A 64,156-nucleotide genomic window follows, 5' to 3' on the forward strand; every position below is an offset into this window, starting at 1 on the left:
AAATTTTAGAAAGAAATTTAATATCATATGGAATCCAAATAATGTCAGAAAAGTAAATAAAAGTTAAGGATTGAAATTGAAAATTTTAATGTGAGATTCATTGTTCGTATCTGTTAATGAATCGGAGTAAAAGATGTTACAAAAACACTATTGCAAGTTGCATGAATGAGATGAAAAACATACAAAGCCAAGGTAAAAATACAAAAGATCTTTGTGCTGTAGCAATTCTGTTTGATAATTAAAGGTGTTTATGGGTCGGTTCGGGCTGGGTCTAAGCATGATATTAATATATTTTATGCTTATTCATGTTTGGTCCGGCCTGAAATCTGAGACTAAAATTTTACTAAAACCTGCTCATATTTGCAAAAGGCTAACTGAAGCCCATTTTAAGCCTGGCCATATTGTTTTTGAAATATTTATTTTATTTATTTATTATTTTTACCTAAACTCTTTCAAAATTCGAACAAGTCTTCAAGTCTGGATGGGTAACTTGACCTATGAATTGGTCCATCAATAATAGCTTAATATTTATTATAATAAAATATAATAAAATGTATACATTCACTCATTGTGCAGAGCTTACAAGTAAATTTCATTGTCCAAATGGATTTGGGCCTTATTTGGGCCAAACTTTTTTTCAAAAAATAATAAAACTAAAGGACAGTAATAAATAAATAAATAAAATTATATAATGTTAATTCAGCCATTTGAAAAAAATTAGTATAATGATAATTAAGAAATAGTAACATAAAGGGCTTTAAAAATTAATGGTTTATTTTACATCAATAAAAATATTATCAAGTTTCTATACTAGAAATCGGATTATATTTTATTTTTTTATTCAAGAAATGGATAAATTATTCATTGTATGTTATATTAAAGAGTAAATTGATTTTTTTGTTAAAAATTCTATCCATCTTTACTGTTAAATACTGATATGGTTGATGGAGCAACCAGACAGTAACACTTAGTGTGCCAAGTGTTTAGGGACAAGCCAAAATTTTACATTAAGGGATCATAGTTGAATTATAAAATTTTATCATTATACTAAGAAATTTTCTAAATTTTAAAGGGTCTAAATAAAAATTTTACCATTTAGAGAGACCAAGGCCATTGCTTTCGCCATGGAAGGACAAATTCAAGCAAAATGGATGAAATTTTTGACGTGGAGAGACTAATTTAAGCAGTCAGATAATAATACGTCATCACTTAAAAGTAGAAATAAATAAAAATTTTAATAAATAAACTAATTTACTCTTTAATTTAATGTATATAATATAATTTATAAATTTATAAATATAATATAATATAATTTAATATAGAAGTATCGGTCATCCTCTTAGCTCTTACCTCTTACATCGTATGTGTTAGAATCTGATGCAAAGATGCCCCATGTGATGGTAATGGTTCCCTCGGGGTCCAAAGAGTCATGCCCATCTGCAAAAACAAGAAAAAGATATCTGACCCATTAAAAAATTGACACCCAAAACATGAAATAGACATGGAAGCTATGCATGACACTAACAACAATGGCAAGTTCAAAGCCAAATGGTTCAAATCCATTACATTTCTTCTTTTTCATATCAATCTTTCAATTATAGGGATTTTTTAATAATTTTATTGTAATTTTTGATCATATCTGTTATTTTTTACACAATATTTAGAATTATCCCAAGCTCCTCTCCAACCCATAAATAGGAGGATAATACGTTTCAGTGTACTCAAATCCACGTCCTCTTACATTGATAACAATACTCATACCAATCGAGCTAAAACTCAATCGACAATTATAGGATTCTTAAATCTTAACCAAAATCGCGAAAAAGAAACAATGTAGTTTCTATATTTGGTTCAAAGAAAGAATCTCAGCTAATCCAACCCACTTAAAAAAGATTAAACTAGTAAGCCCAAAGTTGTAATTAATTGCATTAGGGTTTTCTTATGATAAACTAGTAAGTGTATGTGTTAGTCATTCACTTTAAAAAGTTACAAAATAGATATTGAAGTTATTGAATTATTCGAAAATTTTTATCTAAGTCATTGCGCAGTTTTTTTTAAGTCCGGCTAGTGAGCTCCAAGTGACGATTCGACGATCAGTATGATGGATTAGTTCCCATTGACGAGTAGAAGAACATACCTTAGATCCAAATTGATATAATGATCAATGTCGAAGATTAGAGAAAAAAGTTGTTTAGATTTTAGTTCGCAGATTCTTGATGTTTAAAATTGTTTCATGAAGAAAAAAAAACTGAATTGTAAAAGAGAAATGAAAAAAAAAACTTTTAATTGATGCAGGCGATAGAGAAGGCTGTACAACAGCAAATTTAACAATCAGTAACTTAAATAAAATTTTTTGAATAATTAAATGACTAAAATGTAAATTTATTAACAATTTAGTGACATTCGTATAATTTAACTTTTTTTTTTTTCAATAAGAGGAGGTGGTTGTGTTGTTGAAATTTGAATATTGAATTTAATTTCCATTGATACTTTAAATAAACTAGACTTTCTGTCACTCAACCAATTAGTATTTAACTAATTGTTTAAAAATCATTTACGATTTAATAAAGTTAATTATATAAAAAAATTATGGTTTTGTAAATAAAATCTTTTGTTTAAAATTAGACGTAATTGAAGAAATTTCTAGAAATTTTAATCTTGTAAATATTAACTCATTTACAATTTAAACTTATTTGATTCTTTTTATAATATAGAGACTAAATTGATCTATTTAATAATAGAACTACTTTGACCCAATTCTTATAATGCAGGAACATCAGATTCAAACCAATCGGTTCAGGTAAACTGCCATCATTCTAAGTATTACAAAACTTTCTAAATCTTTATGTAGAATCCAAAGAATTACATCTGGTAGTTCTAGGAAAATACAAATACCCAATTTAAAGTTAAAAGTCATAATCATCATTCGATCCGCTAATCGATTCCCTTCACGAAATATATACTTGAACTCAATTTTCCAATCATAACTTTAACATACTTAATGTTCCACTTCTAACATCTTAAGACCCTTGTCTTCAACGTTTTTGGTAAGGAAAAATGTGACCACCAAAGAAGATAGATGAAAAGTATTGCATGATTCATTTGATGGATTATGACATGAATTTAGCTATAAAAAAAAGCACTTTTTGTCAACAAGAAAAACACACTAATACGTCATTAAGCTAAAATTAAGCATCCAAGTGTCACAGTTGACCATCTAATTTAGAACACACCCACCCTTCCTAACTTTGAAACACAAGTTGAAGATAAAGCAAAATTATGAAACCCCATACCCCATACCCATTTGTCTTTTCTTTGTGTGTGTGTGTCTTGTGTTTTTTTTTTTTCTAAATGTAATGAAATGTCATTTTCACTTACTATTGGCTTGCTGTTAGGTGATGATAATATATGATCCAAAGAGTATGGGTTTTTCTTTTCCTTTTTTGTCCTTTTTTTAAAAATTATAATTTTCTAGGAGTTTTTATTTTAGGATAAATTATTAAAATAGTCACTTTTATTTACCTCAGGTTACATTTTAGTTACTTATGTTTCAAATGTTATGTTTTAGTCACTTACGTTATTGCATTGTAACATTTCAGTCACTGAGCCGTTAATTGTCATTAACAGTGTAACGTGACGTGGCACGTTAAATCATTATTTCAAACAAAAATTTTAGGTTAATTTGTACAATCAGTCCCCTTATTTTTTTTCGTTTTGAGCAATTTTATTTTTTTTCTTTTGTGTTTTTTGAACTTTTCTTTTTCCTTTTCCTTTCTCTTCTGCTTCTCCCTCTGTTTTCCTCCCTTCTCCATTTATTTTAACATGGTTTTTCTATATTTTCCATTTGTTAAAACTAGTCCCTATACTTTTATTTTTTTGAACAATTTAATTTTTTTTGAGTGAGGTGAGCTTGTGGGCTAGTTTTAACAAATAGAAAACATAAAAAACTATGTTAAACGAAATAAATAAAGGAGGAAAAAAAAGGGAGAAACAGAAGAGAATGGAAAAAAGTTAAAAAAATATAAAAGAAAAATAATTAAATGGCTCACAAAATGAAAAAATATAGGGACCAATTCAAGAACTTAACCTAAAATTTTCGTTTGAAATGATGATTTAACGTGCCACGTCAGCTTACTATTACACCGTTAACAGCGATTAACGGCTCAGTAACTAAAATGTTACAACATAATAACATAAGTGACTAAAACGTTACGTTTCAAACTTAAGTGACTAAAATGTAACTTGAGGCAAACAAAAGTGACTATTTAGGTAGTTTACCCCTTTATGTTATCATGTAAAGCTTATTTCAATCTCTCTATTAAAAGTTGCTTTAAATTAGCTTTTGCACATTAAAATTTTATTCAAATCATGACACCGTTACAATTTTACGTCAAACTATTGATAATTTGGACAAAAAAATCAAACCCAACTGATTTACCCATGACCCAACCCGAGCCATAAAAAAACATAAATACATGGATTCTTTTCGGGATGGTTGGGTTAAGTTATAAGTAAATCAGTTGGGTATGACATATTTTGTCAAAATTATCAGTAACTTTACAGTAATTATAATGGTGTCATGATTTGAATGAAATTTTAATGTACAAGGTCTAATTTGAAGATTTTTTAGTAGGATTAAAATGAAATTTACATAATAGTATAGGACCTCGTAGTAGAATTTGACCTGTAAAAAATAGATATTTAGGGAATTATGAGTTTAATATATGGAAAATTATAAGCTTTAAGACAAAAGCTTAGGTAGTACCAATTAATGCACTAAAGCATGCTTGGCCATATTTAAGCAATACAAGTGTGTGCACATATATATCAACCAATCTTCATCATTGAAACTTTGATGACTTTTCTTTTTCTTTTGTTAATTTTAGTACTTCGGAATTTTACCTAATTAGTGCCCCCACTATATCTGCTAGTCAAAGCAATGTTTTGAAGATGTTAATTGTTGTTATCTTTGCCAAAAGTTGTGGTTCTAGTCTTTGTACTTTAATTTGATTAGTTTTAATCTTTATACATTTCGAATCGGTCAATATTCTCCAATTACTAGTCTTGTACGATATGCATAGTCGTAGATTTAGTCCATATTCTCCAATTGGATCATTATAAGTCCCTGTACTTTTTCGAATTTTGAGATTTCAGCCTTGACGCAAATGACATGCGTTAATCCATTAACCGCATTTTTAGTGAGTAATATGTGGAAATAGCAAGCTGACATAGCATCACACATATAATAATACATTTTTCGTATCGTATTTTGGAAATAGTATAGCTTAACTTGATGAATTTAACAGTTATTATTTGGTGATGACTGAAATTTTAAAACAAAAAGTAAAAAAAAACTAAAATTAATCAAATTAAAGTATAAAAATTAAATCTTCAACCTTCACAAAATACGAAGATTAATAGTAAAATTTAATTAAAAATCATGATAATGAAAGTGAAATTGAAACATCCTAGTGCACACCTAGTGCCATCATCAAACTTGAAACACAATATATATATATATATATTATAGATAGGATAGAGGAAAAGTGTATGGGTGTGATCATTTGAGATTTATTTGTCAAGATTTCTTGTAAGATCGGGTATATACACAATGATTGCTAAGAAATAAAATTGAAATTCAAATAAAATTGAAATTGATTTTTTTATAATTTTATTATGTTACACAATATTTAGAATTACATATAGTCCCTCCTCAATTCATAAATAGGAGGATAATACGCTTTAATAAACTCGAATTCAGGTCCTCTTGTATTGACAACAATATTCAGAAATATGAAATTTAGTTATGGTATTAGAATTTCAACACTTGTAAGATAAGATATGGGAAAAGGGGAAAAGAAAAGAAAAAGGTCCTCCCATCCTTTTTTGTCTAATTCTCCCCATTGGTCCCTATACTTTAGCCAAATTCAAATTTTGTCGTTGCACTTTAATTGTTAGACATTGAATCCTTGTATTATTTCGATTTGAAAATCATGTTGCAATTTTTAATGGTGAATGTACCTAGCAGGTCCTATTATTTCTAGCATTAAATGGATTGATTTAACATTTACTATTTTAAAAATGACATGAAAAGTATTTTCTTCATTTGCAGTTTAACCCCCAACAGAATATTTTGAAAGCTTTTTATGGTTCTATAAATGAAATATTTTGCTGGGAGTTGAGTTGCAAATAAAAAAATTAATATTTTAATTTTATTTGATTTCTTTTACTAATAAAGGGACTAAATTGATCAATCCCCTATAATTGAGGGACTTCGCAGGGACCTTCACAAATTTTTAATGGTGTCAATTTATCCTCTCAAAGAAACTGAAATGTCAAGGTGAAATATGACGTTATGATGAGTTGTATTAATTTTTCCATGTGGCGTTGAATGATAGATCCATTTGTCCACTTACGACATTTCATTAATTAATATTAATTAATAAAAAATTACACAATTTGAACCTCATGCGTTGGCCTGATAGTTAAAGTGTTCACGCGCCCCTGTTAGGGTTTTACCCTTCTCCTGTAATTTACCAAAAAAATTTATACAATTAATTATTTTCCTCATATTTCAAATTTTAATATTTATAAATTAAAGTATAAGGACTAAATTTTAAATTTAGTTAAATTAGAAGAACCAATAACACAAATAAGATACACATTTTTTTCTAGTCTCTCCAATCAAAAATGAAATATTGTGAATTACACCAACACAAACATTGATTTAAGTGTAAACAAAGGAATCAAATATTTTCAATTAAATAATTTAGTCCCTTAATATATAGTTTAATCAATTTAGTCCCTCCATTGCTTAATCTTTAACAAAAGTTGACATTTCATCTACGCTTTAAAAAAAATTACTTTACTTGTCATCCCCCTCCACCTTATTTTGGATTTAATCCATTAAAATTGTAAAGAAATTTGTAGCATTCAAAATTGTTTCATGAAAAAGAATTAAACTGTAGAAGAAAAGAGGAATGAAAGCTTTCGATTGAAGCATGCGTTGTGAATGAAGAAGACCATACAGTAACGATTTTAACAACATAGTAACTTAAATGAAAGCTTTCGAATAATTTAATAATTATTTAATATTTTTTCGAAATTAAATGACCAAAATAAAAATTTACTAATAATTCAGTGACTTCGTACGTAAATTACTTGGGGTTACATGATATACTTGACAAAATTGAGGTGTTTGGGGGGAAATTTATTAACAACAAAACAAAAAGGAAGAGGAAACACGAAGATCGATGAATGGAAGCTAAATTGGGTGCACGCAAACCATGAATGGCTTATCATAAAAAATGAGTTTTTAAAACTTCAAAGGGACATGGAATGAGTTCAATCTTACACACAAATCAAACTTGGTATTGCCATTTACACCAAGTATTAGATTCTTTGGTTATATATCAAATTCAGGGTCAAAACTGAAAATTTTTTAGGAGTCGAAACTAAATTGTAATTTTTATGATAGTAAAAATGTAATATCACCATTTTAATAGTCTCTATCTCTATAATTTTTAAAGGATTAAATCAATTTTTTATCATTTTTAGGGAGGTCAAAGTGTAATTTTATCTTTACTAATTTAAAATTTTAAAAATTTCAAAGGGCCTAAATGGAAAATTTTCTATTTTAGGGGGGTCGAGGCCCCTGCCAGCCCCCCTGGTTCATATTCGTTCATAAAACTTTGATCTTGATTCAATTGTACATATTTAAAAAAAAAGAATGCATATATTTATTTTCAAATTAGATTAATATAATTGTTTGTGTATGCGATATATCAACGTAAAATGATACTAATTTGATTACGTTGTTAGTGATTTATAAAAATTGAATCAAATCAAAATTGTGTATATAAAATTGTACAAAATCAAAGTTTTCGATTCATTTGATGGAAGCAGATCGATTAATTTTGACTCAAATTTCTCGATTCAATTAATTCAAATCTAAATACAATTCAATCTAAAAAGCTAATAACTCGAACCTACTTAAATCAAGCACAAAACAATCCAAAATTTAAAATAATCAAAATCGAATCAAATGATACGAACCCAAACTTAATCAAAATGACCCAAATAAAAATGACTTTAAATTATTCAAAACACGAATTAAATTGACTCGATCCAAAACCAATCCGGGAATAAGAAACTTTGCTTCAAAGCTCCAATCCAAAATTACCCCCAAAGCTACCCCTAAATGAAAAAATTGAACTACTTAATAAGTAAACACCCCTCATAATCAGAAACGATCCAAAGGCTTTTCCTCATTTTTAGTTCAACGTTTCACCAATTCTTCCTCGTTATCTCTTTGTCTCTCTCTCTCTCTCTGGCATAAACCAAGACCAACATCCCTGGCTCTTTTCAGACAAAACAACAGTGTGCTTTAGACTGAAGGCAAAACTGGGTTGGTGTTGTGTTCTTTTGGGGGGGTTGGATTGAAGTATTTATGTGGAGAGAGAGTAACAGTAAACCTGGGAAAGTCAGGGGAATATTTGTTCGAAGGGATATTGGATTGTATCCATGAAATTACAGCGGCGTTGGCTATGTCCAGGATGAGCGATTCTGCTTATAGAGTTGAAACCACCGCTCGTCTTGCTCAATGGCGGATCGACAACCTTGCTTCTTGTACTTACCGCAAATCCGATCCTTTCAAGATCGGTAAATGGAACTGGTCTGTTTCTTTTCTCCTTCTTTGCATGCATTCAGCTCTGATTCCTTGAAGATGATTTGATGTTATTACAAGTTTTAATTGGCTTATGTCCTGTTATGATGACAAACTAGTTTTGGTTTTTTTGGATTCAACACCATGCATTGAGACAACCCTTTAGGCTAGTTTTTTTTTTTTTTTTTGTTAAAGGGACTAAAACTAAATTAAACCAATTTGTCGCCCTGTTTTAATACCCTGCCAAAGTCCTGGGTGCACAAATCTGATGTTATTACAAAGCTTGTAATGAAGACAAAACAACTTTTGTTTATAAGGTTTTTTTTCTTAAATTTGAAGGCATTTATCAGTGGAGAAAAACAGGGTATTATCTGTTAAATTATACCCAGAGATTTCAAGAGAGAATCCTCCAATTGCTTCCTTCATTATTCGAGTTGTTAGCTCAGTGGGTGATCGAAAGGCTTTGACTCATCCAGGTACCCCAATTTCTTTAAACATTATAATTCATCTTCTTTTTTTTTCAATTTGATCCTTTATGGTTTATATTTGTTTTCTAAATGGATACAAATTTATGTGATTCATGCTGAATTGAGTTCCTGTCTTATAAGTTAAGACAATAATATGTGCTCTCAAAGTAATTTGAGCATTGTTTTTGTGATGCTCAAGATTGAGGTTATTCTTTTCTTTTTGGGTAAATTTCAGTAGAGGTCATCCAATTATGAAATGTTACAAAATGATCTCTTCGTTTTTTTTTTTTATCACCAGCTGGCTAACTAAAAATGGGAACACCCAAAAAAAACTGAATAAGTGACCATTATGTAACTTTTTATAGTTGTGTAATCGGAAAATAAATTTACTAATAGTTGGGTGACCATTTTATAAATTTTCATAATTGGACGACAATATATATATAGTTAGGTGACTACCAATGTAGTTTACCCATTCTTTTTCTATGTTCTTTTTGGGAAAAATTTTGTTGTCTATCCCTGTATTTAAATGAAATTTCAGATTTCAGTCCAAATAAATGTTAAAATCACATAAATCTTGTGACTTTTTTTCTTCTGTCGAAATAAAAAGTCAAGAATTTAAACCCAAACCTAAAATTACTCAAACTTGAAACTTATCTAGATCTGTTCATGGATTGAGTCGGGTCAAGCCAGATCATGTCAAAGTTTTAGGCTTGTTTTCTAGGTTTGAGCCTGGTTCGGCCCAAAGAATGGGCTTAAACTTTTTATATTATTATTTTTATTAAATTAATTGTTTCTTAGAGTTATATAATATCCAAACGATAACAATAAAATAGTAGTAACATATAGTGAAATGATAACAAAATAATGAAAAAATAACAAGAAAATAACAGTTTTTTTTGTCTTTTTGCTAATTCGGGCCAGGCCTTGGTTAAAAAAGTCTTACCCGAGTTTCAGCTTGTTTTTTAAACGAGCCTTATTTTTTTTTTAATTAAGCCTTTCTTCAAGCCTATTTTTTTCCAAACCCTCCCACTTTTCGGACGGCCTTTCAGGCCGGCCCAGAACAGATCTAAACTTGCCAAATTATGAAAATTTAATCATGCTCAAGATTGAAAAAGAAGAAGAAGAAAATTTCACAATTTTATTGCATCTGTTTGCAGAAATAATAGACAAACAGCTGAAGAACAACGACGATTTTGTGTGGCCTATTGAGGTTCCTTTGACAGGGAAATTCATTATTGACGTTGAATTTCTTGATCTAAAGACTGCATCTCCAAACGTAAGTACACATATTCGGATATGGATACAAGTAGACTTTGAAAAATAAAATCCAAATTTACTTATATCTGATAAAAGTATCATGGAGGCCTCTGTAGTAGGATTTAAATCGTATTTTATTTTTTTTACTTAAAAAAAAGAGCAAATTCATCTTTATACGTATCAAAGAGCAAATCAATCTTTTCTGTTAAAAATTTTATCCATTCTACAGCTAAAAACTAACGTAGTTGATGAAATAATGTTAATACAAGGACTAATTTTCTCAGTTTTTGAATAGTGGAGTAAAATGTAATTTGATTTTTAATACAAGGGCCTCCGTGATACTTTTACCACTTATTTCCCTAACATGGATGTACTAACAATTAATGTTTTGTAGGGTGGGGAACCTTCCTCTATTTGGGCTGAAGGTTTCACAACAAAACAATCAAACGAAACAGCATTAGCATGCCTTGGTAGAATGTTAACCGAAGAGATCAACACCGACATCATCATCAACGTTTCCGACGGAAGTATCGGAGCTCACCGAGCCGTCTTAGCTTCGAGATCACCCGTGTTCCACAGCATGTTCTCACATAACCTTCAAGAGAAAGAACTTTCAACCATAAACATATCCGACATGTCGATCGAAGTTTGCCAAGCTTTCTTACGATATATTTACGGGAACATCAAACACGAAGAATTCCTAACTCACCGGTTAGCACTTCTTCGAGCGGCCGATAAATACGATATCTTGGACTTGAAAGAAGCATGCCACGAGAGCTTAACCGAAGATATCGATGCGAAAAACGTGCTCGAGAGGCTCCAAAATGCATATTTATACCAATTGCAAAAGCTGAAAATGAACTGCATGCGGTATTTGGTGAAGTTTGGTAAAATATATGATATTCGAGATGATTTTCATGCATTCTTGCAATGTGCTGATAGGGAGCTTATAGCTGATATATTTCATGAAGTATTAAATACATGGAAAGGGTTTTAAGATCCAAATCCGGATTAGGGTTGATAATTGATGCACCGATATTGTATAATTTTATGTGTTATTAGTAAACCAGATGACGACACCTATTGAAATCTTTTGAAATCTTTATAATTTAAGAGAAAAAAAAAAGCATTATTGATGTTTTCTCGATGATGATTGGGTTTGGATTGGGTTTAGAGATTCAGGGTTCTTGCTAGATAAATGTGAGATGGGACATGAAGAGATATGGTGACAGTGAGTCGACCTGTCTCAAACCCTGTTGTGGAGGAAATTTTGAAGTCACTTGACCATTCCAAATCGGGGTGATTTTACTAGCTTGGACACAAAACATGATAAACCAAATTCAATCAAGACAAACCTGAGGAAGCTCCAGTCCACATTATCATAAGCATTTTGCAGATCAATCTTCAGAATCATCGCTCCTTGAACTCCTCTCATATTCATTATCGCATGTCCCACTTCCTGTGTCGACCAAAATATTATCAGTTGTGCTCCTTCCAGCAAGAAAACTGTTTTGGAAAGGTCCGATGAGACGTTGTGATACTGGACGCAGACGATTGACAATTGTGTTAGATAAAACTTTATAGGAAGTGTTGAAGAGGCCTATAGGCCGGAACAAAGGGATTCTATCTGCTGCTGCTACTTAAGGAATGAAAAGCAAAAGTACCAGTATTCCATGCCCCCTTGACAAATTCAAATAGCGAATCCCAATGCTTTTGATAGAAGACTGGTTGAATACCATCTGGACCCGGAGCTTTCAGTCCTTTCATGGAAAAAAGGCTAATCACAAGGTAACGGAGAGACCTGCTTCTTAGCAAAGAGTTTATCAAAGTAATTTACCACATGTTCCATCATACTTCTTTGATTAGATGCCCAAGAATCATCAATGAATAAACCCAACACCTTATTTCGAGTTCGTCACATCAACATTGTAAGGTGAAATCATCGAGTGTTCCGTTTACCCTTAGAAATCCAGTCTAAACGAGATTTCTGAAGCCACAATAATTCTTCTTGCTTCTAACTGTTGCAAATAAGAAGAAAACATATAACGAGGTGAATTTTGAATACCCTGCAACCTTTTGATCAATGACCATTTCCTCACAAATATATTGCCAAAAGAGGACTTCCACTCCTTAACAGCCCTGGTGGCTACTTCAATGGCCTGTGTAATATTGCTCGAGTTCACCATCCACTCCGTGAAGATTTCCTCAAAAGTCCATACAAGTAAGCCAGGCAGCTTCGAATCTAAAAGCCCGCAAGTCTCTTGGAAGGACACAACGAACCCCAAAGTATTAAGAAGAATTGGATGGTGATCAGAATATAACAGTGGCATAATTCAAAGCTTCAAGATTGAACAAAACTCTGTCCAACCTTTCTTGTAAAGTAATCCTCCCATGCTGACGACGAACCCATGTGAATTTAGATCCTGAGCAACTGATATCCATAAGATGGTCAACCCAACCACTACGTTCTTCTAAAGAAGCAAAGTCATTAAAATCACCGGCCACCGTCCAAGGCATTCTAAGATTCGAACCCCAATCAACAAGATCCCTCCAGAACCGATTTTTGGCTTCTGGGTTCGGTTGTACATACACAAAAGAAGCGTGCCCTTCTTTTACAAAGCAATTAATGGCTTGATCAGTAAAATTTCTGAGATCGATATCAAAGGAAAATCAACCCACCTCGGAATCCCTGGGCTTGAACTTCAAAACTAGCATTCAAGGAGAGTTTTCTTCTCTAAGGTCTTACCCATACCCCACAGCAGCTTTAGTTTCCAGCACACACAAAACATCCGGAATTTCTCGACGAATTCAATCAATACAATTCTTCATGAATAACACATTTCCCACTCCCCTACAATTCCAAATTATTGCCTTCATTATTGGGAGAATTTATTACCTGATCAACAGGCATGGGATTCATTACTCCAACTAGAGCAGCATGTAAACTAGACTCACTGGCAATCGTCTTATCTTCTTCATCCGGTGGATCCTACAGATGTGCTACCCAACGCTGATCAGTCATAATAGCATCATCGGCCTCAGCTTCCAGAATTCGTATCCATTGCAATTCTTTTCTCACTATCAACCTGTCGATTTTGAATCATACTATCTAAACCAGATGACGGGTAGGCCACTGTTTTACCTTTATCTTTCAAACAGGGCTTGACCCAGATACACTACTACACCCAACAGAGTTTTGTGGAGCAATGAAGGCCGATTCTCCAAGTTCAGCTGAGGCCTTCGTTCTCTCCCTCCAAAAGGCCTAACACTTAGCCCATTATTTTCCGGTAGGGCGGAATGCACCAGTACGGTCGGTACCGGTCGAAACTTGCATTGAAACACTAATATTTGTTGTTCCGTAGTGAATTCCGTTCTAGCACCACCCGTGCCGGTCGGAATGCTCCGTTCTGATAGCGAAGCTAAACAACAAACTCTAAATTTTGTTCCGATGCAAATTTCGATCGGTATGGGCCATACTACTAAGGGTGTGCAAAATTCGGGTAAAACCGAAAAACTTTTTTTTCGGTCGGAGGTCGGTTAATTATTTTTTAATTTTTCGGTTAACGGTTAATTCGGTTCGAAACCGGTCGGTTAACCGAATTTTTTCGGTTTAACCGAAAAAATTAATAAATAAAATTATAATATATAAATAGGCTTACTATTCACCGAAACCCAATCCAAACACAAGTATTCAACCCAACCCAATTACCCAACCCAACCCAATCATAAAAATTACAAATAATTTAATAAATAAAAATAAAATTCTAAAACTAAAGTCTAAAAGTCTAAAAATAATTTAATTATGTAGTGATTCAATTTGGTTAATTCGGTTAATTCGGGTAATCCGGTTAATTCGGTTAATTCGGGTAATCCGGTTAATTCGGTTAATTCAGGTAATTCGGTTAATTCGGTTAATTTTTAACCAAAAATAAAAAATATATAATTTTCGGTTAATTCGGTTAACCGACCGAATTAACCGAAAAATTTCGGTTCGGTTAATTTTTTTGAAAAAATTTCGGTTCGGTTAACAGTTAAAAATTTTGAAAGGTCGGTTAATTCGGTTAATGTTATTTCGGGTCGGTTAACCGAATGAACACCCCTACAACTAGGGGTATTATCATATATAGTTTATTCTTTCAATAATCTTATAATAGAATTAATATGGTGAATTAATATCAGATTGAGGCTCAGGTTGTTCTTGAAGGTCTTCAACTAGCTTGGGAGAAAAGTTTCAAGGAAGTGGAGCTTGAAAGTGATGATGTGATGCTGATAAAATCTTTACAGAGCGGCTTGGCAACAGTAAGCAATGTCGAGGAAGTAAGGATGATTCACAGATATTGCTCTAAAAACTGGCAGAAAAATTTCAGGCATATTCAGAGAGGTAATAACAAAGTTGCTGACTGTCTTGCAAAGGCAGTTGAAGGCGATCTGGATCGATTGATGGTCTTGGAGGAACTACCGATTTCTGTTCCGGAATTCCTGGAGGAAGGCATTAATCTTTCTGTCTTGGCAGTGAATTGATCTACGTAGTCTGTTGTCTCCTTAGGCTTGTCCTAAGTTTACTTCACCAAAAAAAAAAGTAAAAATTATGTTAACTATGAAGTTTATGAATCTAACAAGTTCAATTGATCGGTATGAGTCATCAAATTAAATTAGTTAATTCAAGTAATCAATTTATAAATTTACGATATTTCAAATTCATAGTAGAATATTTAATTAGGGAACAAGATAGTTTATTGCATTGATATTTTTAATTTAACGATTATTCTCGTTAATAAAATATGATTAATAGGTTTTCACGTGAAATTTAAACATTTTATTGAAATAATATATTAATTAAGACTATTTTTATTCAATACATTATAATTAAGTTTAAAAATAAAGGCTATTTTGTTAAATAAAGTTAAAAAATCCAACCCCCCAAAAAGGATCAAATTGAACTAAATTATTAAGAACAATTCAAAAATATTCAAAACTCAATCCTAATTTTCAAATAAATTTGTTGGAAAGCTTTAAACAAGTTTTTATGCCCACTCTAATTAAAATTTAATGACTTTTTGACTTTTACTACCCTAATTAAAATTAATTAATTTTCACCTAAACATCATATTAACCTAATCAGTTGCAATTTCATCACTATCTTAAGCTACTTGCACTAAATAGGTAGGACCATATTGTATATATTTTTAAACAATTTCATGATATATTCTCATTATATCTGCTCTTTTTAACACAATATTTAAAATTACTCATAAATACGATGATAATAGGCTCTAGCGCACTCGACCCCACATTCTCATGTATTGACAATAATGCTCATGCCAGTCGAATTAAGACTCAATCGACTCGTATGATATATTATTACTACTACATATTTTTTTTCATATAAGTAAATTATTAATAATGATAATAATAATCTAATTATCATAATAGCTAACTTTAATTATTGCTGTACTAGTCTAGTAGTAGTGGGATTTAACCTCATCACTTATTTCTCAATATATGTTATCTAAATCCTCACTATACAATAAATAATAAACCCCAAAATTTATAATTAAATAAAAACTATTATATTATATTATAACATTATTGGGAGAGATAATTCTGAACTTCAAACATGAACCGTATTATACAAATAAGAAAAAGATTCAAGCTTTTACATGTAACTTTATTTTATTTCAATAATGTAAAACTTTTAGAAATATAAAAATAATGTTGCAACACTTTTAGCTTTTCTACCTTTATTTATAGCCCCAACCCCAACAAAATAAACCTTTTACAATATTTATTTATTTAAGAAATTTTATTAATAAGAAAAAAAGTAGTACTAAATTTTAGGACTCTTTCAAGTTTTGATTTCATCCAATCAAATAATAATTGACCAAATTTGCAAATATTTATGGCATTTTCAAACAGTTTTATTTATATTATCCTCATAAAACTATGTAAATTAAAAAAAGTTAATTTATTTTGTTGTTATGTAATTTTATCGATTAAGTTGATTCGTAACATAAACTCTTAAAATATATTTATAATAAAGATCGTTTCACATACCATATATGATTTGCAGAGAGTATTAAAAGTTGAGGTCTCAAATTTTAAAGGCTCGAATTTGTAATTACAATCAAGGTTTTTAGCGGGAGTATAATTTCATTTTCGAAGAGTCTGAACAATTATCATTTTCAGAGGGTTAGAGTGTAACTTTACCATATATTAATTTTTATATATATATAAGAGAACTGAATTGAAAATTTTCATTTTGTGAGTTTGTTTGTCATTGGATTCGGCTCTGACGAAGATGTGTTCAGTTTGTGCATATCTCTTGAATGGATACAATTTTGTTCGAATTACATAACTAATTTGAATTTTTTTTCTTTAAAATAAAGAAATTAGTTTCTAATTTCCAATTAAATTTGCTGGATTGGGTCCATTAAATATGAGATAATCACCCAAATCAAAACAAATAAATATAATATAATCTCAAAAGATAACTTTTAAAAAAAAAAAATCTTAGCTCTTAAAATCAAAATCCATTCCTAAAAAGTTGCCCTTGCAAAATGGGAGAGAAATCCATTGCTATCCGTTATCAAAGGGAAGAAACATTTTTGTTTCCAAAAACAAAGCTTCAAAAAACAGAGTTTAAAAACAGGGGAAAAAGCAGAGTCCCTTTACAACGACACCACCACCACCTTCTTCTTCTTCTTCTTCTTCTTCTCCTCCTTCACTTCACAAAACACAGAGAGTAGAAGCCATTAAAGGACCAAATCAATGAAGCTTTCAATTCTTTCTCCTTTACTTTTATCAGTCTTTCTTTTCTCTCTTTTGCAGTCATCAACTTTTGCTGTTAGAAAGGCAAGCAGAGCTTAAAAAATTTCATTCAATTTTCACTTTGATTTTTTAGTTTCTTAGTACTAAACACAATTCTGGGTTTTTCTTGTTTTTGTCAAAGTTTCAATCTTTATATGTTCAAAATGTACCTATTTGTTTCTGTTTGTGCAGTCTTATATAGTGTATTTAGGAGGACACAATCATGGTTTAAATCCCACATCGGCTGAACTTCATCGAGTAAAAAATTCTCATTATGAATTACTGGGTTCATTAGTTGGAAGGTATGCAATTTCATATAATTACATTTAAAAAAATCCTCATTTCATTTTCCCTTTTAGATTTTAATCCATTTGTTTTTGTATTTACTTTCCCCCACAGCCCTGAAACAGCAAAAGAGAAAATTTTTTACTCATACACTCGAAACATCAATGGTTTTGCTGCAATCCTTGATGAAGATGAAGCATCACAGGTTTCAAGTAAGAAAATTTCAATTATTTTTCTATTATATTTCATTGAATTTTTTTTTGGGCATAATGTTTGAATGTTCATCATTGATGAATGTAGAGCATCCAAATGTGGTTTCGGTTTTTTTAAACAAAGGAAGAAAGCTTCATACAACACGATCATGGGATTTTCTCAGGTTAGAGAGAAATGGTGTTATACCTTCGGATTCCCTTTGGAAGAAAGCAAAATTTGGTGAAGACACCATTATTGGAAACCTTGATACTGGTAAAGTTTCAATCTTTTTCCTTTTCTTCAATCCATTTTTTTTGCATGAAATTTTGGGGTATTTTTTATTTGATGTTTACACGTTTAAAAACAAATCATTTCTTCAAAATGACACTTGAAAGTTGACTCAGATAATTGGTTTTTGACTCAATAGTTTTCAAATGATCTTAAAAAAAACCAGCTTTTTTCATGTTTTGTGTTAATCTGCAGATAAAATTTGACAGTGGTAGGGTCTCAATAGCTAATGATTTTTGACTATAAATGTCATGCTTTTTTGCTTATAATATGTGTGCCACTGTTTGCTTGTCAATGGCCATCATGTTTTGACATATTTTGGTTAAAAAGCAATGCCTTTTTATTATTTATCTGATATAGGTGTCTGGCCGGAATCGAAGAGCTTTAGCGACGATGGGATAGGACCGATCCCGTCTCGATGGCGAGGATCGTGTCAACGTGGCGTCGATGATCGTTTTCGTTGTAACAGGTTGATTCTACTTCACTAAAATGAGTTATTTCTTTGCTAAAAATGGGAAATCACAAGTGTTTTTTCTACAAAGGAATCTGCATATACAATGTATTTTCAATCAAAGCCATGTTCATGTATATATATATATATGTATGTATATATGTATAAATGCAATAGCAACCTCAATTATGAGGTAAAGTTTTGAAAGAAAAAAGGGCCCATACTTTAAAGTTTTTCTAAAGGTGTGTAACAGACCCTCCTTTTTAGGTTATGCAATGATAGTGGAATTCATATGTGAATCTCACATTCATGGCATTTCTTATAAATTAAAAATTTTGTTTTCAAATTTCTTTTATTATCATTGCAGTTCACAAATCTTTCCAAATGATTCCTTTTTGGTATTAATTATCATTTTCACACCACATGCTTGACCATCAAGTTAAGCTATGATCTTCCAAATACATGAAAAAGTTGAATCCAAATCATTTCCAAGTATTTCTTAGAATAGAATACAAGTGATCTTTGCTGTCTTTTGCATCAATGCACATGGCTTTGATTGTAAGTTGATAAAGCCATGGTTTTTAAGGTTGTATTTGGATTTTATATATTTAAATATATGTATATGAATTTGACCTTCCGTGATTTTTTAAAATACACGAGATGACTTAGAAATTTGTTTTTGAATTATCCGAATCCAACACTTTCGATCCGAGAAACCTATGTTGTCACCAATGTCAATTTTGATAGGCTTTGTATGATGATTAGAAATCCTAAAGTATTTTAATCATTGATTCTTGTAGGGATAAAGTGATGACCCAGAATTTTCTTTTCAATAAATAATTGATAAAAGTAACAATTTAAGAAAAGAAATATATATATATTTTAAAAAAAGCAAAAGGGAATAAGGGCATTTCTTTTCTGACTATGATAAAAAAAAATTCTTTTTATTTTCTACTTGATTCTCTCCCCCATAGAAAGCATAAAGTCAAATGTCTATTGTATTTATTAGTTTCTTTTGTTAAAAGTTATAAATTTAAAGGTAACTTTGGTTAAAAGTTATCATCAATGGAGCTTATGATTTGTTTTTGTCTTATGGCCGCAACTTTCCCATTGTTAAATATTTCAGGAAGTTGATCGGAGCCAAGTATTTCAACCGAGGGTACAAGGCTTACCTCGGCGAAAAGCTCAACGCGACGTTCAAGACTGTTAGGGACCACGAGGGTCATGGTTCTCATACTCTATCAACAGCTGGTGGTAACTTTGTTGATGGGGCTAGTGTTTTCGGTTATGGAAATGGTACTGCGAAAGGAGGATCGCCTAAAGCTCGTGTTGCAGCTTATAAAGTTTGTTGGCCCCCTGTTAATGGTAACCAATGTTTCGATGCGGATATCATGGCTGCTTTTGATGCTGCGATAAGTGACGGTGTTGATGTGCTTTCCGTGTCGTTGGGTGGTGAACCGGCTGAGTTTTTTGAAGACGGTATTGCGATTGGTTCCTTTCATGCTGTTAAGAAAGGGATATCTGTTGTTTTGTCTGGTGGAAACTCGGGACCTGCTCCTGGAACTGTTTCGAACTTGTCGCCGTGGATGTTTACGGTTGGTGCTAGTACACTCGATAGGGAGTTCACTAGTTATGTTGAACTAGGCAATAAAATACGTCTCAAGGGAGCCAGCCTTGCTGCAGCAACATTGAAATCGAAAACTTCTTATCCATTGATCGGTGCTGATTGTGCCAAAGCAGCCAACGCTTCAGCTGTTGATGCGTAAGCTTCATGTTCGACTCCGGATTTGTAATTTCATGTTATTTCGATATCATTCGATGAATCATTTTTCCTTCATGCAGTATCCTGTGTCAACCAGGATCATTGGATCCCACCAAGGTTAAAGGGAAGATATTAGTATGTCTTCGGGGAATCAACGCAAGAACTGATAAGGGAAAGCAGGCTCTTCTTGCTGGTGCGGTTGGGATGATTCTCGCAAACGATGAGAAAAGCGGAAATGAAGTTATAGCTGACCCACATTTGCTCCCGGCTACTCACTTGAATTTCACCGATGGTGTAACAGTATTTGCATACATCAATTCAACCAAGTAACTCTCTTATTTCCATTCTAGTTTGTGCTATAATAATTGTTTATGTTTCACTAATAACTTATGAACATATAGGAAACCTACAGCATATTTAACACCAGTGAAGACACAATTGGATGCAAAGCCCGCACCATTTATGGCTTCTTTTTCTTCTAGGGGACCCAACATGATTGACCCTGCAATCCTTAAGGTAAATTTTCAATGATATAACCGCAGGTATAAGTATATATATTGTTTGATTAGCAAATTTAATGTTTTGGTTTTTGGTTTTCGGTTTTCAGCCGGATATAACCGCACCAGGAGTAAGCATCATTGCAGCATTCTCTGAATCAGTCGGTCCAACAGAAGATGAATCCGACACACGTAGAATACCGTTCACCTCGCAGTCTGGAACTTCCATGTCCTGCCCGCACGTTTCTGGCATCGTCGGTCTTCTCAAGAGTCTCCACCCCGAATGGAGCCCAGCAGCCATAAGATCCGCGATCATGACCACCGCTAGAACGAGAGACAACACTGTCAACCCAATGCTTGATTCAGATGGTAACAAGGCAACCCCGTTCAGTTACGGCGCAGGACATGTGAGACCAAACCGTGCAATGGATCCAGGCCTCATTTACGACTTAACCATCGACGATTACGTGAACTACTTGTGTGCTCGTGGCTACAACCAAACCACAATACAAATGTTTTCGAACAAGCCCTACGTTTGTCCAAAATCATACAACGTTGCGGACTTGAACTACCCTTCCATAACAGTCCCTGAACTCAATGGCACAACCATCATTACGAGGAAAGTTAAGAATGTGGGTACACCAGGGACATATAAAGCTCATGTTCAATCACCGGTCGGAGTTATGGTTACGGTTCATCCATCAACATTGAAATTTACAAAGATCGGTGAAGAGAAGAAATTCGAAGTGAGGTTAAAACCGAGTAGTAAAAAAGTGGATGCGAAGGGAGGTGTAGGGTATGTATTTGGGGTATTGAGATGGTGTGATGGGTATCATTACGTGAGAACTCCATTGGCAGTGAAACGTAAGTAGAAATTTTTTGTTGTAATTTTTAATTGGGGGTTTCATTTTATCGTTATTATTATTAGCATTCCATTCTTTTGGGGGGGGGGGGGATTTAGAAAAGGAAATGCCAAATGTAATAACGTTGCAAATAAGAAATTACATACAAGCATGATTCATATTTCTCTCTTGCAAAATTGTAGGTAATTATAAAATCCATTTTTTGAATTTGGGTTATTTTAAGTTTGATTTTTGGTTCGGGTTATGATATGTTTGTCGCATAAGATTTCGGAAATATCTCAGCTCAATTAATTTAACAATTATCATTCTGATTAGAATTGAAATTTCAAATTTTGATATGTACGAAACAATTTTAGAGAGACTAAATCTTCAACTTAAAAGACTATAGTATTACGAGTAGACCAATAATTCTGACCAATATTACACAAGCTGTCTTGAAAAATTGACATGTGTAATATTTTACTATTTCCCTATAGGGCACTTGTCAACTCCCTAATTTTGCTTATGAAGTCTAGAAACTCCACTGATAGTGTACCATATAATTTTGCTTATTTTAAATGATTGTTAGATTTAGTGCTAAAAATGGATAGATTCTTAGTGGTTCATGGCATGGCGTATGAACGCCAAGTAGAGAATTAGCACAAATTATCAGAAATAAAAGCAGCTTGAGTGTAAGTGTGACAAGTTAGTTGTAATATTTTTAAGTGTTACGATGGAACACTTCAAGTGTTCCATGAATCAAACCCAAGAGAGATCGGACAATAAGATGACTAACAATGATAACTCATGCAACTAAAAAATCTAACTAGCTAATCACTAAGCATTATATTATGGCAAATCATCATCATCAATGTAATTAACTAAATACACTAAAAATATTAAAATAAATGTTTCCCAACAAATGAAAAAATAAAAAAATATACATATACTTAAATAACACTAAAATATATACAACTTAACAAGCAAATATCTCTAAAATAGCAGCAAAATTAATAATAAAATAAAATTTATAAATATCTAAACAATAACAACAAATAATTGCAATATAATAGTGAAATAATAGCAAAACAATGAAAAAATAGTAAAAAAATAAATTTTTTTTTACAAATTCGGGTTGAGCTCGGATAAAAAAAAACTTACTCGAGACCTAACTTGTTTAGAAAATGAACCTTATTTTTTTATTCAAACCTAATTTTTTTATCTATATTTTTACTTAAATTTTCACACTTTAGGCCGACCCGGCCATGGACAAATCTAGTTGTATACTTTGGTTGAAATTATAAGGGTCTCATTGATCCAATAACCCATTTACAATTACAAGCCTGTGGGCTACAATTACAAACTGCTATTTGAGTCCTTTTAATCAAAAGCCCAATCTTGAAAGTACAAAATTCGTATGCCACTCAAAGGGTTTTAGGTTTTTAAGCTTTTTCTCTTCTTTGTTGCCTTGCCTGCGGCTCGTTATCGCCATCTCTGCTTCTTTCCAGGCTCCACTCAACTTCGATCGAGGTCAAAGGAAACTGCTTTGCACTGTAATCCAAATCCATTCCAGGTCAGCTAAACCTTCAATTTCTTCTATGTTTCTTGATTTTCAATTCGAATGATTTGGGATTATTTATATGTAACTATGTTTCCAATTTTTTGTGTTTTTGATTTTGGGTCTCTGCTATATTTGTTCTTTTTGGGGTTTTGAATTCTTTTTATTGTTATGTTTTGTTAATCCTTGAATTTATGTTGTTTAGAGATGGTGGATTTAATAGAAGTAATATAGCTGATGCAATTAGAATATTACTAGAATAATTTATTAGAGGCAAGTTTGAATAATTGATAATAATTAGGAAAATTTTATTTTAAAAATAGGAACAAATAATTAAAAAAAACCTAGGATGAATATGAACCAAAATATAATGAATTAGCTCATTTTTTGATGTAATTGATGATGCCACTTCTTTTTACTTTGTAGTTCAATTATAAATTGAACCTGTTGTAATTTTTTGCTATTCAGACTCCAATTTGCTTGTGTTGTAATAACATAAAGATGTCTACTGAAGCACCGGCCACCATGGAGATCGAAACCGTGCCTTCCGAGCCTAAACTCGAGTCAAATCCTTTACCCCCAAAGCCAAAATTTGAGCCTCTTAAGGCACACGAGATGTCAGACGGTCGAGTCCAATTCAGAAAGGTTTCGGTTCCACCTCATAGGTATTCACCTCTCAAGAAATACTGGATGGATATCTATACTCCTGTTTATGAACAAATGAAGATCGACATCCGTATGAATCTCAAAGCTCGGAAAGTCGAACTGAAAACACGACAAGACACTCCCGACATTAGTAACCTACAAAAATGTGCAGATTTTGTCCAAGCTTTCATGTTGGGTTTCGATGTTCCGGATGCCATTGCTCTTTTGAGATTAGACGAGTTATATGTCGAGTCGTTTGAAATCAAGGATGTGAAAACACTTAGAGGAGAACACTTGTCTCGTGCTATAGGAAGGTTGTTGGGAAAGGGAGGTAAAACGAAGTTTGCTATCGAGAACGCTACGAAGACTAGGATCGTCATTGCCGATACTAAGATTCATATGTTGGGATCTTTTGCTAACATCAAGATTGCTAGGGATTCACTTTGTAGCCTCATTTTAGGTTCACCTGCTGGTAAGGTTTACTCTAAACTTAGACAAGTTAGTGCTAGATTGGCTGAAAGGTTTTGATTCTTTGTTATTTGTAATATGTTTTTGAGATTTTGTTATATGGATTTTTAAGAGTAATTTAAAACCCTTGAGAAAAGAAAAAAAAACGAAGAACGTGATGTTCTTTAGGGAGTTATTTGAGATGAAAGTTTTGATAGGTAGGCATTTGAGTGAAATGAATGTTATGTAAAACTATCATTATAATGTCCCTTTTTTGAATTTATTCTATTTGAGTTCAGTTTGATTTTTGATGCTTGAGTTCGAGCTCGTTTCATGTACAAAATTAAGGATTGGATTTTATTTTGCATGTGTTTTACGGTTCATGAGGATTAATTTTTTCGGAGTTTGTTATTGTCCTTTCCTAACAATGTCTTTTACAGGGTCTGAACTTGAGTTTTTTTTCCGAAAATTATGTACAATTGATAGATTGTGAAGTATTAAATTGTTCCTACTTTTAAAGGGACCAATATTGAAATGGATTATAAGTATATTTTTACCAAAACTGAAATAACATCTTCATTGCACTTTATCATGTTAAAACAAAGAAAATAAAAATGGAATAAAAGTTTCAATTGAGGAAATAAGAGTAGCTCAAGTTTTGTTTTAAAAACTCTAAAAGTCAATATTATTTCTAAGAATGAAAAATGGAGAAGATCATCTTCAACCTCCAAAGAGAATCCCAGCAGCCTGTTCTGCATTGCCATCACAGAATTTCAAAGCTTCTACCACTATTTCTCTTGCAAATCCCAACTCAACAAGCCTTGCAACTTTGGCCTCAAATTCAGGTCTCTGCAGAAAAATGAATGAAACTCTTGATTTTATGACATTGCAACAAATTTCCTCAGGTTATCAGGGGCCAAAAATGAACAAAAATTTTTTGAAGGACAAAAGTACAATTTTACCATTATATTAACTTGTGATTTCCTAAAACCTAAAGGGATTATATAAGCAATTTTTCATTTGGTCAATAATTTGGGGATGTCTGGTACAATTAACTGTAAAAGAATTGTTTAGAACAGACATACCTTTGTTATGTCACCATGTGCACCCCCTAGGGAGCAGAGAAGGAAACAATGTTAGAATGAGAACAAGAATCACTTGCAGAGGGATTTCATAGCACCTCTTTCCGAGCGATATATCAGTGCCGGTACGTACATACGTACGTGTTATATATCAGTTAAACATTAAACTCAGGATGAATTCACAGAACAAAAGCAAAACGACAACATGGGATGTCGAATACTGACCGGAAGGTTGACCTCCGGATTGCACATTAGCATTCTTCTCTGTTGTTCCTGTTGTAATCTAAAGAATCACAAAAGATCAGTCGAAAAAATGCAACTGCATGAAGCCACGAAATGATGTACAGATAGGAAAAAGACTTACAGCAGGGCCGGAGCTCGATGCATGCTTCGAATGCCTTTCTTCATCAAGGAAGTTATAAGGGATGTCCTTTTCTAAAAAGAGTAAATACTTGATTAACTTACATTACAAGAAACGAAATTCAATAGCACTAAGTCCCGAAAAAGATCGACATCAACGACCCCATGGTTACTAACCTTGCAAAAATGGTACAGAAACTTCTCCTCCTCCCACTCTAAGAACATTTTCCTTCAAATCGATAACACACTGTGTATGAACCGCACTAGTCAGAATTATCGATACGTAAGGATATTAAGTAGAGACAAAGCTACCTGGTGTTTACGGAGCATATCCAATCCGAAGAGAAACTCCATGTTGGGAGAGTCCAAAACCACAAAGGAGCAAGGGAAAAATATATTTCCAATCTACGATAACACAAAATAAACGAAGAAGTCGAATGCCGCATTAAGCATAACGAGTGTATGTACTTGTAATGTTTATACTAGAAAACAAGTATGCAATCATACCTTGATTGGAGCAACATGTATTCTTCCGAGAATCTCCGATTGGCCGACCCCATGAGCAATACCTTTATATCGTTGATCTAAAAGCCTTAGCAATCTATGAAGAAACAAGTAAAATAGCATTCAAACCGGCATACTTTTCTCCTATGTAAGAGAGGACGGAGTCACGGAGAGGAATATTTATAGCACATACCCGCATCGTTCGGCACAGCTTTTCGAAATTATAGTCGACTGTGCACCACTATCAACAAATGCCTTCACAGATGATCAAAGTAACAAATTTAATGAATTTATGAAGTACAGAACAATGACCCTTTGTTCGATTCTATACAATACCGGCCACCGCCTTTACCTGTAACGGGACACCATTAACCTCCATGTCAACATACAACATAACCACCCTCGCAAAACCTTCAGGATTGTGTTCCAAGGCAGCAGCCCAGTTCTCATCAATTCCTTTCTGCATCACAAAAAGCATAGCGACCGGAAAAACGAGGGATATGCATATGGATACGACCACCTTTGTTAAACAGTAAATAGGTTCCAATTAAGTCAGATTAGTAGAGAAAACTAACCTGTTGTATGGCAGCTTCGATTTTCTTTTGTGCTTCAACATCGAAAGGATCAGCTTCAAGAAGAGCCTATAGAGTAAAATCAAATAAGTTTATAATAAGTATTGGCTCTTTTTAATGCTATCAAATCGAGATATAACTATAGCCATAAACCGGTAGGGCAAGATACTTACAAGCTCCTCCAACTCCTTTCTTCGCAATTCTGATCGTTGTTGATGACGTGCCCGTAGAATGTCTTGTAGTTTGTTGAGATCGTCCCCGAGAATAGCTTGTGCGAGTTCCGGGTCAGCTTGAAATATCTGTCCGATTACATTAGAATCACGTCGAATATGTTGTTGGAAAACTCCAGGGTTCACAGCAGATCCATCAAGATTGAAGCTCAAATCATTAGTAGATTCTCTGCAAAGTGCAAATGATACATATCTTTATCAGGATAGAAACTGCATTAACATCTTGTAATAGGCATCTAGAGTCCCTTGTTCTAGGAGTCGGGTTGCGCTTTGCTTCTTTTATTCAAAAAATTTGGCAAAATTAGTTCTTATACGTTAGATCAAAGAGTACTTATAAGCTAAACGTTGGTCTCTGTACGTCAGTATGAAATACACATAAAACTATTTGCTTATTTTATCAATCACGTTAATTTTTAATAATAGATATGATGTAATGTCTAAAAGAAAAGATCAGATTGCTCTTTGATTTAACATATAATGATTAATTTATCCATTGTTTTCAGTAAAGAACCAAACGAATAACCGATGCATAATTTACCTAGAACCAGAACTTGGTACCATCATAATTAAATCATGATCTTTAACACCCAATGCACTCAATTTCTCAAAGTTCTGAATTTCCCTCCCATGATAAAGAAGTTGTTGCTGTTGTATAGGCAAATTTGTCTGCCATAAACCCAAACAAAGTCATAATCAGCATCAGCTGAGCATCAAACTCAACTATCAAAACTCTAAAAGCACCATGGCCCTTATACTAATAGTTGGATACATTTTTGCTTTCTCTATCTAAAAAAATAGATAAATTAAGCATTGTATATTAAATCAAAGAGTAAACTGATTATTCAGTCAAAATTTTTATCTATTTCTATAGTTAAAAACCGATCCGTGTACGTTAGTATGATGTAAACGTGATATGCCATGTATCTCTATTTGGTTATTGCCTCGATCAAGCCAGTTTTTAACCGTACAAAAGGATGAAATTTTAATTAAAAAAAAGACTAATAGGCTCTTTGATCTAATCTACGGTAAATAGATAAGGCACCCAGAACTCTAATACACACAAATATACATAAAAAGAGAGCATGCATATATATATATATATATATAACCAAAGGGTTCTCACACTGACCTCCACTTCCAACAAAGCTTTCAAATTTTCAACCTATAAAAAACAGGAAAAGAATTCAACAAAGAAATAGGAATGTATGATAATAATAAAGAAGGGATAAAAGGGTACTTAACAGATTCATGAGGATCAACGTCTAAATTGAGGATCTGTTCATCAGCCGTCATTACAGTAATTCTCATCCTTGTTCTTTCTTCTTACCTGTTGGGTTTTAATGCAAAGGGAAGATAAAAAAAGGGGCAAGGCTTTGTTTCAATTGGACTTCAAATATATGAAATTGATTTTCTGGTTTGTTGTGTGAAGCTGAGAAACAACAATATGCAAATCATTGTGCAGAGTTAAGTGTTTGCTTACATTTCTCATTGTTTGTTAGGATTTTAATGAGGCCCAATCCAAGAACCATAATTTGATCATGTATTTTTATAATTTTATTAACATATCTAAATCGGTAACACTATTAGTTGATGTCATTAAAGTAGTTATGTGGATTTTCATTTTACAAATATTCAATTACGCGGTCAAAAACACGTAAAAATCTAATTAATTGTGTTTAACCGATGATAAATTTATATTTCAACCAAACCTTTAAGAGTGTGTTTTAAAGGTATAGCGACAAATATAGTCCTTAACATTTATATTTTTTTGTCAATTTGACTCTTATTCTTTTTTCTTTTAGCTAAATTTGTTCCTCGGCCTTTTAAAAAGAGTTGATTTGATCATCAACCTTTCAGAAAATAGTTGAATTGTTGTTTTCTTGATGAAAATACTTGTTAAAATGTTAAACTTTTAAGCATGTTAGCACACATTGTAATTTATGTATACTTCATGCTATTTTCTTTGAAAATTTTATAAACTTTTTTAAAAAATTTAAAATTTTTTATTTTTAAAAAAATATTTTTATACTTTATAAATTATTTGTTGACATGGCATATAAGATAAACAGTGTCATGTCAGCATGAAGTACACATGAACTGTCATGCGAGTTGTCACGTTAATATTGTTAAAAAACAATGTCTTAGTCAACATTTCCGTTAAAAAAGAAGAAGTTATTTGACTCTTTTAAAATGGTTAAGGGTCAAATTTAGCTCAAAAATAAAATAATGGACAAAAAAATATAAATATTGAGAGTTAAATTTATCATTATGCCTTTTAAAAAAAATACATGTTCACTCCCATGCAACAACTAATAGTATTATCCATTTGGACCTACTAATAACATTATAAAAATAAAAGAGTCAAATAATTCCAAGTTAAAGTAGAACGATTAAATCCCAAATTTCGACATAGTAGATCAGACTGAACAACTCACTCTGTTTTGGGGGAGGCAAGTATGATTGATTTTGACTTGAGTCAATCCGTGTTTAAATTTTGTGTCATTTCATCTTCACGTCAATTTTGGGAAATTTGGATAACTTATGAAACAAATAAAAGTAATGCTTGAGAATCTTTATATCCAAAGGGCATGTTAACATTGATAATGAGAATATCAGTAATAAATTCAAGCAAGCAACCAAGCAAAATATCCCATATGAATAGTTTAAGAAATTGAAGATGGCCCCATTTTGACATCCCTCTTACTTCACAATTTTATTTTACTAAAAAAATATAAAAAGACAAAAATACCCCATAATAATATTCGATTAACTGATATTCGATTAACTCGTGACGTTAACGTATTTTAAAATATGCCACCCATTTTAAGAAATAGAATATGCACTCTGTTCCCTTCAAAAATAGCACCATGCTTCATTGATTCTTTATGTTTTGAGCATTTGGGGTGTTGAGGCTTTTCTTTTTCTTTAGGGCATAGAGGATCTCCCATGAATCTAAAGCCAATGCAGTGAGTGAAAGCATTAATGCTCATGAAATTGACATTCTTCTTTAAAGAATAAAAGAATATTCATATTGTAAACAAATTTCACTTAAACCATAAATAGAAACATAGCATGTTTGTTAAGGTTGGTGGTATAGTTGTTTTGAGATGGGACTCTTCAACACCCATTCCATAATTTTTCTTAATTTGGTATCTAAATTTTTACTCGATTTGATATTTAAATTTTACACATTTTCTTAATTTGGTACCTAAATTTTTTCAGGCTCGATTTGGTACTTAAACTTGTCATATTTCTTAATTTTGTATTTAAATTTTTTAGATTCAATTTATTATCTAAATTTATTAAATGTTGTACAAATTATGCAAAATACTAACGGTGTTATTTTTTTATGCTATAAAAATATTGTTTGTATTAGATGCAATTCATGTTAAAAAAGTATTGAACTATTCTAAGCAATTAATATTAAATAAGAAAAAAATTCAAACCCAAAATTAAAAAATTTATTATTTTCAATCAATAAAATAATTAATTAAACAAATAAAACTAAAAGTAATTAAACATATAAAATACAAAAATATCATATTATTTGTCACATGTTAATCATACATTAATTATTTTTGTTACCTCGTAAAAAATAACGTTGTTAATATATTAAGGTAATTTGTAAAAATTTTACAAGTACCAAATCAAACAAAAAAATTTAAATACTAAATTAAAAAAAAGTGTTAATATCAGGTACTAAAGTGAACCTCCAAAAAAATTAAAAACCAACTTAAGAAAAAATACCAAATAAATATTTTTATATATAAATTTTCGGGAAAATGACCAAAAAAAGCCCTTTTTTTCAATATTTACCGAAATGGGCCGGTTTTTTAATTATTTACCGGAATGGGCCATTTTCCGCGAAATCGCGTCCACGTCAGCGCGATGTCAGGGTACGCGCCAGAAAATCGCGTTCACGTCAGCGCGATTTGCTTACGTGGACACAAATCGCGTCCTTGAGGGCGCGATTTGCTGACGTGGCATGAACAGTTTCTCATTTTTAACTTGGAAAACTTTGAAAGGCCATAACTTTTGGCTCGGTTGTCCGATTGAGACGAATTTTTTTTTATTTCGAAGGCGGTTTGCCGCAGTTTTTGTCGAAAAAGATCATTTTTTGCCCCTAAATTTTGATTTTTTCGGTTTAAAATTGAATTTTGAAACATTCAAATCATTATTTTCCTTATTTATTTGAAGTAAACACCGGATATTTTTTTACAGAATTGTCTTATATCATCCTGTTATAGGTATAAGTCAGCTCATTCCACTTTTGAGAAGTTCCCTAAAATTTTCCATTTTATTTTAGTCCCTAAAACCTAAATAGTCATATTTTCAAATCTAAGCTTCGTTTTTCAATTCAAATTCAAATTCATCCTTCCATAACATTCAAATATTCTTAAATACAAAAATTTCATGCTAATTTTGAAATAATTACACTTTAGTCCCTATACTCGTAACTAACAAATTATACTTTACAAATTAGTCCCTATTCATCTCTAAGCAGTTTGTCAGCGCGTAGATCTCGAAAAGTTATTCGAAATCAAAAAAAAATCGTCTCAATCGGACAACCGAGCCAAAAGTTATGGCCTTTCAAAGTTTTTCAAGCTTAAAAACATAAACTGTTCATGCCACGTCAGCAAATCGCTCCCTCAAGGACGCGATTTGTGTCCACGTCAGCAAATCGCGCTGACATGGACGCGATGTCCTGACATGTACCTTAACATCGTGCTTACGTGGACGCGATTTCGCGAAAAATGGCCCATTCCGGTAAATAATTAAAAAACCAGCCCATTTCGATAAATATTAAAAAAAAAGGGCTTTTTTTTGGTAAAATAGCCTAAATTTTCTCTAATTTTTAAATTAAAAAAAAAAAGGCACCTACATGCATTTGAACCCTTATTGGGTACCAAATATCAGATCACAAAATTTAGGATGTAATTTATAATTGTTTGTTGCTGCTTTGATGACTGATGACCTAATCTTGAACATTATTAAAAAATATTAATTATAAAAATAATATCAGATCCAAAATTCAGCATCAGAATAAAGGGACTAAAACCAGAATTAGAGGTTAAAAAATGGAGGGGTTTAAGGCAAATCTTCAATCTTATTTGTAAAATATGATTGAAATTTATAGTGTAAAAATGAAGTTCAAACACTACATCTAGAGACAATAGGATAATCATATAAACAACCAAATAAGAATGGAATTATAGTAGATAAAATCCCAACAATGAAATTAGAAAGGAGGAGGAGCTGCATAACCCAAGAAAGGTCTTCCACAAGAAGAAGACAATTTAGGATCACAGTAATCTTCATGGAATGTATCTTTGAGCTTGTGAAACCCGTTCTTGAAAACCCCAAAGCCGAACAACAGCCCAATCGCAACCACGACTAGAATCAAACAAGTGCACAGCATGCATACTCTCCCACAACACATCTTCTCATCAACAACCAAATAAAAAGGGGGAAAGCTTTATGGGTATCTTGTTCTGGGGGGATTTATGGTGTTTATAAAGAAAAGAAAGGGATATATGGGTTGGGTTTTTGGATCTGAGAAGGATGAAAACGTGAAATGGAAGGGGGAAAAGGACTGGATGAAAATACTTGGACGTTAGGGGGATTGAAGAGGAAGAAGAAGGTGAATTTGGCTTAAAAGGTAAGCAATAAAAAGGGGATTTTGTGAGAGAGATTCTTGCTTTGCTTGTTTCCCTTTTCTTTACCCTTTTAACTACTACCAATTCCTTATCCAACAACACAACATGCACAAATTTTTATTTTGCTTTATGGTTTGACCTAAACTTTGAGTGTTCCGTGTTCATGGGCCGGGTTAAATTTGTATTGGTATTAAATATAATATTAATATATTTTATATTTATTCAATTTCGATTCGATTTAAAATGTAAATTTAAAATTTTATTCAAATTTATTTATATTTATAAAAAAATTATTCTAAACTCATTTTAAATACGCTCATATTACTTTTTTTAATTTTTAAAATATCAAAATTACTTTTTCAATGTTTAAATTATACTTATTACTATAAATTTAATTTTATATATTATAAATTACATAATATATAATATAAATTAAAAAAAAATCTAGGCACATACCCAATTTTTATGTTCAAGCTCGAACTTTGTCCATATATTAAGTAGGTTTAATTTTTTTACTCAAGTACAATTTTTAACTTAAAATTTTTGCCTAAACCCTCTTCAATTTCCTATAAACTTTCATATTTATGCGAATAACTTAACTCATGGGGGATTTTAGGGTTGGGTTTGTTTGTGTTCTGGGATTAGGCCTCCTTTTTCCTCCTAAGAGTTGGTTATTATGAGATGGGCTTTTGGCTTTTAAGCTCTCGAACTCGTCGTGTTTTGATCCGATCTGCTTTTATATTTAAGGGTGGTGAAGAGTTATTTAGAAAAAAACATGTTGCAGAGAGAATGCTATCTATGATTAGATTATTAGATCGAAGAGGAAGAAGGTCTCAGGTGCGTGTTGACACCATTTTTTGGATGAAAAAGGGGTCGACTTGGGTTTTGAAAAATGAAAACGAAAACAGGAGTCGCCACCAATCCTTTTTGAGGTGTGATTGGGTCACCTTGAAAAATGTTGTTTTTAATAAATAATTTGATTTTATTAAAACAACGGTTTTGGCCCACGAAATTTAGAAAACGGGTTCGGGAGTCGGTTACGCACGAGAAAGGATTAGCACCCTCGATACGCCCAAAATTGGTACCTAATTGATTACTTAATGTCTTAGTGTCGAAAAACTAAAAACTTTAAGGAAATTTAAAAATACGATCCTTGTATTAAAATGTTGAAAATTTTGGAAAAAAGGGACACGTTCCACGTTAATCGAGAAAGAAAGCATCATATCCAGTAAGTTAGGACACAATGTCTCGAATTCCCGATACGCGAATGAATGTCAAAATTTACTTATTTAAAAGATGTTTAATTATCTTAGATTAAAAAAGGGATCACGACCAGTAAGTTAGGACACGATCCTTTTTTAATTTTCGAGATCATTTAGATTTATCGTGAAAATCGAAACCCAGTAAGTTAGGGTACGACCTTCTCGAGTCTAAACATGAAATTTTGTTTATTCAAAAGTCATAATTTATACATTGAATGAAAAATAATTTAACGCGTAATAGTAGAAATAAAACACGATGTTAATGCTCGTAACAAAACAATAATAAATTCGATAATGTAAGCATGAATAATACGATTAACAACAAATAAAAGATAAATAAATAAAAATCGAATTAAACATGCAAAAGAATAAGCAAATAAACTATTCGAATGAAAGTGAGCATAAATAAATAAAAGAAAGTAAACACTATGCGAAACAACGAAACCACAAAAGAAATAAAAATATATAAATACATGTATATATATTTTAGAATTATGAAAATATAGAAAATATTTAAAAATATGTATACGTATATCTATGTGCTTAAATTATAAATTATAAAATACATGAATGTATGTACATATATAAAAATATATATTTGCATATCTATGTATATATATAAATTATAAGGCTTAAAAAGTATATATATTTAAAATATGTGGGTATACATATATAAAGTATAAAATTAATACAAATAATATATAAGTATATATATATATTAAAGTATATAAAAATATAAGTACGTACATATATAAAAATTAAAATGTATATATATATATACATGCTAGTATGAATACATATAACAGAATCTAAAAATGGTATAAGTGGATAAATAATAATGAGGAAAGTAATAATAAATGCAATAACAAGAATAATAATAATAATAATAACAATAACAGGATTAGATTGAAAACAAAACAAAATCCCAGGGGAGAAATAAAAAAAAGCAAAAGATTAATTTGGGATACGCGTGAAAGAAAGGGGACCAAAAAAGGAAATATCACATCCTTCCCAACGCAACACTTTAGGCGGGACTAAAATGAAACAACTATAAAACAAATGGCCAAATTTAAAAATCTGAAAGGGATCAGATTGCGCCCTATTGCATAAACGGAGGGGCTGAATGTGCAAATAGCCCTTCCAAGCCAGAACACGCGGATCTTGGCTTCAATCGGGTCGGGTTTTAGGTTATTAGGCGAAACAGCGTCGTTTTGGTCATAATACTCAGGCCCAAAACGGCGCCGTATGGTGGCCTATATAAATAGCAGAAAATAAAGAGAAAAAAGGAAAAAAATAAAATACTTTCATTCTATTTTAAAAAAAAAGAAACAGAGAGCTCAGTTCTCTCCCCCTCTCCTTTCTTCCTCACTTTCGGCCCTTAAGTTCAGGCCACCGTCGCCGCCTCCATGGCCAGTGGCCAGAGTTGCGCGAGAAGGGCCTCTCGGCCTCCCTTTTGCGGCGTCCCTGAAGGCTAGGCCTTCTCAACCGCGGGACCAAGAGGAAAAAGGAAGAAACGCCCCTCCCTGCTCGACTCCGATGACGGCGAAGGCGGGGTTCCGACCGCCCTTGAAGCGATCAGTACTTTCTCCTTTCTTTTTAGTTTCGTTTTTGTTGAAAGATTACAGTAAATAAACAACAAATAAAAATAAAAAAATAAAGTAAAATAAATAAGAACACAAGAACAGAACTGGAGTCAACCTTTTAGTTTTTTTTTTAAACTTTGATCTGCCTTTTTTCTTATTAATCTGTTATGGAAATGTTACAAAAAAGAAGAAAAAAGAAAAAACCTCCCGATTCAGTGATGAAAAAAAAACCCCCACAATCTGTTTTCAAATTAGTTTTTATACCCGAAAGAAAAATAAGATAAAATCCAATCTTTGCCATTGTCCTCTGTGTATTTGCTTGTTTCTGTCTTTTTGCAGGTGTAGGTGTGGCGATGGGACGTGACGAACGGCGGCCTAGGGTGGCAGAGAGGCTGAGCGGCGCACATGGGCAGTAGAGGCTAGGGTTTTCTTTGGCTGATAATTTTTAGTTTTAGTTGGGCTAGGGTTTAGTTTTTTTGTAATTGGGCTGAGGGTTTGGGTTAAGTTTGTTTTAATTTTGGGTCTGCTATTTTGTTTTGGGTTTTGCTGGTATGGGCCCTGGGCAAATTTGGGCTTCTACAGCTGCCCCTCTTTGCTCGTTGTCGTATAACGAGAACAGAGCAAAGACTAAGAAAGACCAAATTTGCCCGGTCTTGCCGAGTCTTGACTTCTTTGAGTGCTTCTCTTTTCACTTAGCTTCATTCCAATCCACTGCGTCTTGTTGCGTCGGTTCATTCCACTGCACTTCAGAGAGATGCGTCTTGTAGCTTCAATTCACTCTGCTGCAACTTTAAGGGGACGAGATTTGTAGTTTTAGTCTGCACCACTACAACGTTAGGGAGATAAGACTTGTCATGGTAAATTTAATCCGACCTACTACAACTTCAGAGGCATAGGATTCATCGTTTTAATCCTCTCCATTGCAACCTCAGGGAGATAGGATTTGTAACTCTTCAATCTATTCCACTGCCAACTAGGGAGATGGAATTACTAGCTTCAATGTACTCCACTGTAATCACAGGGAGGTAAAAATCTGTCATTACTCGATCTGCTCTCCTACCGCTTAGGGAGGCAAGGCATACTGCTTCGTTGTCAATGCAAGAAGGCAAGATCTGCTATCTTTGACCAGCTCCACTACAACCGAGAGAGGTAAGGTTTGTGTCTTTGACCTGCTTCGCTGTCAATGCAGGAAGGCAAGATCTTTTGTCTTCAACCAGCTCTATCACAACCGAGAGAGGCAAGGTTTGTGTCTTTGACACCTTCACTTGTCAATCTGAGGAAGGTAAGATCTGTTGTCTTCAACCAGCTCCTTCTAACCGAGAGAGGCAAGGTTTGTGTCTTTGACCTACTTATTTGCCAATGCAGGAAGGCAAGATCTTTTGTCTTCAACCACTCACTTCTGGCCGAGAGAGGCAAGGTTTGTGTCTTTGACCTGCTTCGCTGTCAATGCAGGAAGGCAAGATCTTGTCTTTAACCAGCTCCATCACAACCGAGAGAGGCAAGGTTTGTGTCTTCGACCTGCTTCGCTGTCAATACAGGAAGGCAAGATCTTTTGTTTTCAACCAGCTCCATCACAACCGAGAGAGGCAAGGTTTGTGTCTTCGACCTACTTCGCTGTCAATGCAGGAAGGAAAGATCTTTTGTTTTCAACCAGCTCCATCACAACCGAAAGAGGCAAGGTTTGTGTCTTCGACCTGCTTCGCTGTCAATGCAGGAAGGCAAGATCTTTTGTTTTCAACCAGCTCCATCACAACCGAGAGAGGCAAGGTTTGTGTCTTCGACCTGCTTCGCTGTCAATGCAGGAAGGCAAGATCTTTTGTTTTCAACCAGCTCCATCACAACCGAGAGAGGCAAGGTTTGTGTCTTCGACCTGCTTCGCTGTCAATGCAGGAAGGCAAGATCTTTTGTCTTCAACCAGCTCCATCACAACCGAGAGAGGCAAGGTTTGTGTCTTCGACCTGCTTCGCTGTCAATGCAGGAAGGCAAGATATTTTGTCTTCAACCAGCTCCATCACAACCGAGAGAGGCAAGGCTTTGTTTTCGATCTGCTTCGTTGTTAACGCAGGAAGGCAAGATCTGTTATCTTTAACCAGCTCCACTGCAACCGATGGAGGCAATGCTTTGTTTTCGATCTTCACTGATCTATTTTTTGGGAAACATGACCTAATTATGCCTAAAGATTAGGATGGAATGATCAAAATGATTCAAATGCTCCTAACTAGACATGTATGAATGGTGTTTGCATGAATGCAGAATTTTATTTTTCCGAGAACGTTCCCACCGAAGTTGTCATTACTCGAAGTTTATTAAGGCTTTGTGACTGACGTGCTACAACGTCTTCTCACTCGACCGACTTCTTCAAAGAATCACTTTAGTCAGATTGCCCCCACTGTGAAATCCACTAGGACACAAAATTTGTACAATCATTCTCCCACTGTAATCCAATCGAAGAGATATGTGGTATTTCTTCAATCCTTCCTTATCACAATTCAATGATACAGGATCTGTGTCGTTCTAATTCCTTACATCATTCCCAAGGTGTCGTACCAAAGACTCATGCGCAAATGAAAGTTCTCTTCTCTGAGGTAACCTCTTCCTATTGCCTGATGATCATTGCTTGCTTATTTATGTAAGCTTTGTCGCCAACATGGCGTCTTGTCAATCAACACATTTGACAACAAAAATCTAAAGAGAAAGTCTAAATTTAGACTATTCCTTCTCAAATTTCCAACCTTTAAATTTGGTGTGCTCTAAACAATAGTCCTGTTTCAGGCTCCTGTATTATTTAGAAACTTTTCAGAGTAATATGCAAAACTTCCTTTGTGAAAGTTTTATTAGTCCATTAATCATTATTCCAATGTAATATGTTTGCAAAAAGGTCATAACAATGGATAAGAATAAAGTTGGTTCTGAGCATAGCTCGAAAGAACAAATTATCGGAAATAGTAAAGAAGGATGACAAAAAAATTAATTGGGAATGTATATCTTGGAAAGCAAAAAAAGTATTCTAAAAACAACAAATAATATGAGAATTAGGTGCCCCAGATATCGCAGCTTGAACTTCTCTGTACAAACTTTCTGAAGACCATTTTGAGTTGGACATGTGTTTAGGAGATCTACAGTGCTCTGTCGATGCCCTAAGATGTTGCCTATCCTTTCCTGTTGATTCAGGCATAGCAAGATCACCACATGCCTAATTTGGTCAAGATTCGAGTTGCTTTTATTACCTTATGCCCCCAATTTAATCAATATTTGAGCCGCTCTTTTCGGGTTTTCAACTCAAATCCCCTTTGGCCTAAGGTGCCCTTTGTGGGTTTTCCCCTTAGCCTCTCCATTTCTCATTCTTTCATTTTTTATTTTCATTTTTCATCATCTTTTTTCTTTTGAACTTCATTGTCTTGCAATACTGTGACAAACTGTGGTGCCTGATTTTGAACTGATTACAACCCTCAGCTATTGTCCTGACATTCATGTTCAATGCAATTTTCAATACCATCCTCTCTGGAATTCTATATCAGCATATGATGACATTGACGCATGCAGTAGCCTTTATCCATTTGATGAAGTAATTAATGATCTCAATAATGAAGCAATGCCCATTAGAAGTCTTCGATAATGGTGATGTCCATGCCCAATTGTGCTCGAAATTTGAGTCGCCCTTCTCAGGTTTTCAACTCAAAACCTCATTTGGTCACAAAGCGCCCTTTGCAGGTTTTCGCTTTGGCCTCTCCTTTTCTTTTTCTTTTTCATCTAGATTTCTCTTTTTTCATTCTTCATTCTTTTTTCTCATTTTCATTTTGATCTTGATTTTGATTTTTTCTTTTTGTTTTTTTTTATTTTGATTTTTTTCTTTTTGTTTTTTTATTTTGATTTTTTTGCATTTTCATTTTGACTTTGATTTTGATTTTTCTTTTTCTTCCCTTTTTGATCTGAGCCTTTTGGGCCGCAACTTCGACGGTAAACTTTGGATCTTCCTCTTTAATCAGGATGGACCCAACAACAACTTGAAGAGATGGAAATTCGACTTTAAATGGGCAAAGCTATACTGACTCCACGAGAAAGGCATTGCCCCAGCAAAGAATTACATCGTTCATACTGCAAATTTTTGACATCGTGTTGTTGTGCAGATTTCATTATCGTCGTTTAACCCGGGGCATATCCTGGTATAATCATACGAAGACATATTTGAACCCTAGAGGTCACTCAATAAGGTGTTGCTTCGTCTTTGCGGTTATGTTAATTCTAATATTTTCCAAGTCCACAATTCCTAATGATTCCGTATGAGATAGGATCTGTCGGTCCTCCTGCTCAACCCTCCTCAATAATTCGGAGGTAAGCTACGATCTACGTCATTTCCAAAGTCAAGAGATCCGTCTAAACACATGCCTTGCTCAAAAGGAAGATCTGGGTCTGTAGCATAGTCATTCACGTCATTAATATCTGAGGACCCATACCAAAGAATATACAAAAGAATGTATAAATTCATGAATAATTATTTGCACTATATGATTATGAATGGATGAATGAAAGAATCTGGAATGGTTTGTAAAGAATGAAAACACTGGCTCAGAAATAATTGCAAAGATGTATTTCATTAAAATAATAACGTTCGGACATAAGCCTATTTCACAAAGGAATTTCTATCATTTCTAGGCTAAAACAACAAAAATGTTCTCAACATTACTCTAGAAAAGCTCTAAAAACTATAGGGATTTCTTCCGCAATCGAAATGCTTAGAACACTTCCAAGTTTATAAGGGCGGATATCTAACAAGGTCCCTTCTTCAGTTGCTTCTGCATTGCATTCACTCCACTTATCAATTATGATTGGGTAATGGATTTTCCGCACTGGATGAATCATCAAATTTAACGATACCCATACTGATAAGCCTTTCAATCAGTTTTTTAAAGGCAATGCAATTTTCTATGGAATGCCCCGTATTTCCCGCATGATATTCGCATTGTGCATTCGCATCGTGCCATTTAGGGTACGGAGGCTGTGGAGGTTTCGTGTAGCGAGGGGCAACAACGCGCGCGTTGAATAAGCTTTGATACAGCTCCTTATATGACATCGGAATTGACGTGAATTGGAGGTTCTCAGTGCCTTGTTTCACATAAGGTTCTTGTCTTGATGCACCTTGTTGACTAGCGACCTCTTTACCTGGATGACTTACTGACATTGAGTAACCTGTGTTGTTCACTTCATTTTCTCTTTTCCTTGGGGTTGACCTCTTATCACCCTCTTCTGCCTCAATTTTTCCGGCTCTTATAGCATTCTCAATCATTTCACCATTCATAACTATGTCAGAAAAGCTTGTTGTTGCGCTTCCCAACATATGCGTAATGAACGGGGCCTTCAGCGTATTGATGAAGAGCATTGTCGTCTCTTTCTCCAAGAGGGGTGGCTAAACCTGGACTGCAACCTCCCTCCACCTCTGTGCATACTGCCTAAAGCTCTCATTAGTTTTATTTTCCATGTTTTGCAATACAATTCGATCGGGTGCTATATCCATCACATGTCTGTACTGCTTTATAAAGGCCTGCGCCAAATCTTTCCAGGAGTGGATTTCGGTTCGACTCAATTGATTGTACGATCTAGCCGCTGACCCGATCAAACTGTCCTGAAAACAGTGAACCAACAGTTGCTCATTGTTGATGTACCCGGTCATCCTTCGGTAAAACATAGTGATATGAGCTTCGGGACAACTTGTCCCGTCATATTTTTCAAACTCCGGCATCTTAAATTTGGGAGAGAAGACCAAATCTGGTACCAAGCTTAGATCTTTAGCGTCCATCCCATGATAATTCTCGCTACTTTCCATGGCTTTAAATTTCTCTTCGAGCCATTTACATCTTTCCTCCAATCGGCTCGACAGTTCTTCCTTTATTTTCTCTTTTCCCATCATTTCGTCAAAATCTGGTACTATGGGATTAGTAGGGGCTTCTCCGAGATGAGAACCTATTCCAGTTTGGAAGTTTACTGGCATTGAGGCACCAGTTTGAAACTGCTGAGGCCTGATAGTAACAGATGATCTACGTGGTTGCACCTCAGCTTGGGTTTGCGCATGAGGAGTGAAACCTGGGGGATAGAGAGGGCTATCATTATTTTCTTCTTCTGTATTAACCACGGGGTCTTTTCCTTTGTCGCTTCCCCCTTTGAACAACTGCGTCAATTCAACTATCATGCTTTTTTGAGACTCTATCATTTCGTTCCTCATATCTTGTTGAATATTCTCTAACCGCTCTTGCATTTGTTCTTGCATCTCCTTTTGGAGTTGTTCGAGTCTTTCGAATCTTTGATCCATGACTTTTGTCTTGCGACGGGTACCGTAGTGATAAACAGTTGGCGAACTTTAGTTAGTTTCCAAGGTAATTCTGTCATAATTTTAAATTAATTAGGCTCCCTTTTTAAAACTTTAATGCAAATGATGATATGTAGATGCATGAAATGAATGCCTAAAGAGACATTGATTCTAATTCAATTATATTTAGGAAACTTTTCTAGAAAGCAAATTCCTTTACATAAAACGGATACATGTACGACCTCACCCTCATATTCCAATAAACGACATTTATCTTCTTCTTCATGCGTATGTTTGAGATAATCTCGCCAATTTCCAATGTATACCATTACTATCTCCTTTTCTTGATCTTGGTCGCGATCCACCATTTGTCCATAAGGTCGTCAGCTTTTTTAAGGGAGTTGGGACGTCGAAGGCTCTTAGACAATCGCCTTGAATCCTCAGGTCACGAAGCAAGGTCACAAACTCTTCCATCGTCATTCTTGTGTTTCTCAGAATATGTTCAGGAAGTCGTATCGTTTTCCACTTTATCAAGGAATTCGTATTCCATGACAAACTTTCTAATTTAGTAATCGGACTTGAATCAATATCTCTTTCCTAAGATGCAAATGCAATGTAATCATAATCAAAACACAACAAGATGGGTTAGTATAAAACAGAGGTAAACAGAAAGTACCTAATTAGGTAACCACTAGGGATTTGGAGTGGTTCTACCTAGAGTGGGCTCCTAAAGTTCACTACATGAGGTTTGGCTCTAAAAGAAGGGTACCAGAACCAGCAGATTCCTCGATCCTCACCCATTATAGGCTCATATAGACCGAGTTCAGTTCAGGGGGATACATTTCCCTATGGCCATGCGGAGATGAAAATCTCACGAAGACATAGGTACGGATATATCCCGGAAGCGATTCACTATCCCATACGGAGGTGAAACCCTCACGAAGGCGTAGTTTCTCACTCCCACCTAAGAGGGTGTGACTAACGGTCATGCAATGTAATGTGCAGAAAGATACATCTAAACGCAGTAATTACAAACAAGATGATAAAGACTGAAATAAAGACGAATGAAATGCAACACAAGGATCGTGTCAAGTTTTCTATATTTGACAAAACGACAAAGTAATCAACACATGGCTCGACTCTCCTATTTTTTGTCCCCAGCGGAGTCGCCAAGCTGTTGACACCATTTTTTGGATGAAAAAGGGGTCGACTTGGGTTTTGAAAAATGAAAACGAAAACAGGAGTCGCCACCAATCCTTTTTTAGGTGTGATTGGGTCACCTTGAAAAATGTTGTTTTTAATAAATAATTTGATTTTATTAAAACAATGGTTTTGGCCCACGAAATTTAGAAAACGGGTTCGGGAGTCGGTTACGCACGAGAAAGGATTAGCACCCTCGATACGCCCAAAATTGGTACCTAATTGATTACTTAATGTCTTAGTGTCGAAAAACTGAAAACTTTAAGGAAATTTAAAAATACGATCCTTGTATTAAAATGTTAAAAATTTTGGAAAAAAGGGACACGTTCCACGTTAATCGAGAAAGAAAGCATCATATCCAGTAAGTTATGACACAATGTCTCGAATTCCCGATACACGAATGAATGTCAAAATTTACTTATTTAAAAGATGTTTAATTATCTTAGATTAAAAAAGGGATCACGACCAGTAAGTTAGGACACGATCCTTTTTTAATTTTCGAGATCATTTAAAACTTTGGTTAAAAAAACTCGCGTATTTAGATTTATCGTGAAAATCGAAACCCAGTAAGTTAGGGTACGACCTTCTCGAGTCTAAACATGAAATTTTGTTTATTCAAAAGTCATAATTTATACATTGAATGAAAAATAATTTAACGCGTAATAGTAGAAATAAAACACGATGTTAATGCTCGTAACAAAACAATAATAAATTCGATAATGTAAGCATGAATAATACGATTAACAACAAATAAAAGATAAATAAATAAAAATCGAATTAAACATGCAAAAGAATAAGCAAATAAACTATTCGAATGAAAGTGAGCATAAATAAATAAGAGAAAGTAAACACCATGCGAAATAACGAAACCACAAAAGAAATAAAATATATAAATACATGTATATATATTTTAGAATTATGAAAATATAGAAAATATTTAAAAATATGTATACGTATATCTATGTGCTTAAATTATAAATTATAAAATACATGAATGTATGTACATATATAAAAAAATATATTTGCATATCTATGTATATATATAAATTATAAGGCTTAAAAAGTATGTATATTTAAAATATGTGGGTATACATATATAAAGTATAAAATTAATACAAATAATATATAAGTATATATATATATATATATATTAAAGTATATAAAAATATAAGTACGTACATATATAAAAAATTAAAAATGTATATATATATACATGCTAGTATGAATACATATAACAGAATCTAAAAATGGTATAAGTGGATAAATAATAATGAGGAAAGTAATAATAAATGCAATAACAAGAATAATAATAATAATAAGCTTAATAATAATAATAACAATAACAGGATTAGATTGAAAACAAAACAAAATCCCAGGGGAGAAATCAAAAAAAAAGCAAAAGATTAATTTGGGATACGCGTGAAAGGAGGGGGACCAAAAAAGGAAATATCCCATCCTTCCCAACGCAACACTTTAGGCGGGACTAAAATGAAACAACTATAAAACAAATGGCCAAATTTAAAAATCGAAAGGGATCGATTAGCCCTATTGCATAAACGGAGGGGCTGAATGTGCAAATAGCCCTTCCAAGCCAGAACACGCGGATCTTGGCTTCAATCGGGTTGGGTTTTAGGTTATTAGGTGAAACGGCGTCGTTTTGGTCATAATACTCAGGCCCAAAATGGCGCCGTATGGTGGCCTGTATAAATAGCAGAAAATAAAGAGAAAAAAAGGAAAAAAAATAAAATACTTTCATTCTATTTAAAAAAAAAAAAAGAGAGCTCGGTTCTCTCCCCTCTCCTTTCTTCCTCACTTTCGCCCTTAAGTTCAGAGCCACCGTCGCGCCTCCATGGCCAATGGCGAGTTGCTTGAGAAGGGCCTCTCGGCCTCCTTTTGCAGGCGTCCACAAGGCTAGGCCTTCTCAACCATGGGACCAAGAGGAAAAAGGAAGAACGCCTCCTCCTGCTCGACTCATGATGGCGAAGGCGGGGTTCACGTCGGCCCTTGAAGCGATCAGTACTTTCTCCTTTCTTTTAGTTTCGTTTTTGTTGAAAGATTACAGTAAATAAACAACAAATAAAAATAAAAAAATAAAGTAAAATAAATAAGAACACAAGAACAGAACTGGAGTCAACCTTTTAGTTTTTTTTTTAAACTTTGATCTGCCTTTTTTCTTATTAATCTGTTGTGGAAATGTTACAAAAAAGAAGAAAAAAGAAAAAACCTCCCGATTCAGTGATGAAAAAAAAACCCCCACAATCTGTTTTCAAATTAGTTTTTATACCCGAAAGAAAAATAAGATAAAATCCAATCTTTGCCATTGTCCTCTGTGTATTTGCTTGTTTCTGTCTTTTTGCAGGTGTAGGTGTGGCGATGGGACGTGACGAACGGCGGCCTAGGGTGGCAGAGAGGCTGAGCGGCGCACATGGACAGTAGAGGCTAGGGTTTTCTTTGGCTGATAATTTTTAGTTTTAGTTGGGCTAGGGTTTAGTTTTTTTGTAATTGGGCTGAGGGTTTGGGTTAAGTTTGTTTTAATTTTGGGTCTGCTATTTTGTTTTGGGTTTTGCTGGTATGGGCCCTGAGCAAATTTGGGCTTCTACAGTGCGTATAATACAACATTATTGGTATAGGTTGAAGCAGTTGAGTTTAGGCCTAAAATCTATACATATATTATTAAAGATTAAAATGTGCTTCAAATCTATGTAGTCTTCAATAATTAGGAATTTAGCCTCTCAACTTTTCAAATTTAAAAATACAAGTCCGCTTGACTCTATTAAAATTCTTTTATTAAATTTAGGTTAATTACAATATAGCTTTTCTTGTTGCATGGCTACCAAAGTGAGTATTTGTTTATTTCAAACTGTCAAACCAAGAAATTTAATGAAGAAGTTTAATGAGGTTAACTATTGAATTAAAATGTTGAAATATGAAAAGTACATAGATTAAATTCTAACTCCATGAAAGTACAGGGACTAGTAGCACATTTTGACCATTATTAAATTATGCATAATATTATTTATTAACAAATATAAACCCAATAACTTAAATAAACTATACATATATTAAAATGTTGAAATATGAAAAGTACATAGATTAAATTCTAAGTCCATGAAAGTACAGGACTAGTAGCACATTTTGACCATTATTAAATTATGCACAATATTATTTATTAATAAATATAAACCCAATAACTTAAATAAACTATACATATATTAAACTTATTTTTAAAAAAAATACAAATTATATCTAAATCAATTTCCATAGTCCTTCCTCAATTAATAAATAGGAGGATAATGCGCTTCAACATATTTGAAGCCACGTCCTCTTGCATTAACAACAATGCTCATGCCAATTGAGCTAAGACTCAATCGACAATGTTTCAAAGATTATGATTGTATAAAAAATAGCTTTAAATGCTTTTAATTTTTTTTCATTATTTACTAATTAATTATTTTTTAAAATAAATTAATTAGAATTTAAATAAGTTTGAAAGTATTGAGCATTAATGATTATATAGTAACAATTATATCATATATATTATGTGATACCTTAAAAGAATATATTTTGTGACATTATTCTCAGAATTATTCTAAAATAAATTGTTTTCTTTTAGCTTTATGCATCACCTTAAAAGAATAAATCAAATTGGACAGAAGAATATGTCCAATTCAACCCTTTGAAATAAAGATTTCAAAAAATTCAATTAAAGACTCTAATTAACCTTTTAAAAAGATTTCTTGACAATTTGAAGCGCGAAAACTTTCCCTACTCTTGAACAATTTAGCAAGATTCAACCTCGAAGAGTTATTAACAAAAGAAAATTGGATGAGTTTCATTCCATCCATGCATGTATATATATTTAAAAATTTATTATGTGATACCAATAAGTGTTGGGTGCAGTGATAAGGCATATTGCATTCTTGAGAAGCATGTTCGAACCTTGGAAATGACATTGTTGAGAGGGGTAGCCGGATATAAAGAATACTAAAAAAATGTATTATGTGACATTGTTCTCCAGAACTTCAGTGAGGAAAATCTCAAATGCACGAATGGAGTATGACAGAACACGAGCAATAACTCGAATAGAAAAACGAATCAATAGAATAAGACTCCAAGACGTATATCAAACCACTATCTTTAAGGTTCTATTCGACCCCACCTTTATACTCGGTGTGTAAATTAGTTTCAAGGAAATAAACTTTAAAAATACAATGAAGGCCCAAAACTATTTGCGTTTTGCACAACGTAAATAGTCCATTAAGCATTGAGTAGAGTATAACAAGAAAATCAATTTCTATGAAGAATATTTGCAATGAGTCTTTATAAAACAATCTAAGAATGGTAGAAGCTGCAGGAAGAATATAAATATTTTGTTGCAATTTTTTGATATATCATCTAAATGAAATCTCACTCCTATTTATAAGAATTATCATATCTCTTTATTGAGACATAACTTAGCATAATTAAACATAGTTCCCACCATGGTTCATTTATCATACAACTCACATTAGTACATTAGATTTATACATATATGCATAGTAGATAACTCATCATTTTCTTTATGATTCAGATCAACATGTTATGATGTAATCCATTTATGCATAGTTATCATGTTATTATTCATGTTCATGTTTTATTAATGCGTACTCATTTATTATTTTCACTAAGGATCTTCACTTACGATTTGCACACATCTATCATTAATCTATCATCATTTCAACTATTGTTAATCAATCTTTCATGCTCAAATTCAACAAGATATATCAAGGTTTGTTCTATATATTTTTATGCATAGTTTAAACATGGATTGCCCCGGTTATGGAGGAATTCAATAATTTTTTTATTTGTGTTTATATATATAGTATATTTATTTTAGTGTGTTTTTCTATGTAGATTCACCCATCGAAAGTTACACAACATTTGGGAGCTGTTGATGAAGGATGAACTCTACCAACTTATTAATGATAAGTTCTTCTTTCGGTTTCATTTATCTAGATTTTCCACTAGATGTGTCAGTGTATTAAACAATTCAGTACAATTGAACAAACAACTAATCAAGCATAGAAATCAACGTAATTTAGCAGTCAACCCATCATTCAACAAACAAACGATATTAGCACATGATTGAAACTCAAAAATCAAATAGGCATTTCCTCAAACACATTATATGCGAAATAAAAAAAGTAAAAGGTTTGGGAGATGCTTATTCAAACCTGTCAATCTTTGTGAAGCACTGGAGTTTAATCTTCTCCTTTTTACAAAGCGTTCACAAAAGCAAGAGATTTTAACAACAAAAAATAAACTTTATTCTAAAAGAAAAGAGAAAATAAAATTAAAAAAACTAAAATTAAAAAAAAATAAAAGTAAAAATATGTTTTCTGCCCTAGTCTTTACTCTAGTCCCTACTCTAATCTCCTTTTCAAGTAGCTTATTAAAGTAGTATTTGTAGGCAAAATATTTTTAATGCATCAATTACAAAAATACCCTTGTTAATAACCTTAATTAAAGTAACCTTCACCCAAAATGTCTTTATGTTGCCCTTTTGAATTTGGTTGCGTAAGGCTCAATGTCGCAACATTACAAGACCAATGTCGCGACATTGACATCATAAAGCTCTGGGTCATGACATTGATAGGTTGAGGTCGAGACCTTGCTCGATTTCTTCACTCCAGGTCTAAGGCTGATGTCACAACATTACAAGATCAATGTCGCAACCTTAACATCAAAGAGCTCAGTGTTGCAACATTGAGAGTCGAATGTTATGACTTTGAAAGCCATCTCCTTTGCTAATGGAAAGCATACAATGTCACGACATGCATAGGTGATATCGCAAGCTTGAGGTTAGAGAACTCCAGGTTGCAACATCACTTTCCCAAGGTAGCAACATTGTAGGTACTTGCTCATTTACTTCCTTATTCTCCTCAACTAAGTCCATGGGAATATCTTAGCCACCATTAAGTTCATAGATACATGTAATTGACATTTTTATTTATAGAAGCATAAAATAAAATAAAATAAAATAAAAATTGCAATTAAAAATAAAGTCTAACCTAAGTATGGAAAAAAGAAATTATAAAAGACTCAACCAATTACTTGAAAACAAGCTCTTTAATTGTGTAAAGAGTTTAATTTGTCATATCAAAATACGACACATCAACTCTCTTTGTTCAAAGCACAAGTATAATTTTGATTAAAAATTTATTGCTATAAATGTCACAAGGCTCAATTTTAAGAAAATTTTAAACTTTCGTTATGCCTAAATCATTGTTTTCTAAACCGATTTTTTCAACAAGTAACACACTTGTGAGAAGGTCATTGGACAAGTACTTAGAAAAGTATATTTTGTAATGGTACATCATGGGGAGACCTCAATCGTAATACTTTAGTGAAATGACTTCTTGACTAATAATGTTGTTATTAATAAGTAAAGAGCCGAAACTTAATTACAAGTTATTCGGGTCCTAATTATATAGACCCGATCGGTCTTTTCGCTAGCTCGAGATAACTCAAAACAAATTGCATATAGAACCAATGATATGGAATGGATGAAAATGGTGAAATAAGAGAAATAGATCTCATGTATCATTATTCACAATGAATGTGTTTTCTCACTAAGTACAATAGATAATTTAGAAATTAATTTAATTTCTTCAAATTATTATTTAATTTATTGTAATTAAATAATTGAAATTCAAAATGAGAATTAAATTAATTAGTCATAATAGGTTTGTTGAATGAGACAATTAAATATATTTCATCATAAATTTTAATACGGTAAAGTTGTCATTACTTTAATTAAGCTAATTAATTAAATTAAATAAATAATAATTTTAAAACAGAAAATAATTATTGGGTTGGATAAATTATAAGTGTTGGATAAAATTTAGATAATACATATAATTGTACCCAATACATGTAACATACTGTTTCTCTATAAATAGGAACTATGAGCTAACTTATTTACATAAATCATTTAGCATCATTCTTTTGTCAGAAAATAATGGTAATTTTATTTTATTTTGTGCATTGTTTGTTTTGTTTGGACCCACACTCAAAGCAATTCAGGGTTCAAGAATAGCGGAGAAGGCTATATGGTAGAAAGTTGGGATCGACTTAGATCCCTCATATAAAGCACAAATATAATTTCGGTTAAGGGTTTATTGTTATAAATATCATAAACACTTAATCTTAAGAAAAATTAAACTTCTATTGTGCCTAAAACATTGTTTTCTAAACCATTTTTTTCAACAAAAACCTCATTCATCAAAGGAAAGAAAAGTTGCTAGAGCACTTGTTAAGTCAAAGGGCATAACCTTAAATTTAAAGTGCCCATGGTGGGTTTTAAATACAGTTTTAAGAATATCTTCTTCCTTAATCTTGATCTGCAATATCCTAACCTTAAGAACATCTTTAAAAATATTTAGCCCCAGTAAATCCATACAGCAAATCCTCAACTTTGGACTAAGAAACTTGTTTTTTACTTTGATAGTATTTAGTTGTCTATAATCCACACATAATCTTCAATTACCATCTTTGTTCTTAACCAATAAACAAGGAGAGGAAAAAGGGCTCTTACTAGTTTGAATGATAGACAAAGACAACATATCTGAAATTTGCCTTTCCAATTCAGTCTTCTAGTAATAAGGAAATCTGTAGGGCCTGAGATTTATTGGTTAGGCATCTGGCTTGAGAACAATGGCATGATCATGGCTCCTTACTGGTGGCATCCCTTTTGGCTCTTCAAACACATCAGAGTAATCCTTTAACAATTTGTTTAAATCATTACGAATTTCGGTTTCAAGTTCTTCTAAAGTAAGCATATACATCTCCCCTGTCATCTATGGATCTTTTTCTGCTATTTTCTGCAACTTCTCCCCAGAAATGGCCTTCAATCCAGGATTCTTTTGGCCCCCTTTTAAGGTTATAGTCCGCCCTTTCCACTGGAAACTAAGAGTCATAGCATTGAAATCCATAACACTGGACTAAATTGCCTCATCCAATCAACCCCAAGTACCATATCACTCCCTCCTAGAGAAAGTACTCTGAAATCATGTGCTCGCATTTTGTTGTGCTAAATGGCTCCTCACCATTGGCCACTGTTATTGTCAAAGGATGAGATCGTTCTAATTCAACTCCTTCCTTGGCCCACTTGGGGGTAATAAAGTTGTGAGTGTTTCCACTATTAATTAAGACATTGATAGGCCTCCCTTTAATAGATCCTTAATATTCTGAGTGTACTGTGTCCAACACTCCCTATCAAGGCATTAATAGATATCTCCAATGTTCCATCATTTCTTTTTCTTCAGTTGCAACTTCCTTTTCCTCTATTATTTCTTCTTCCATGGAATTAAAATATTTAACCTTGCATTGATGGCCAGGAGTAAACTTTTCTCCATACCTAAAACTGAGGTCGTTGGCTCTTCTATAATCCAAAAAAGCTTTTCCGTTTTGGGAACTGACTTGGTTTGATTTCTAAGGTTGGGACAAGTCCTTTGAGTAAAGGTTAGGGTGAGGGTTTGGTTGAATTTGGTAATCAATCTGTACTGACATTTCATGCAATTTAGCTTGCCTGGCAGCAGTACCAGCAGTAGCTAAAGAAGAAGGCTTATTGGCCTTAACCCTGTGTTTAATTTCTTCCTTCAATCTACTGATGAAGCTGGATACAATATAATTTTCTTGCATAAATGATCTTAATTCTTAAAACTTCTCCTGGTAATATTCTACAATACTCTGTTGAACTAACTTGTTGAATTCCTCAACTACATCTGCACAGGTCCTATCACAAAATCTCTGACAAAGATCTACAACAAATTCAGGCCAAGTAGTTCGATGCTTTTGCAAAATATAGCCATCTTACCAAGTCTCTGCCTTTCCCACCAAATACATGGAAGCAATATCAACCTTCAGATCCTCAGCTACAGAAAACATTGAGAAATATCTTTGACATTTCTTGACCCACCCCAAGGTTTTTAGCAGTAGCAGCGTTGTTATTTTGATTTGTTTCAGGTAATGGAGGTTCAGATGAACTGTCAAGTTTAACCAAGTCTTGTATTTTGTTGGTATCTTTTTTTCAGGATTTGGGTTCATATTGGGAATTTAGTTTGGTTCCCCAAGTTGGAAGGTATAACTTTCATGCTCATCTATAACAATGACTTGTATTGGTTTTTTTTTTTTTTTATCTGCTTTTGATTAGGTATTAGTAGCTACCTGATTCATGTTGTTTCTTTGTGTTTCAGGTGTATTGGAGGAGGATTCTTCACCCTTTTTGGTCAATGACTCCAATATTCTACTAATATATCTCTGTGTTTCTACAAATGTGGCATCGATACTACTTTTTTGCTCTTCCCACCACTTAGGAATTTTGGTTTCATCTTGCAGGCTTTCTAATTGTTCCTGCACCATTGTATTTGCTCATGCAACTGTGTGAATCTAGTGCCCTCGGCTCCCACCATAGTGTTCACATTTTTTTGCTTTCCTAACTCGACTAGTGAATCTTTGTAGGCTCTGGTTGTCATAACCTTGGCAGTGACAAGAATTTTATAAAAGAAATGGAGAAGAAGAAGAAGAAGAAGATTGATAATTTCATTCATAAGGAAGATTAATCATAACATACGTACTAACATTTCTTTGTTAGTACCTCATGATGGTGCCATGTGTGACTTGTTGTGGTCGGATCCAGAAGATGTCGTCGATGGTTGGGCTTTGAGTCTGCGTGGTGCAGATTTCCCCTTCGGTAGCACCAACATTTTTTTGTTCAACCACACCAACAACATCGACTGTATATGTCGTGCCCATCAGTTGGTCATGGAAGGGTACAAATAGATGTTGAATAACCAAATAGTCACCATCTGGTCAGCTCCCAATTACCGCTACAGGTAAATGATTTTTTTGTCTTTCCTTGTGCCTATTAGTGGTTGGTTGGTTCATGGTGGTGATGATGCAAATATGGTATAACGTTGCTGCAACTTTGGAGGTGGATGAGAATCTCAACAAGCAATTTCGGGTGTTTAAAGCAGCACCACCTGAGGAAATGTGTTACAATATGAAGTTTGGTCTACGTTTTAGTGGTATCACATATTTATTTTCGTTCTCAACGTTTATATTGTCAATTTGATCTTTATTCCTTTTTAGTTAAATTTGGCTCTCAAATTTTTTTAAAAAAATCGGATTAGACTAATTTTTTTAACAAAAATACTAACTAAGATATTAAATCTTTAAACATATTAGCTCACATGACAATCCACCTATGCTTCAAGTTGTGTGAAAATTCATCACGCAAGTGCACGTGCCAAATCAAGTAATAAAGTGATAAGAAGATGCCGTTCCCATGCGGACCAAATTATAAGTTGCTAAGTACCAACTATTTCGTTTTATCTAATCCAAATCAAGAAAATAAATTATAGTTACTACTAAAATTAAACAAAACAAGATATTTTATTAAACTAAAACATTGAAAATTACTAAGTTTCTCAATCAATTTTAAGATCTTGGGACTCTAACTTCACCTATTTTAGTTAATCAATTATCTCTCATTCAATTGTTCAATCTATGTAATTACTAACCCAAGATTCAATGGCATTAACTAGACCCTTCGAGTATCTAGCTAAGTTAATCCCCCTTCCCCACTAGCTATATTCCTATGCTAGGCAAGTTGGGCTGAGTCACTACGAATAAACCTATTGGGTTGATAAAGGGCATCATGTATATTCCTTTCCTAGCCACAAATTAACTTATGCGTTTACACTACTAAAGATAATCCTAGTCTATTAGGTCTAGATCTAAACCTTAATTTTCTCTTCCAAGACAAATCAAAATTATCAAATTAATGCAACTTGGTGATTAGGTAACCAGATTAAATAAGCACGGGATTGAATAGATAATTAACAAAAATCAAAACAATTGAAGAGAGAATAAATTAATTAACTAAAAATAGGATCCATCATTGTTTCAAGAAAATTAAGCCCAGTCATGTTGATTTGAGAAAATCACACACAAAAAAAAAGATTCACAACAAACTTGCATCGATACAAAGTAAAAGGCAATAATCTAAAGAGAAAAATAATTATCGAATTGATTTCGAGCATTATGGATCTCTTTTTCTTCTCATCTTTACAAGCTTGAAGTTCCCCTTAGTGTGAGAGAATTGTTTCTTAGCCTCCAAGTTTATTCTCTTACTCTTTTTCCCATCTTTTCCCTTAAATCACGTCACCCCTTAATTTTAGGGTTTTAATCATTCTGCTTCATCGGACATAGAATTATGGTGGAGTGGATTGCTTGCTGTTTGAAAATTCTAAATTAAAGATTGTGCTTCACCGCACTGAAATCCGGTGGAGCAGAAAACTTCTCTTCATTACTTTTTTACTCTATGCTCCAAGCCTTCCGTTCTTTATTCGAAATCTACAACGTACAGAGAAAAATAGCAACTAATCTGAAATAACTCTAAAAATGATAAAAAAAAACATAATTAATCTGAAAAACTATAAAATGCACTAAAGATTAATCTAAATGCTAAAATTACCTCCTAAAATGCTATAAAAAATATACTAAAACAACTCTAAATATGAGAGTTATCACTTCACACTATTTAATTTTATGAATGTTTTATTTTTTAATTTCCAAATATTTTATATATTTTAAATTATTTTTTACGTGGCATATAGACAAACAGTACTATATTAGTATAAACTACATGTGGACTGACACACGGGTTGTCATACCACTGTCATTAAAAATTAATATTTCAATTAGCATTTCTATTAAACAAACAATTTGACTCATTTTGTGACATCCTTATTTTGGGCCTAGTCGGAACAGTGATTGCGGGACTACAAATCTGACATCAAAAAATTTATATTATTATTTTGATGTCTACAGTATGATACTAAAGTTGTGTGAAATTTTCATAAAGAAATTTCTTCGTTTGAGGGCTCAATTTAATAAAAAGGACTAAATCGTGTAAGGAGCAAAACTTGAGGTCTAATTGATAAAGGCACTAAATAGCTATAGAATTGAAAAGTATGAGCACTTACATGGTAATTATACCAATAGAAAAGTGAGGAGACAAAGATGGACATGTAGTAGGTGGATTTGGTGAAGTTATTAAAAGGTTAAATTGGTAAATAAGTTAATAGGTATAATAAGACAAAATAGCAAAAGCTATCATCTTTATTTTTCTTCTTCTTCAACCGTAATAAAAAAAAAAAAATGGCAGCCATGGAATGGGTTTCATTCGGCCAAGCTTTGGAGCTTGATAGTTGAGTGGTTTTTATTTCGTTTTTAATGATTTTTATGTTTTCGAAGCTTTGAAGCTTGATAGGTGAGCTTTGGAGTTAAATCGAGTTACCACGACTCCGAAAATATAGGAATTATTAAAAATGGGATAAAAACCACTCATCAAGCTCCAAAGTTTAGCCAAATGAAACCTATTCCATGGCTGCTATTTTATCTTATTATACCTATTAACTTATTTACCAATTTAACCTTTTAATAACTTCACCAAATCCACCTACTACATGTCCATCTTTGTCTCCTCACTTTTCTATTGGTATAATTACCATGCAAGTGCTCATACTTTTCAATTCTATAGCTATTTAGTGCCTTTATCAATTAGACCTAAAGTTTTGCTCCTTATATGATTTAGTCATTTTTATCAAATTGAACACTCAAACAAGGAAATTTCTTTATGAAAATTTTACACAACTTTAGTATCATACTGTAGACATCAAAATAATAATAATATAAATTTTTCTATGTTGGATTTGTGGTCCCGCAACTACTGTTCCGACTAGGCCTAAAATCAAGATGTTACACATTTTAAAAGGCTAATTAATGGTCAAAATTAACTAAAAAAGAACAGGAGTAAAATTGACAAAAGATGTAAACGTTGAGAGTTAAATTAATAAAAAAATTCAGATTTGTCATTTAAACCAGTTAGCTTGACATTAAATCTAATTCAATTGAATTTGATTATTAAATATAAAAAAATTGACTCCTTTTGAAATGCTAATGGTCAAATTTAGCTAAAAAAAAGAATAAGAGCAAAATTGACAAAAGATGCAAACATTGAGAACTAAATTGACAAAAAAAAAGGATTTGTCATTTAAACCAATTAACTTGAAATTAAATCTAATTCGGTCGAATTTGATTATTAAGTATAAAATATTAGAATCTAAATTTAGAATGACCTAAACCGAAAATGATTCGAAACTAAAATAATTCGAATATTAGATAACTCGTCTCTAAAAACTTGTATGATCTAAACTTAAATTGATCAGAACTCGAAGGAGCTAAATTGATAAGTAGAAAGGCATACATTAGATCCAAGTTGATTTGACGGTTAATGTCAAAGATCAAAGAAAAAAAGTTATTTGATTTTTAGTTTGTAGATTCATGACGTCGAAAGATGTTTCATGAATAAACTGAACTATAAAACAGGAGGACCGCTATTTTCAAATAAAAAAAATATAATAACTAAATGTCTTAAAATTAAAGTATAGAGGACTAAAACCATAAATAAACCAATAATATTGGGCTTTACATTGGCAGGCAAGTGGGCTACAATTAAAAAAAAAAAGAGAACTCATTTAATCAAAACCCAAAATTGAAAGGACAGTTTTGTGGTTATTCATCTTCTTGGTGGCCTGCTATTAGTTATCGCCATCACTGCTTCCTTCCAGGCTCCACACAGCATCTATTGAGGCTTCACTCCTTTTTAAAGGGTCAAATATTCAGTGTACCCAAACTGAGCTTTATCTCTTTTGAAGGACGAATTAGCCTTCCAAATCCAATTCAGGTCAGCTCTATCTTTGATTGCTTCTATATTTCTTGGTTTTCAATTCGAATGCTTTGGGATTCATTTATATGTATTGATGTTTCAATTTTTGTCTTTAATTTCGTGTCTATGCAAGATTTTTTCTTTTGGGTATTGAAGGTTTTATTGCTGTGTCTAGTTAATCCTTGAATTATGTTGTTTGGAGATGAATTTAGTCAAATTAACATAACTGATGCCATTAACACTATTCTTTTAGATTTAATAGTGTTTTTTATTACCAGATTAGTGTCTTAGAGGCATGTTGAAAGAATAAAACATGAGGTGTCTTGAGAGGAATCGGCTAGAGAAGTCTTTGAAGTGGTGGCTGTCGACCGGACCCTCTAACAGTGGAGGTGTTATGCTAAGTGGTGGGCCAAAAATGCTAAAAACATTTCCTTGGTGGATTAGGCGCTGCAGTCAAACTCTGTAAACCCCTTTGGGTTTTCCTTGGAGTAGGGAGACAAAACACGGGTCTAAAACCGAGCATAGACACCCGGGCACAATACCTCCATTGTTTGAGGGTCCGATCAGCTGCTCAGTGGATGATGCTTCAAAGACTTCTCCCGAAAGAGAGCCAACCCTTCAACAAGCTGCAATATATATGAATTATACTAATTAATTTTAACAAAATATGATAAACTTTTATTATAATTATGGAAGTTAAAATAAATTATGAATTAGTTTTAAAAAAAGAAAGAAAGAAAGAAAGAAAGAAAGAAAAGCAAATGGTGAAGTCATTATTCTTATAATAAGCATTCTTTTTAGATGATGGACATAATAATCTCAAACTAATTTATCTATATAACCACTGCTTTAGTACTGTTTGAGAGAAAAATCATACACCAAAAAGGAAATGATTACATGATATATTACCTTTTGAATTATTTTAGAAAATAATCATATATACTTGTTCTAGATAAAATGATAAATTTCTATTGATGAATATATAATGGCATTTCAAAGGAATCAAGACAGAACGAAGGGTATATCTTACTAATTTTACCCATTTTAATGTAATTTAGAAATTGAATTTATATCTATTTGCATTCGAGAAACGAAAGGTTTCAAGCTTATTATTTTACCTACTTGTTCTTGTGATAAGCATGAGATTCCAAAAACAAAAACAAAAGAAAAGAACCTCAAATTCATTAGACCAAAATTTTGAAGAAAAAATTAACACCCAAACTCCAAAGAATGTCTTTTTATAACTGATGATGTTTTTTTTATGAATGTTTTACTTGCTACATGGAGTACTATCATGATCTTACAACAATGGGTGAAATAATCCAAAACATAATAAAAGATCTCAACTTTTTGTTAAAAATTACAAAATAATTAAAAAAAAAACCGATTTTATCTATTTTTAATTGGTTTTTTCGATTCAACTTATATATTTAAACCATCGGACAAATCGATTCTCGGTTGAAGCTATCGATTTGATCTTGTACAACCATGCTTGGAGGTATGGTCTTATGATTGATTTATAACTGATGATGTTTTTTTATTTTTATGAATGTTTTACTTTCCACTTCGATCATAATTTGAGCTTGCTGTAATTTCTTGGTTTAATGTAATTTTTTGTCTCATGCATTTGGTAACTAAGTTCGCTTTGGTAGCTGCATTTGTTTTTGTCCATTTTGACGCTTAACATGGCAGCTAAGTCAATTTTGGTCTTTGAACTTGAATTCCATTAAATTTTGATTGTGATATTCTAAGATTATACCACATCATCCAAGTTCAGGAACCAAAATTGACCTAATTGCTAAGTTAAATTAAGGGAATATATATAAATATATATATTAACCATTAATTCTTCTTATTCAGGCTCCAACTAGCTTGTGGTGTAATAACAGAGATTATTGAAGGCGAAACTTTGGTTGATAAGGTAGTTCGATTCCTCTCATCTCATCTGCCTGCGCTTTAAATCATTAAGAAATGGCTTCATATTCCAAATTTCCAATATGTTTCCATTTATCAAAGCCCTTCCTTTCCCCTTCTAAGCCCTCTAAGTTTTCATTCTTTCACAACACATCCATCTCTTTCCAAAATATCCCTACTAAATCCCCACCTCCACTTCAATCATCTTCCTCCAGTTCCACCCAGCTCCAGCCCATAGAAGAACTCCCTCCAAAGCTCCAAGAAATAATCAAGCTTTTCCAATCTGTTGAAGAACCCAAAGCCAAGTACGAGCAGCTGATGTTTTATGGAAAAAACTTGAATCCACTTGATACACAGTTCAAAACTAAGGAGAACAAAGTTGAGGGCTGTGTTTCTCAGGTTTGGGTCAGGGCTTATCTCGATAAAGATAAGAATGTTGTTTACCAAGCTGATTCTGATTCTGTTTTAACTAAAGGGCTCGCTGCTTTGCTTGTTAATGGATTGTCCGGAAGGCCTGTCCAAGAAGTTTTGAGGGTTTCTCCTGATTTTGCAGTGCTCCTTGGGCTGCAACAGAGCTTGACACCTTCAAGGAATAATGGGTTTTTGAACATGTTGAAGTTGATGCAAAGGAAAGCACTTGAACTGCTTATTGAAGCTGAAAAAGGTAGTGAGTCTTCAGGTAATGGTCAGATTGTGAATGATAACAGTGAAAACACAAGTTTAGATTCAAAAGTTGATGAGAATTCAGGTGCTGTAGCTAGTTCTCAAAATGGTAGTGAAGAAAATTCAAGTGGATTGGGAAGTAGAGGGATGAGGATCAAAGAGAAGCTAGAGAGGGAGCTTAGTCCTATTGAGTTGGAAGTAGAGGATGTTTCTTATCAACATGCTGGACATGCTGGTGTGAGGGGCAGTGATGGGGAAACACATTTTAATCTCAGAATTGTGTCCAAAGAATTTGAAGGGAAGAGCTTGGTTAAAAGGCATAGGTTAGTTTATAGTTTGTTGGATGAGGAGTTGCAAAGTGGATTGCACGCCTTGTCTATAGTGGCAAAGACACCATCTGAAGTTGAAGCAAAATGAAGGTATGTTTGTTTCTCATGACTAATGAAAAATATACTTTTTTTAATAAATTTTCATATGCTTTACTTTGTAGGCTTCCTAAAGCTTCTTAATTGAGAAATGAGATGATTGTTCCTTGGATTTTTTATGAATAACTGCCTATTTGGCTGTTCTGTTTGGATAACGTTTCGAATTATTCGATGCCAAGGGTTTTCAGTCATGTTCTTAGTGTCCTTGGTTGGAATTTCATATAAAAGTTTCAGGAATTTGATTTGATGTAAATGTGCAACTGTGAGTTGTGTGGGACTTCATGGCCTAATCCTACATGAGAGACTGTCACTAACATGGATATGATAAGTAATGGTTAAAATATGCCATAAGTCTTTGTACTCTTCACAAATTTGAAATTTTGTCCTTGTACTTTTATTTCTAGGAATTTAGTCCCTCTACTTTTCATATTTCAAAATTCAAGTCTAATTGTTAATACTGTTAATTTTTTTGTAAAATTTGCTACTGTGACATTTTGAATAAAAAGTACTTGGTAGTAATATAACTAAAAAATGATGTTGTAATGAACTTGAATTTAACAAAATAATTTTAACAGTGTTAATAGTTGGACTTGAATTTTGAAATCTAAAAAGTATAGGGACTAAATTCTAAATTTACAAAATTACAAGGACTTATGGCATATTTTAACCATAAGTAATACACCTCTTTGTAGATTCATTCCTCTGTTTAACTCTTTGAACATTCATACCATGTTAGCAATAAAAGATCATGATATTCTGTTCTATTAATATGTTAAAACATGGTTGTTCACTTGTTCTCTCATTAAATTTAAGGCTATTTAAACATAATCAAGTTGAAGCAAAATGAAGAGCTGTCATGGCTAGTGAAAAATATGGTCTTTTATAATATATTTGATATGTTTTACTTTGTAGGGTTTAGAAGGTGCTTAATTGAGACACGGGATTCTTGTTAGTCGGTTGTTTGAATAACTTAAAAAAAAAGAAAAAAGATTATTATCAATCATGTTCATGGTTTTTCATATAGAAGCTCAGGGCTATGATTTGAAGTAAATGTGCAGCTGTGAGTTGTATGGACTTCAAGGCCTAATACTGCATGAGGAGCTCTAACTAACATGTATATGATAAATAATACATCTCTTTGTTGATCCTTTCCCTCTATTTTGCTCTTTGTACATTCACGTCATTCTGTTCTATCAAATATGTAAATGAGTGTTCATTATGTTCTATCATTAAATTTCATTGTTAAGGCTGTTGAAACATAATTGGTCATTTATATTGGTGTTACATACTCGTGCATTCTTTCTTCTCTTTGCTAGCAATTTTATTTCAGATTATCGCATGTGAGCTAAACATTTGACTATTACTCTAATTTTGGTAAAAGTACCATAGAAACCCCTATACTAGGAGTTAGATAGCATTTTGCACCTGTATTAAAAAAATGGGCAAATTGATCCCTGTACGTTAGATTAAAGAGCAAACTGGTTCTTTCCGTTAAAAATTTCATTCCTTTCTATTGTTAAAAACTTAGGTAGCTAACGGAATAACCAGACAGTTACACATGACATGCCACGTGTACCTTATGTTGATATACAGGAATCAGTTTTTAACAATAGAAATAGATAGAATTTTTAATAGAATGATTAGTTTACTCTTTGATCTTATGTGCACAGACTAATTGTCCATTTTTTTTTAGTAAAGGAGGCAAAATGGAATCTAATTCTTAATACAAGGGCCTTCATGGTACTTTTACCCTCTAATTTCTATAATATAGATTATGATTGTAAGTTTACAATGTAAAGTAGGGCATTATTGGTTGTATTGAGAGTTAGATTAGGGGAACTAAAACAATCAGAATGTCTTGGATAAGAGACCAGTGGTGAAAATTGATGCAATGTGTTTATGGCATACTATCAATGTCCCAATGGATGATCCACATCTTGCACTTGATCCTTAAATTTTTTTCACTATATGGTTAGTTGTGTGGGTACTTATTGCTTAGTTCATCGTATCTTTTATGTAAAATGATTAGCTTTGGCAAATCTTGAGAGCTGGCGATTACAATGGTGTATAATATTATTGCTTTAACGTGCAGGGATGTGTTTGTCATTGTTGTGTGACTCCAAAGCCTTACTTGTTAATCATGATAAATTAAGTGAAGACTATGTCCTGAGCCTTGTGGTAGACAGTTTATGAGTGAACATTGAGGGACTGCAAAGTGTCTTGTAGATTATGTTAAATTGCATTTAGCATTCATCTTTTCACTCTATTGTAAAAGTTATGTTGCTCCCACTTTTTACTATTTCTACCCTTGATTTTTCTTCACCATTAAATCAGAGTTTAAGACATACTTAAGCTCTCCAACTTCCGTCCTCCTGGTTATTGCAATGGTGTATTCATGTCTAGAACTCGAGTTTAAGTAACTTAGATGGATCAAAAGCCCTTTTTGAACCTACGTGACCTTATTTTCTGGTTGATTGTTAATGATTAATTGTTGGGGGAAACTTCCATGAAAATTCCGTTTGGGCTTGGTATTTGTGAATTATTACAGTTCAAGATTATCCTTAGAGGACCGATTTGGAACAGTGGTTAAAGTTTGCATTATGTATTTAGGTAGGATTTTGAACCGTAATTCAGTTCAATACAACTACTAAGCACGTAGGGTTTGACAGACAAATATTTTATTGAGGAGAAACTTGAAAGCAAACTGATTTGGACTCCCTGCCTTTTAGAAGCTTCTAAGGACCAATTAGTTTGATTTGAATTATTATAAAAATAGTTATATATATTCTTTCTTTTTTTTTTAAAAAATTAATTAATATATCCAATTAATCCTTATTAATATGATATAATAACTAGCATTTTCATTTTCATTTTTATCATTTGAATATAAAATATATATATAATGATTATTGATCTTATATAATGTGATTAAATCTAAAACTAATGAATTGTAATATCATCACATTTAAGCTCACTTTAATATGGTTAAAGGTAAATGATAATTAAGTCTAGGAGGTGCCTGTCATCAGTTGTGGACTCATTCTGTTGAAAAGACTATCTGGACAACGAATGGCCTGATTTTCATTAGAAATGTGGAATCGTTTGGTCACTAAACATCACGTGGGTTCAATTTATTCCATCAAAGTCAAAATGAAGGATAGAATTTATCTTATCATAAACATTCTCGTCCCATCAAAGACATCCTTTCTACTCAAGTTCAACGTATTAACACCATATTACATGGGACCTCAACCTATAAATACTCCCAAGAACAATGAAGAGGGAATCAACTCTTGAAAATACTAAGCTTACATTTTACCAATACTCTTTAAAGTTCTTATCTTTAGCATTTTCTCCACCCTTGTTCTCCTTAGCCTCCAGTTCTCTCCTTAACTAGTTGAATCGACTTCCATAGCATCTACCACTTTCTTCTTTGAACTCATTCCTTATTGTATTGTTCTATCAATAATTTGTGCGGTGAGCGTGGACGACATAACTTCTTAATCTTAAAGTGTTACCCCTCTGCTCCACAAAGCACTCCCATCCCACTAGTCTCGAGTACTTCCATTGACCTAAATCCTGCACAAACCCTTCCTTCTCCCTCCACCCAAGATCTCATTTACAGTATGCGAGCGTCATCCTTCCCACATTATAATAGTTGGTACAGGCTTTGAAAGTTGCACCAACAGGAGTTATTCCTCCAGTCACCGCTACTCCATCAACAACTGTAACATATCAATCACAGCCTAGTGTGACTCCTCCTAAGCCATTTGACCATATAGCCACTACCTAAAAAAAGTTGTAACATGCCTCACAACCACATCTCCTCTGTCGACTACGATTCCCATCCCATTAAACCAAAGGTCCCATCAATAGGCATCAGGTCCTCAACCTCATGATTCATAGACCTAAGAGAAATTGCAACATCTGGAAGAGCAATTTTCTTAGCAAGAACGTGGCTTCAAGGAGTAGAAAAAATAACGTATCCTTGACCAAAGGAATGCCCAGAATGAACAACTCATTGTCGAACTTAGGGCAACATCAAAGGTTTCCAAGCTAGACAATCTTGCTCGACAAGAAGATGAGGCTTAGTCTGCCCTCCGTAGAGAATGAAAGTGTAATAACCTGAAAAACATTCGAAGAAATAATGTTGACCTCTTGACTATATCCTAACACTCTTGGAGCAAAATCTCTGTAGAGGAACAACTCAAGACCTTCAAGGTAGAGCTAATGCAAAAAGTAAAATGAATGAAAACAGACAAATCTGTTTAGAATTACTCCAATGAGCCACTAGCACTCGAAATTTTGAAAAACCACATCTCCAACTTCTTCAAGCTTCCAAAGTTGTTCTATAATAGATTGGGGGATTCAGAAGACCATTTGGCCCAATATAATAACCATATGAACATATTGGAGGCATTCAATTGGGTAAAATATAGAGTTTTCTCCATGACCCTCTCGCA

The 64,156-nt window shown here is 33.1% G+C and overlaps 5 protein-coding genes and 2 long non-coding RNA genes across 11 annotated transcripts; 5 read left to right on the top strand and 2 right to left on the bottom strand.

Annotated features, from left to right (window-relative positions):
* The first annotated feature begins 8,232 nt into the window (after positions 1 to 8,232).
* LOC105768604 (BTB/POZ domain-containing protein At1g55760) lies at positions 8,233 to 11,539 on the top strand. Its single transcript, XM_012588616.2, has 4 exons — positions 8,233 to 8,674; positions 9,005 to 9,141; positions 10,293 to 10,411; positions 10,787 to 11,539. The coding sequence occupies exons 1-4, from the start codon at positions 8,547 to 8,549 to the stop codon at positions 11,387 to 11,389; spliced, it is 987 nt and encodes a 328-aa protein (XP_012444070.1). The 5' UTR covers positions 8,233 to 8,546; the 3' UTR covers positions 11,390 to 11,539.
* Positions 10,242 to 13,924, bottom strand: LOC128041201 (uncharacterized). Its single transcript, XR_008195873.1, has 2 exons — positions 12,057 to 13,924; positions 10,242 to 11,932 (listed from the first exon to the last, which is right to left on the bottom strand). It is a non-coding gene; the product is annotated as an uncharacterized LOC128041201 (long non-coding RNA).
* A 3,008-nt stretch (positions 13,925 to 16,932) lies between these two features.
* Positions 16,933 to 21,697, top strand: LOC105768610 (subtilisin-like protease SBT5.4). The gene is made up of 9 exons (XM_012588629.2): positions 16,933 to 17,244; positions 17,392 to 17,501; positions 17,599 to 17,696; positions 17,785 to 17,949; positions 18,325 to 18,433; positions 19,542 to 20,177; positions 20,258 to 20,503; positions 20,579 to 20,693; positions 20,785 to 21,697. Exons 1-9 carry the CDS (start codon positions 17,161 to 17,163, stop codon positions 21,544 to 21,546), a joined length of 2,325 nt encoding a protein of 774 aa, XP_012444083.1. The 5' UTR covers positions 16,933 to 17,160; the 3' UTR covers positions 21,547 to 21,697.
* Positions 21,698 to 22,934: 1,237 nt separating this feature from the next.
* LOC105768612 (uncharacterized) lies at positions 22,935 to 24,475 on the top strand. The gene is made up of 2 exons (XM_012588633.2): positions 22,935 to 23,089; positions 23,543 to 24,475. Exon 2 carries the CDS (start codon positions 23,576 to 23,578, stop codon positions 24,245 to 24,247), a length of 672 nt encoding a protein of 223 aa, XP_012444087.2. The 5' UTR covers positions 22,935 to 23,089; positions 23,543 to 23,575; the 3' UTR covers positions 24,248 to 24,475.
* A 241-nt stretch (positions 24,476 to 24,716) lies between these two features.
* On the bottom strand, positions 24,717 to 28,371 carry LOC105768611 (protein DNA-DAMAGE INDUCIBLE 1). The gene is made up of 14 exons (XM_012588630.2): positions 28,157 to 28,371; positions 28,044 to 28,076; positions 27,453 to 27,580; positions 26,858 to 27,083; positions 26,688 to 26,753; positions 26,465 to 26,572; positions 26,306 to 26,367; positions 26,116 to 26,209; positions 25,921 to 26,013; positions 25,786 to 25,855; positions 25,613 to 25,683; positions 25,474 to 25,531; positions 25,252 to 25,277; positions 24,717 to 25,015 (listed from the first exon to the last, which is right to left on the bottom strand). The coding sequence occupies exons 1-14, from the start codon at positions 28,220 to 28,222 to the stop codon at positions 24,887 to 24,889; spliced, it is 1,230 nt and encodes a 409-aa protein (XP_012444084.1). The 5' UTR covers positions 28,223 to 28,371; the 3' UTR covers positions 24,717 to 24,886.
* A 22,762-nt stretch (positions 28,372 to 51,133) lies between these two features.
* On the top strand, positions 51,134 to 53,017 carry LOC105768613 (uncharacterized). 3 transcript variants are annotated; one of them, XR_008196003.1, is made up of 4 exons: positions 51,134 to 51,425; positions 51,691 to 51,882; positions 51,992 to 52,038; positions 52,154 to 53,017. It is a non-coding gene; the product is annotated as an uncharacterized LOC105768613 (long non-coding RNA). The 3 variants fall into 3 exon arrangements; XR_008196002.1 differs by having other exon boundaries at positions 51,139 to 51,419; XR_001125870.2 differs by having other exon boundaries at positions 51,135 to 51,882.
* A 3,523-nt stretch (positions 53,018 to 56,540) lies between these two features.
* LOC105768614 (sufE-like protein 1, chloroplastic/mitochondrial) lies at positions 56,541 to 62,145 on the top strand. Of its 3 annotated transcripts, none has more exons than XM_012588636.2 (3): positions 56,541 to 56,709; positions 58,552 to 59,687; positions 61,786 to 62,145. In XM_012588636.2, exon 2 carries the CDS (start codon positions 58,663 to 58,665, stop codon positions 59,683 to 59,685), a length of 1,023 nt encoding a protein of 340 aa, XP_012444090.1. In that variant the 5' UTR covers positions 56,541 to 56,709; positions 58,552 to 58,662; the 3' UTR covers positions 59,686 to 59,687; positions 61,786 to 62,145. The 3 variants fall into 3 exon arrangements, with proteins under 3 accessions (XP_012444090.1, XP_012444089.1, XP_012444091.1); XM_012588635.2 differs by lacking the exon at positions 61,786 to 62,145 and adding an exon at positions 60,606 to 60,977; XM_012588637.2 differs by lacking the exon at positions 61,786 to 62,145 and adding an exon at positions 60,718 to 60,977.
* Positions 62,146 to 64,156: the final 2,011 nt, after the last annotated feature.

The sequence above is a fragment of the Gossypium raimondii genome, chromosome 5 (genome assembly GCF_025698545.1).
Source record: "Gossypium raimondii isolate GPD5lz chromosome 5, ASM2569854v1, whole genome shotgun sequence".
Taxonomy (NCBI): domain Eukaryota; kingdom Viridiplantae; phylum Streptophyta; class Magnoliopsida; order Malvales; family Malvaceae; genus Gossypium; species Gossypium raimondii.

Bases quoted from the DNA above. Each gene is read 5' to 3' on its own strand.
- LOC105768614 (XM_012588636.2), top strand. From the start codon at position 58,663: ATGGCTTCATATTCCAAATTTCCAATATGTTTCCATTTATCAAAGCCC.
- LOC105768610 (XM_012588629.2), top strand. From the start codon at position 17,161: ATGAAGCTTTCAATTCTTTCTCCTTTACTTTTATCAGTCTTTCTTTTC. The intron at 18,434-19,541 runs GTTGATTCTACT...TAAATATTTCAG, and splicing joins GATCGTTTTCGTTGTAACAG to GAAGTTGATCGGAGCCAAGT. The intron at 20,694-20,784 runs GTAAATTTTCAA...TTCGGTTTTCAG, and splicing joins TTGACCCTGCAATCCTTAAG to CCGGATATAACCGCACCAGG.
- LOC105768611 (XM_012588630.2), bottom strand. From the start codon at position 28,222: ATGAGAATTACTGTAATGACGGCTGATGAACAGATCCTCAATTTAGAC. The intron at 26,014-26,115 runs GTATGATTGCAT...GTGTTATCGTAG, and splicing joins TACATGTTGCTCCAATCAAG to ATTGGAAATATATTTTTCCC. The intron at 25,532-25,612 runs GTAAGTCTTTTT...GTGATTCTTTAG, and splicing joins CATCGAGCTCCGGCCCTGCT to ATTACAACAGGAACAACAGA.
- LOC105768604 (XM_012588616.2), top strand. From the start codon at position 8,547: ATGTCCAGGATGAGCGATTCTGCTTATAGAGTTGAAACCACCGCTCGT. The intron at 8,675-9,004 runs GTCTGTTTCTTT...TTAAATTTGAAG, and splicing joins AAGATCGGTAAATGGAACTG to GCATTTATCAGTGGAGAAAA. The intron at 10,412-10,786 runs GTAAGTACACAT...AATGTTTTGTAG, and splicing joins TAAAGACTGCATCTCCAAAC to GGTGGGGAACCTTCCTCTAT.
- LOC105768612 (XM_012588633.2), top strand. From the start codon at position 23,576: ATGTCTACTGAAGCACCGGCCACCATGGAGATCGAAACCGTGCCTTCC.